The 72,089-nt window shown below is 32.4% G+C and overlaps 1 protein-coding gene across 1 annotated transcript; it reads right to left on the reverse strand.

The window, feature by feature from the left end:
• Positions 1-27,805: 27,805 nt before the first annotated feature.
• On the reverse strand, positions 27,806-49,403 carry LOC129001788 (uncharacterized). Its single transcript, XM_054429232.1, has 6 exons — positions 49,149-49,403; positions 32,502-32,707; positions 31,452-31,587; positions 30,021-30,154; positions 29,158-29,386; positions 27,806-28,095 (listed from the first exon to the last, which is right to left on the reverse strand). Exons 1-6 carry the CDS (start codon positions 49,231-49,233, stop codon positions 28,028-28,030), a joined length of 858 nt encoding a protein of 285 aa, XP_054285207.1. The 5' UTR covers positions 49,234-49,403; the 3' UTR covers positions 27,806-28,027.
• Positions 49,404-72,089: the final 22,686 nt, after the last annotated feature.

Raw genomic sequence — 72,089 nt, forward strand, 5'->3', positions numbered from 1 at the left:
AAAGCGCTACAGCAAACATCTATGTGAAAACAGATTTGATTGTATACAAATAATTAGGTACCATCATATACGAGTGTTGAACTCGCGTTTTAGGACGACTTATTCTTTTCACTAAAACTATTCTAAATCAACCCTTTTCAATATAGGTATAAAATAGATTTACAATTTCATCTCTTCTTATATTATCTGCTATTTACTCGTGCTAGAATATGAATTTAAATGACCGTAATGAGTGTTCAATTTTACGCCTAAAGCGGGTAAGTTATAGTTCAAAATGAAAGTACACACAGAGTAGGATTTATATAATTAATTATCTTCTAAATTTCAAACTTCCATTGTAACTAAATAATTTTTTTATTAAAATAAGATTTTTATGATATATTATTTGATTCATTGGCCTTTTAATTTGCAAAAAGATCCAATACAAACTATGACTACTTTTTTAAATTTAGTAACCCCTAGATAAAAATTTCAAAATTATGAAGATCCTGTTGAATTCAAAGTAGGCTATTGACGTACTTTTTGAAATGCTACACAACTGTTTAAGCAGTTTGAGAAGGTTTTGTTTGATACTTATAATTAAATAATAGTCACTTTCCCTACATAGATTAGGCTATTTTGTAGGTAACTGATATCGGTCAAGTTTGTAGGGAACTGATATGATCAATGTGATTCGATGATTGGAACATCCAATTACCCTATTCGAACCATTAGGTTGTCCACTAATGAACTTGTTTCATCATACTACATACGTCAACCATTGTTGGCGTCTGTGTATCTGAAAATAACTCCTTTGTGTTTTGTTTCCTTCCGATAGTTATAAGATTATGTTTTTGTTGAATTTTTCAATATTCAAGGTTCTATTCTGAGGCTAGACAGTTAAAATATAGTAAAAACCTATCTGTGGAAGTATTATTTTACAAGTATTACAAGTATTATTTTAAGTTTATATTAATAAATTAATTGTACGAATAAAAAAAGTATGAACTACAAATAGTAGTGGTAACATATAATTTACTTTTCCTTAGTCAAAGTTACATTTTACGTGAGCACATTGACATTATTACTTGTTAGTTTCATTTATTTATAAAGTTGGTTAAATGTTTAAATTTGGTTGGATTATAATGTCACGAAATAAATATAATGTAGTATACGCAATCGTGTGTGGATATTTTGCATTTTTTCTCATCATTAAATGTACTTAAAAAGTTCTTTTATACTTCGTTTTTATTTGCGCCACCCGTACTGTACACAAACAGATACATATCACACAAATATGTTCTTGAATAAACCGAGTTTGTAATTGCTGCATTATATTTAATTTGCAGGACTATGTGCAGCATATACTGCAATATGTATGTAATACGACTCTAATCTAGGCAGTTACAGCATCATTGCAGCCTTTTCAGGACAGATATCCCACCTTTAACATTGTTAAGTGTTATATTCCGCATTTTGAATATTTTAATTCCTACAGGGCTATGGAAAAATTACAAATTATTCTAATAGGTTTTATTATCTTACTTAATTTACTAACTTAACCTTATGATTTTTTAAATCCTATCCAAACACAAACCAACTCGAAACTTGAGTAGATATACAGATGGTCCATTAAAGATATATACCTAGGGTAAATGTACTATGGATATTGGATTGTTTTTCTATTGATGTTTAGTAAGATGAAAACTTGTAAGTTTAGATGACATATATTCAAAATAGCTTTGTTTGTAAAGTTGTACCTTATTTCCATCAGATCTGTTCCGTGGCACAGGTCACATTTTGGCAAGGATTCGTTATCATCACAAAATATTTTGCTTCTTTTGACTTTACTTGAGCAAAAATGTTACAGCCGTAAACTTATGAATAATTTAAGGCACAAAAAATACGAAACTAATTCAATCATTTTGCTTGTTTTCATTTTTCCTTCAAAAATTCGAATAACTAAACTTACCACACAAATAACAATCACTTACTTTTTACAATTTCTGTACTATGTAATATATTGTTAGAGTGTTATAAAATTTTAAAAATATAATACCCATTAAATCTTATAAACTATCACTTATGGAACAGCCAGGTTAATGTGGGTAAATATGCTTCGACCACCTTTAAGAATAATAGGGAATACATTTTTCCATTACATATTTACAATCCAGTTTCTACCAGCCTATCCATTGCTTCTAAAAATTAAATCAGCACATTTTATTTTAATTTGATACCCGTGTTTTGGTCTTGGGCATAGTCAGTATAAAATTCAATCGATGTGTCATTTACATATCTGAAAAACCCCGTTCTTTCAATGACGGTTCGGAGAAATTATACAAAAATATGACAATGTATCGACTTTCCTTTGAATGGACCATGTGAGAATGGGTCTTTCTTCCAAAACGATATCCTGTTATTTCACCCATTTGTCCTATACCCAAATTATATTAGTATCGAGAACGATATAATAATACGTATAAAAAATAATTTTTAATTAATTATGTTGCTGAGCTACTTCATACTTGGTTTATTTATAAGGCAGTAGTATACAGTGCAATATTTATTTTAAAACGTGGATAGTTATGTTTTGTGGCATATTACCTAGTCTAATGACCATACAGCATTTTTAACTAGGGAGGGTTTTATGTTCTACCAGAAACTTTATTAATATTCAATTTTTAAGTTCACTTACTCGAAAAACTATATAATATGTAATTATCACAATAGAAGTCACCATAGATATTGTAAAACCTACGTTTGTTGATTTGACGTTAAAGTTGCTCTCATCACCATGGACTTCGTCACGGTTTGGTCATCTTTGAAGGTTATATCAATTTATCATCGATCCCTAAGTAACTACATAATGGATGAAAGCACTATTTAGCCATACTCAAAGACCCTTTAATGAATATTGAAGCTTTAAAAGTTTAGAATGACCATCCCACATGGACAACTGTTTTCAACTAACGCACAATTTGTGTGAATTGTTGGGTTAATTACAAACCCAATTAGTGAATTTATAGTTGCAGTTATGCTTGTACTGCATGTAGCAGATTAACTACCCATCCAGTCCAGAACATATGTCTAACTTCCTATCCCATGGTGTCATTAATGTCTTCCGCAGTGGTGTACATATGTAACACTTATACTAGTGCATTAAATCGTGTGTTTATATGCCACTCTTTGATCTTGTTTACTTTTGTGTAATGAGAAACAGGTTATACTTTGCACACATCGAGTCAAACGATCGTTAAACAAGATGAAATATCGATATCCTATCAATCCCAAAAAATAGGTTAGGTACAATGTTACTGACGAATCGTGCAGTATAGTTCATGAATCATAAGCTCCGAATCGCCCAAGAGACAAAAGCCAAGCGACATTTCCATAAAGACCAGAGAGTAATGTATTGATATTGCTTCATTTCCCCGAACTTTATAAGCATATGAAATATCAAATGCTGTGAGAATGAGTTGATCCTGAAGTAAAATTATAAATCCATTCAGTGACTGCAACATAAAAATACTTATGACCGACTGAAGTTACAAACTAAAACATAGATTTCATAAAAAGTAATACCTATAAGGTAGGAATGTTTCCCTCGTGTTTCCTCTACCCACACAAGCGATCAGGGTGGACGAACGTGAACTAGATACAAAAACAAGCTTCGAAATTTACAATGGGATGAGGAGTCTATTTGTGTTGCTTAAGCCGGGGTTTCCTAGACGCGGAAGAGGAGCGCGGAGAGCGGAGGGCGGAGAGCGGAAAAGCGATTAAGGCCATGGCATTCCGCTCCGCTTCTAGGAAAACAGTAACATTAAATTACCTAATACAAGAGGAGTCCGCTCTCCGCGCTCCGCTTCCCCTAGGAAAACCCAGATTAAGTCTATGTTCTTACTATTTCCACACCAACAACAACTTCATCCCGTTGCTACTAGACAACCAACGAGCACTATAAACATTTGGATAAGAAATCTCTCTACATCCAAACACATAACTAACTCCTATTAAAGCTAGTTTACTTTTCTACCTGTTGTTTGCTAATACAACTGTTAATTTAGACCCCTGCCACTCAAATTACGTTACTTACGCCATCCGATTAAGTAGGTAGTTAACGTTTAGTAATTAACTTCGTCTATTAGCTTTTCGTGTAGGCATATTAAGTTCATTTTACTGCGATTGGCCTAGTACACTACGTAACCCTAGGTGATATTTTGTATTTTGTAAGTGAATTTTAATAACGCATTGTTATACATTATTAAAAATTGACTTGCTCAACTTGAGGAAAACAAGTTAGAAGGCCTAATTGATAGGGAATCCTGAATCCATGATCAATAATTTTTTTGTTAAACAGCATATGACTAACTGTTCTAGACTCATTCATTACCTTGTCTCAACATGTTCTTTGCGAGATTGTTCCCCACGACATTTTGCCCTTCAATTATATCAGTAATTTGTAGTGAAACGTTGTGGTTCACAATCACGCAAGAAACTGTCGAGACAAGCCAATTAGCCTACATTAGTCACATTCATTGCAGTTCATGGGTTATAATGAGTTCTTTAAACGAAACGAAACCCCGTAGCCTATTGTTTTTTTATACCATCAGATAATTTTGAACGTATACGGTTAAAGGTTTTGCTGCTTACTTTGTAAACATGTTAACTGTCCAATCTTCTTCCAAAGACATTTCAGTTAACCAAGGTGTTAGAACTCGTGTGAAATAAAGAACTTTTACAAAATATTATCTAATAAAGAACTGTTTTAATGCTGATAAAAAACAAATATTTCATAACATCTATCTATAATATTAAAACGAAACTGGGTTTTTTTATTTCACGATACTGAATCAACCACTTGACGGATTTCCATGATTTTTGTGTTGAAAGAAAGATAATTTTGAAAACTAGGGAATGTCGAAGCGATAATTTTAGTTTAGGGTCCCAGTTTTTTAGAAATTAAGTTTTAATTTTCAAAAAGTCTAGCAGCCGACGGACGAGTTAAAGTCGTTTTACTGGTGGTTTAACTAACAGCTGGTTTCTAACTTTCATTGAAATGTTTATGTCACAAGATGTTTGTATACAAAACTATTGATCCAGAGTTTGCTTACACACTATTTCACTTTAAAATGCAATTTATTACCTACCGTAAAAGATCTATGTTATCAGGAGATTGTGTAATTTTGAACTTAACATTTTAAACGTATAATCAAGTTTTGTTATAAATGCAATCCGTCTAAGTACAAGTGTTCAATCCTTTAAGATATAAGTGGTTTACGTGTTAATACATCTTTTTCTAGATTTTTGAATATAAGTATGACTGCATACAGTACACATGAAAATGTCAACCGGTGTAGTAGGTCTCCAGAAAACTGACCAGTAAGCTGCAGGGTGTCAGTAGAAACCAAAATCGATTCATACCATATCATAACTATCCCAGTAGTACTGATAGTAGTACTGATGATTCAGAAACTTGATAAAGGGGTACATTCCAAAAGTCTCAGATCTTGGATGGGCTGGGCAGGCTTTGCATGGCCGAGAGAAGATACTTCAACTTTTAAAAGTGTATAGTACTACAAGGTAGAAGACCACTTGGAAGACCAAGTAATGAAAGACATCTTCAGACTGGTATCTTCCTTAGAAATGGCAAGGGATAGAAGAGAACGGGAGGCCAGGATCATTTTAAAGGTTTCAGTGGCCAAGGTGGTAAAATAAGGTAGGTAAGTGATAGTAGGCCTATGCAGTGGAAGGTGGTATGTAGCTGCTGTAATGAAAGCAGTGTGTGTGAATCGGCCACCAATTTGTAAACTAGCTGTTCTGAATCATATACAGTTTTAATAGACTACTCGATTCCCGTACGTAGGACGGGCCAAACCGCTCGTTTCTCTTTAACTAAATTGTTATTTTCTTGATCACTTTTAAAATTATTTCCAAAACTCTTCTCAATTGTTTAAATCAATTAAAATAAAACATATGTTAATTACAACCAAAGCCTAACAAATAATTATATTTTGATGTTGGTCAATCTTAAATAACCCGATTTCCAACATCCTCCCCACCTTGGAATTTTGTTTTACATGATCAAAATTTCAAACAAAACTATTTACACATTTCTTTTAAGTTCACAAGTTCATTTTCCTAGGGATTTTTATCTTCCTTCTTCTTGATTCTGTTGGTGTGTTGATGAATTATCTTTTGTTTCAATATGTATATATACAAGCATAGCAAGATACCTTTTCTTAAATCTCGATCTCTTCGACGATGTTTCCATCCTGTTCACAAGTTGTTTCCACATATCTCCCCACCATAGGACACTCGGAGGATCGAACTTCCAAGTTACTTGATGGATTTCAAATTTCTGTTTCGTGGTTTTCCAATCCAACTGCTTCCTGAATTTAATTATACCAGATGGAATTAAATTTACCAAATTTGGTCCTGGAGCAAAACATTCCTTTGGCTTTATTTTTGTAGTTAAGCTACTGTCTTTTGTCACTGGGCGATGCAGCAATTGATGAACCGTTGTCGACTCTACTGGATCTGAAACATTTTCTCTAACACAGTCACTTAATTTGTTGGGAGTATTTAGTCTTTTGCTTGATGACAAATTGACTTCATATCTGTTTTCAACGTTCACTGCTACATTTTCTTTAAACTGTTGAAACACTTCCGCATCAATGGAGTCTCTCTGTTTCACCCCAATGGGATCCTTTCTTCTGATTGTCTCCCAGCTCCCTAGATCTCTGAATTCTGGTTTACTCTGGCAAAATAAAGTTAGTAGAGACATTTTACGACTTCCTCTGCATGGTTGCTTCCCCATCACGGTCCACCCAAGGTACGTTTCGATAGCGACTAGTTTGTCATCGATCTTCTGCATAGTTCCTGTGTACAAATCCACTAGTACATCTGCACCAAGTAAAATTTTAACATCTGGTACATTTTCACCCACATCAGTTAAAATAATGTTCTTTTTTTAAGATGTCAAAGTACTCTTCACTCTTAAGCCTAGGAACATGGTTGCAAATTGTTTCTTGATCTGTCACAGGAATAGAGATCTTGAAAGAGTTATTTACATTCTGAAGAGTCACTAGGTAGTTTTTATGAGATTTTTGTTTTATATTTACACCATCAAACAAGCTATGATTTATGACTTCACTACCTGTTTCTTGTAGACCTAATTTAGTGACACAGTCCTTAGTAATGTAGGATCTCTGGGAACCTGGATCCAAAAGTGCTCTTCCTAAATATTCTTTACCTTTATCATCCACAACCTTAACTAAAAGAGTCTGTAATAGAGTTTCTCAAGTACCGTTTCCAAAATTACTGAGAACCTCTGACTTAGGCTTAGTTATACTTTGCTCCAGTAAATCTGGCTTGTCAACATCAATTTTAGATCGAGGCCTACTTTCATATAAGTCCCTACACATGATTCCATAATGTCTTTTACAACAGAAGAGACATTTGACAAATACCTTGCACTTTTTTGCTGAGTGACCTTGCTTCAAGCACACAAAGCAGCAATTTTTCTTTTTCAGATGCTCCTTTCTTCAATCTAAAGTTAATTTTCGAAAATAGGAACCATCTTGAGCATTGTGCCCTCCTTTAGAACAATAAGTACAGTTACTCACCAACCTTCTAGGACCCTCTGTACTAGTTGTCAATAGAGCTGCTACCGTAGGTTCATTCTGACGAGTTTCATGTACAGTTGACATTTTCTTTTGGCTGCTGCATTTGCTGTTGTTGTCTCCTGGAGCGGCAGATTTGAAACTCGAACGAGCAAGAGCCAGCCTCTCTTCACTCTCCACCTCAGCCTTTAGAAAATCAAGAAGTTCTTGTAAAAAATTACTTGATTTATCATCTGACAATGCAGAAGTCGAGAGTGTGTGTGGTAACTTACTTGAACGATGCCACTCCCAGGCTCGTAATGTTTCTTCGGGCAAAGCAGATTTTACCAGAGGATACAGCATTGAAGCGTACTTGTCTGAAGTGACTCCTAAAGTTTCAAGTGCCCTTAACTGTGTTTCTAGTTTGTCATACAGTCGGCACAGTTTAGTATTAGGACCTAGCGTTACTTGTTGGAGCACTAAACTGAGCAGTTCCCTCACATATACTTCTATTAAAAAGTCATCCCTACCAAATCTTGCTTTTAATTGTTCTAGGGCCTTTACATAATTAGTTCCGGATGGGGGAAAACTTTCTACTAACTCCCTAGGGGATGATCCTGGTTTTAAAGATTGGATGAGGTATTGGAACTTATCCTGAGGTTCTAGATCAGGATCCTCATGGACCTTCTTAAACTGCCCCCAAAACCCTATCCAATTTTTTACATCTCCATCAAACTGCTTTGTAATTTAGGTAGACTTAAGCCCTTCTTAGATACTAATTTAAGACTGTGAACGGTATCCCCGACTTCACTTCTTGCCTGTTGGCTTAGGCCAACCGAATAAAGAAATGGTCATACTTAGCTCTCATTGAAGATAACATGTCTCTGTAAGATTCTGTAGTATCAAACTCATCTTCTAAGTCCTCTTCTTTTGTTGCAGGATTTTCAAACAAGGCTTCCTTGATGTCTTCATCTAGCTTAAAAAGCCTTTCAGCTTTATCTTGCAACTTGTTTAGATTACTTTTAATTGTTACTTCATCTTTAATATCTTCAGCCAGTAATTTGTCCATTTCATTTCTGCACTTTGTAAAGGTTCTTCTTAGTTGAGTCCTTTCAGTCTTTAATGACCTTAGCTTATCCATTGTAAGTAAAATATAAGCTTGGTCCTACTCTGAATTTTAACCATAAATGTCCTGTCACGGTAGCCACTATGTTAGAACTCGTGTAAAATAAAGAACTTTTACAAAATATTTTCTAATGAAGAACTGATTTAATTCTGATACATAACAAATATTTACAACATTCTCTCTGTATTGTTCTGTTCTTCATCACTTTAAATTCTTACTACAACTCTTCTCTAATTGTTTAAATAAATTAAAATAAACCATCTGTTCATAAAAACAAAGACTAACAAATTATTATATTTGATGTTGATTAATATTGAAATCTGTATTATATAAAAAACAACTTAATTTCCAACACAAGGTACATAGTTAGGCAAATAGTCTTAAGGTATTCGGTAACTCTTAATCAATTTTACCTTATTCTCATTTTCAGAAACGCACGATGGGCGCTCCAGCAACGTTCTTCCCTTTGGTGATGTTAGGTGGAAGGCGATGACGTACAGTTTCCTTTCAAAGCATCACCTAGGAAGTATTTTGTTTGGTCCGATAACGGCTCCAACCGTCGTTGTTTGGTCGATAGTGGCTTCGTATGAAAATGTGAAATTGATACAGAAATTATGTTTTATCAGTAAACAAAGGGACATAAATTAATAACAGACTGATCTTTTCTTTTATACTAGAGAGGATTTTTCATATTTGTAAAAGTATTCTCTTTCCATCTTCATAAGGTGAAGATCTATGTAATGAGATTCGAAAGTAGGAGGTTTAGTATCGATAGCAGCTTAAACTATAGGTGATTTGCCGGATTAAAACTTAACCTCATAGACAATGTACTGCAATACAACAATCATGTACTTTAATTACACCTAGCCTTGTATTTTATGCGCTCAAACAAATTAGAACCTGTGAGTTTGCAACTTTTTTCAGTATAAATTTAATTTTTGGTATTATAATGAATGTTTAAAAAATACACATTCTTCTGTCAAGCTTTTTATTTTTGTTTTTAACTAAGCTTAACAAGTACATTTTATTAAAGTGTGCTTCACAAACTATAGAGGAAAGACGTTCATTATTAAGGATAGACGAGGAAATAATTTATTTTCCTGCCAATGATATTGCATGACGACACTTTAAACACTCCTTCAACTCTCCTCTGTCAGCATTTCTTGGAAGAGATATAACAATATTGTTAAGCATCAACGTGTGTGTCTGAAAGGCATTTTCAGACGATCTTGCCTTACAACCCTTCTATTCGTTTGAGTGAGTAAACAAGCTTTCGAATAAACTGTTTCGTTGATTTTTCTCGGAAAATGACACAACAACAACAATTAGGATTATTTGTATCGTAATTGTTTTTCTCATATCATTAAGAACTATATTTTCTGCTAAACCCCACATTGCATTCTAAGACCTCGTTAGAATGGGAGAGAAGCACAACAGGATTTGGACGTGACTTTGGCTGGCAATATTAGAGCTGAATATTGCGGTACATAAAACAACTTCTCGTTCTATAAAAGATATTGCTTCTTCTGGCCTTTATTGTACCCTTTGCGACTCTTTTCTCCTAGCTTTAGCCTGTTGTTAGAGTAACACCATTATAAATAATGGTATAAAGGGGGATATTACTGCACTTAGCCACTTAGAACTAATCTAAAATTCATACATTGTTGGTCTCTCGTTGAGAGCCACGTAAAATTAGTGTTTTACTATTTGAATCTTTTTCACATTTCTCCACAGTATAAGTAGCTGGTTTTATATTCTTTATAGAGGGGAAATCGTCATTTACGGATAGGAACTGGTAAAGTCTCCTGGAGTCCGGTAAATAGCCGTTTTTTTAAAGTCGGATTATTAAAAAAATTCTTAAACTTATGATTATTAAAAGCGAAATGTTATGGATCATAAACATAAACACATGCAGTCACTGGCCCGAAAGTAAACATGTTTTTATTGATATTTAAATGAACTGCACAGGTCGTCAAGCCGGTGGCGTCATTTGTCTATTATTTATCCATACAGTTTCTGTTTTAATATTCGTGCATAAACTTTTGATGAATAACCGAATATTTACAATCAAGGTAGACAATACAACTGATATTAGACTTTGGTTTTAACATGTTTTAAATTTTTACTGGGTACAAAATATGCATTTATTGATATTTTTCATTAAAGATTACTTTGGATATTTTAAATATCCATCATTTTGAAATTAGAATTTTAATCATTCAAATTTAAAAAAAACGTGTTTTTGGTATAGCTATTATTTTTTTTATTATTTAAATAATGTTTGTAACCATAAATTGTCATTGAATTTGAAATGAAAATTACTTTACATTGTGTACAATCTTATGTAATAACATAGGCTTTCATTTTGTTAATACGTTTAACGAAAATACAAAATGATGGATTGTGAATTAACTAAGACGAAATCAAATAAATGATGCTGAATGTTTTTCGATTTGTTTTGGCATTTAGAATCATTTATAATCTGTCTCTGGAGAGCTCACTATGTATTTTTGTGTCAACATGTAAATATATTATTTAATAAAACAACATGGTGATATGTGAAGTAAAAGCTAATATCAATAAAGCAAATTGAATTAAGAAAATAAGCAGGAAATAAGCAATAGAGGGAAATAAGAGAGTAATCAGAATATTACACTTTCCGTTAAATAAACCACAAAAGTCCTGCGTCGAAATAAATGTTATTCTGACTTTTAGTGTTATTTCATATATTTGTTTATATTGTACTTGTTCACAATGACGTTTTGTGTTTTCCCCGATTAATTATTTTGGTCAGTAGTTTTTACTTAAATTGGACAGAATCATATAAAAATTAAACTAGTTTTTTTTTGTAATTTTTAACGTATTTGAATTGCAACATGTTTTATCCACTAATTTTCATTTAAGGTTACTTAAAGTATAATAATGTTGTTAACATTCAGGATAAATGTTTTGATAACAATCACTAAACTGAACTTTAACTCAATAAATCTAGTTATAAGACTACAATATGAAAAAAATAATTATGAAAGTTGCATTTAACTTAACTAAAAGTATAATAAGATTGTTTGCAATCTTGTGACATACTCATGTTTTGTTTCTTCGAGGGTTTTAACTTTTAGTCAATATTCGATTAATAATTTCCAGAACATAATCAAAGCTTAGTACGATGAAAGAAATCCATGAATAAGTACGTCACCCTGAATATATTATTTACATTTCTACCTCTTTTACTATGTAGGATTAAGGGGGAAATAAGAAGTATGATTAGTTGCTCAAAGCCAAAAATGAGATTCAACATGCTTTGTTACTTAAAAAGAAGTATAAAAGAGTTACGTAATAATTAATTATGAAGCCTGGTAAACGTGAAAACACTATTAATATTTATGAAGCCTTTGACGCAGAATGTATCTTTACTCGTGATTCGTGAAACATATAAATTACGTAGATTCAATGAGCGTATGCAATCCTAATTAAAATTTTCAGCACGACTCTCTTTTTAGTTTTTAAGGTCATATTTATCAAACAGATCCTTTTATTTGATAAAATTGTTACTTGTAATTAATTGATTACTAAATGATGAAAATATAACCAAACATACCTTGGGACGTAGTTTGGAAGAGAGAAGATAACCCCCTTCGCAGCAAACCTGCCGTATAAGGAATTTGAATAAGTCTGATTGGATTCTTACTAAACTATTCCTATTTTGTAAAGTAGACTTATTTGTTCCCCATTTAAACAACATTAGATTTAACAAGTACATAGGATTACTTCTACAGGGAAGGCAAAAATCTTTTTTATCCAAATGCCAATAGTATAGGATTAAATAAATACATTTGTCAAAATTGATCAACATATCAATAAAAAAGCAAACTGCAAAAGTTATAATTTTCCTAAGGATAATATTAGAATTATAAATAAATGTTATTTTTTTTTTAATTTCTTCGTAAACTAAAATTTTACTAAAACGCTTTTATGTAGATCTATTTTTAAGCTCTACTCGATCGATGTATGTAATGACAATTTGAAATATCCACGTTTTAAGAGTAAAATTTAAAAATCTAATTTTAAAAGCCGATTTTAAAACCAGAATTGCATAAACTTTTCCTTTAAAGTAGAAAGTTAAGTGTAAAGTGTTTAAGGAAGAAATATGTAACAGCTTTTCCTATCCTAAAGTTTGTGCTAAATTGATTACTTTAGGAGTAGATCGACTAATTTGCTTATTTTTGGACTAAAAAGGTTAAAATACAAAACTTAAAAACTTAGCTTTAAAATATCCAATGGACTTATATAATTAAAGAAGAAACTTTCAATCAAATCTTTCATAAGTTGTATAACGTTGTGGCCATTAAATCAATTTACCATTTTCAAAAGTCATTAGGAATCTCAAAACTAAATATGATTATAAATTAATTGTAATCCAAAAAGTTGTATACGAGTATTTTCAGCATTGTTAATTATATTATAGGTTACGTGTGATTGTAATATGGAGCATAAGTTATTTGAGACCAATGTAGGGTAAGGGTGTAAGTGAATATTCTAAGAGAATACATTTCCATAACTGCTTACTCTTGACTCGAACCAACCTACCCTTCCTCTGTCTGGGTCCGAATTACTGTATATGTCCGAACTACTGTATATGTCCGAACTACTATAAGGCAGCGCATTATAATTAATTGAACTTATATATTATAGATCTACGCTTTTAATAATGGTATTCATAATCAAATTTCCTAGCAAACTATTTGTTAAGGGGCAATGCGTGCTTAAGAATAATTTAATGAATAAATTACGTGGTGATGCAGGACAACACAAATTTAATAATCCGTCAAATTTGAGTGGGCTAGCGTTGCGAAGGTTTTAAGAGAAAACTTCCTGTTAAGTGAATAAGCGGGTACGATAAAAACAACCAAAACATGGTGATACGTTAGATACGTTTTACAAAATCGATAATTCGGAAGCTGTGAGGAAACAACAATTACTTTTTTTTAAATGGTGGTTAAGGTGCCGAAGTGCAAAAACGTGTTATAACAAATTAGATTGATAACTTTTAAGAGTCAGAATGAAGCTGGAGAAACCAGGAGGGTGACAAAAATTGACTGCATTACAACATTCATTGATTGTCAGGACATTGATGTTTTACAAGAGCTCTTACTATAGTATTTCCAATAATCCTAAACCTTTTCTGACTCTGAGAGAGGCCCAAGAGATTCCAAGCGAGTTCGGTTCTATACTAAGAGGCTATTTATCAATATGGATTTCAATTACGGTATTTAATCAAATGTTAGTGTAAGATAGTTTTAGTTGAGCAAGGTTTGGACAGTCCTCTTAAAAATAGAAATACCCCCGCCACAGCAAACCTGCAGACTAAGTGAATTTCCATTTGCCTGATTGGATTTACACTAAAATGTCTCCTTTAAAATATCACATTTATTCCCCATTTAAATCGAATCAGTTTAACACATACTTAGGTTTGCTGCAACAGGGAGGGTTAAAGTGTTTTTTATGTAAAATGTTAATAGTTAGTAAGAAATAAAAACATTTTCCAAATTTGGGCAAAATATGTTAATAAATAAGCAAACTACAACAGTTTACTTATCCTACATAAGATTAACATGGGAATTTTAAATTTACAATTTTCTTGAATTTTCTCCGTAACCATTAGGCGCATTATAACGCTTCAATATACTAAATTATTTGTTTTTTTTTAAGCTCTACAAAATAGTTTGGAAAGAAATTGCAAAAATTTAAGTTTTTTTTGGGTCAAAAATGGGAAAACCCCATTTTTACCCCATAAAAGCCCCTATAAACCCCCGTTCACATGGTCCGATCATGCTGGTTTGCGTACTCGTACGAATAAACGTAGGTTTACACGTTTGTACCAAATTTCATCAAAATCGGATAATTTTCGAGTTATTGCGCTAACGGACATATATATATATATATATATATATATATATATATATATCCGATTTTGTACGGATGCTATTTTTGGCCTCTAGGGACCTCAAAACGAAAAAAAAATCTGTCCCGGTCCAGGTCTTACCATGAGTACTATGGTAATAGCTTATTCCCTATATGGGAAATTCGCTAAAATAAATATATATGTATACAAAATTCCTTAGTGATCTGTTTAGGAACGAGCTGTGACTTTAATGTTTCTCTTTCAGTAATCATTTTATTATTGTTTGTAATTTAAACATACTTTATCGTCCTTAAACATCAAAATACCGTACTGAGAGTTTTTTTACAATTTCGAAGTATAGTTAAAATGTTTTTACGTGTTGTTTTATTGCTAATAGAAGTGTAAGAAACATTTGTAAGATTGTTTTTTTTTTTAGTTTTCCAAACTGTAAAGAATTACAGCAGTCATACAATATGAAACACAGCTCTTAAAATTCCTAATGGTTTAACAGACAAAATAGACGACGGGTTTTCAATTGTTAAAATAAAGAATGTTCTGAAATGGATACAAAAGATGCACTCCCAGGACGGACAGAAGCAGTTTCGTTCTATGATAGATATTCGTTGCTGTCATATGTTATACAGCTCTGTGAGGAATCTCCAAGATTCAGCTTTGTGTTGAGCTATTTTATCTCTAGCACAAAAATATAAATCTTAAAACAAATATGTAAAAAAAAGACTTTTTAGGCTAAAAAGTCCTATTTTGTGCAATAATGGTAATTTTACGCTGGAACTTTATCATCATAACATAAATAAGTCACTGATATGGGTGTTTTTTTACAGCAGCATTCAGGATGTCACCACCAGCATTCTTAACTATCAACACAAAGCGAATTTAACAATGGGTAAATGTTGAGTTGAGGAGATTATGGAAAGATTTTTATAAACTTTGGATTTTTCAACCATTATTCATTATGAAAATCATTAAAAATCATTTCAGAACTTTATTTCACTTTTATATCGCTGATAGAATTAAATAGATTTAAAGAGTAAATTATGGTTTCTTTATTCATAATATCCTAATTCTAACCTCTACTTTTGTTTTTTGTATTCCATTAACTTTATTCAGGTATTTATCTCTGAAAAGATCGTGTCAACCATTTTACTGTGTATGTTTGAACATTAAGTTATTATACATCGTGTTAAAAGACATTGGACGTTTAGGTCTGCATCACAATCCTTAATTCTACATACGAATGTTTCCTAAAATAGTATTTCTGTCATCTAGATAACACAGGTTGCATTCTAATAAACAAACAAAGCCGTTGATCTGTATAAAATGTGTGTGTATATAAATTGTATTTAAAATGTATGCTCAAATGAAAAGAGGCTGGAAAGTGCATAGATACTAAAAATAGCTTTGGTAATATAAAATGCAGTTTTGTCAGGCGCAAGCATCATGGCTGTTCGCTGAACAGTAACTGTTTGTGTTTGCTCTATTTTGTGTGACTAAAGTGCATTGATATGCAAACTAGCTTTGTAATATAAAAGGTACTTTTGTCAGGCACCAGATGTTTATGGCAGTTCACTGAACAGTACATGTTTGTGTTTGCTAGTTTGAGTGAGTAGGTAACCACTAAACTATTGATTTGAAGGAGCAACGATGTAAGAGGGCTATGTTTGGTTTGACGTAGTTGTATCATCAGGTCCACTTGGTCAAACCACTTACACACTTTAACTTTATAATTTGGTTTACTAGTCGACTAACCACTAAACGTTTTAATATTATTTTACTTAATGCACTTGTTGGCTAGTAACATTAATTTAACTAAACTGATGACGTCAAAAAATCCTGTAATCAGAAACACAAATCTATCCACGTAAACGCATAAAAATATTTAAAGGAAAAGATCTTGATAAAAATTTAAAGTGGTAATTTTCGCGTTAATTCCTTCTCCTAAACCTAAACAAAGCGTATAATGCGTTCATAGGTCACTAATAATCCACATCTAAACTCACTTAGTTTTATAAATCTTACCATATTCTAAATATTGCAGATTTTAATATGTTTTGTTGTGAAGCAACATTTTCCTTTTTTTCATTTCTATTTGAAAACAAGTCTGTCTGCTTTCATTGAGGTTAACTTTTGTTGTTATTATAGTATTATTTTATTTTTTCGCTTCGCTAAGGCATTAGTTATTTGTTTATTTATGCAATATGCAGTACATTATTTATGACATTCTCTGTTTGCATATTGTTGAAAATATTACAACATTTTGTTTTCGTAATTCACCAAAACGTTAAGAGTATCTCGGAGTACTTAAAAATGTATTGCTTTTTGAGTACAAAGTGTGATAAAAGAAAGTTTCAAAGCCAAGTCAACAAAGAAGAATGACGCTATAATCGTAAGCCAACACCACTCTAACACAACACTTAAATCTTGAAACTAGGTTTAACTTTTTTAACACTAGTAACTCTACCCCTGTTGTGCATTGAGTTGAGTATATAAAAAATGTAGTTCTTTTAAGCAAACATAACGAGCCACATCATCGATCGTAAAACTAAATTAAACAAGTCATTTTCCACACAAATTGTCCATCTTTTCTATTTTTATCAACTCTCTGTCTGCATGAAAATGTAAAAATAAATTCAGCAAATGGCTAAAGCATTTTTTTGCATTGTTTTTTTTTACTGCCCCATCTTAGAACGTTAAAGATCTTAAACAAGGACGAAGTCAATTAACATATATATTTGTATGATTGTCTTCATGTTCAAATTGTACTTCAAAAACTAAGGACGCAGTACAAAAGTGTAATAAACAAAGAATAAAAAATGCTTCCAGGATATCAGTATAGTTTTACGTTTGCTTTTTATTTAAGTATACTTTTGATTTTAGATTTTTTTTGGGCTACAATAAGTCGTTCTTCACTCAAAAAGGTCAAGAGACCAATGAAAGGTTAAGCTCGAGTAAAATCATTAATAAACTTAGCCAAGTATATACAATATAATAAATAAAATATATAAAACGTATTAATTATTAAGTAGTAATATAAAAATGTGTATCTATAAGGCTCTCAGAACCCCTTACGTGGATTTGGATAAAAATATCAATGCAATTGACCATAGTAAACAGGTAACCATTTACATAATGTCCCGTAGTAAGCCAATTTGGAATAAATTTAATGGTTTGAAATCAAACGTAAATCAATAATAATTGTGTTTCCTAAAAACAGCTTGAAGTGGTCCCTTATTTATTAATATTTCAGAGTTGGGGTTACTTACATTGTTATAACATAAATTACAAAAAAATTGTCAACTTGACAACAAACCTCCATGAACTCTCTTGTTTTGCGTTAAAAAATCATATTTAACAGCATCAAATTTCAATAAATCTACTGATTAATAGCTGAAAAAAAAACGATTTGTCATTGAACAGGCCAGGTAAATTAGGCAAAACTGGCCTGGGTTTGCATTATTTTGCAAACTGAAATTGTGAGTCCTTAGCTTATTACTCTTTGATTGTTTTGAATTTAGTGTCGTTCCATAGAAAATCCAAAATGCTTAATACAAGTTTTTTTTTCAAATCAACCTCTCTTTTTAATTGTGATTTTTGATGTAATTCATCATTTCCGTTTTATTTTGTCCCATTATACATACCTATTTCTAAGCTGTTTATACTTAAAGGACATCATGTAACACATAACAGGATGGCATAGTGCATGTAACACATAGTAGGAAGTTACAACCCAATTCTGATAGATGGTCCCTCAGTGCAATGTGTGCTGTGGTTGGATTTGTTTTAATACAAAAGTTGCCTCATATTATAGCCACGCTTGTATATGGTTTTACGTATCTATATTTTAGTAGTTTTAAATTTGGGTTTTTTTTCGTATACTATAACTTATTATATAACTTTAAATGAAATTTATTTTAAAAACATACTGAGTACAAAATGATTCCCGGCACAATAAAACATTTAAACATTTATTACGCTGGACTATGAAATGCAGTTATAAGTATATGAGGTCAGTTAAATAATATAAACATCAAATTATTGATGGTAGTAAACATTAAAAAGTATTGCATGAAGTCAGTGAAAAGCTATTTTAGATATTAAGATGAAAATATTGCATAATTTTTTTTTATTTTAATACACAAGGAATAATGGGAATTATTTCTTTCATCTACGATGTATCTTTAATAGTAGTTTAAACAAACACTATCCTAATCCCAAAGTACAAGTCCGAAAGCCTTTAATGGTTGTCGTAAGCGCGTAATATTCCGAATAAATACTACACACAATGACTAAACCTACTCCTAAATGTTAATCGTTACTGAACTTTAGAAACATATTTCTTAGAGATCGGTCTAAAGATATCTGAAATAATACTATTCTCCAATAGACTAGGGTATTATTCTTAAACAAGACATTTCTTTATAATCTCGGAATGGCCGAACTTCCATAGTCTTCTATTGTGTACGAAAGAGAATGAAATCCCAATAACCGTCATTGCCATATCTTGACTCCACTTATAGAATAGGTTTATTAACCTATAGTAGTAGTGTAGTACTACACTACTACTAGGGGTAGTGTAGTAGTAGTGTAGTGGACTTTTTGTTGGACGGATAACAGACAATATTGCTTAATAAGATGGCAGAGATGATGGAAATGTCTCAAAACTATTTGGGTAGGAAGTACAGACATTTTAATTAGTGAGTTATTTATACAAATTTACAAATATACTTATTATAAGTTCTAATGATGACAAATAGTGTTGTTAGAAAGGGAAAAAATTCCAATATAATGTCAAAGAAATGTAGTTTAGGTGAGGGAATTACTATTTAAATAAAATACGAACTTTTATTTCCTCGTTTTAGAGGCGTAGAAAGCTTTGAAGCAATAAACCATTGTATACATTAGTACCCTAAGCCAGTAAGAGCACGTAGTGTGTTTCATAGAAGCTGCAGCCATTACAATATCAGCAGTAACTTATCCAGGACAGTATATTACAGAAACACCACACTATTAACGCTCAAGAGTTACAGTTCAGATTCTTCTGTTGTATCATGTTCTTTATGTAACGATATCTATTATCATTGGTAGTTAAAAGACATTTATGCTAGTAATTTATCTTGGTTTGAAGAAGTACCCATGGCTGTACGAACATGGAGGTTTTTCAATAACTTTTAAACAATGACTAAGTATTTTGTGCTATTCTGTTTTCATACTGAATATTTCAGACAATTAATTCCTATACCTTATGATGTATGTCTTATAAACTTCAAACCATTAACTACTGAGCTTTGTGTCCTTAGTCATACGTTATTCACATCACATTAAATAAATGTGGTAATTTTGAGGTTAGATAACTATATTTATCGTCTGTAACTTATCACAAAACAGTACTATCTTTTGGGGATTTTAGTCAGAATATTGCTTCTAGTTTTTAATATTTTAAATCTCTGCCTACCATTATAAAATCTAAAGTACTAGAAATACTAGTTTTCATTTAATTTTTGTATAAGCCTATTTTCTGTTACAGCAATTGTCATTAAACAGATTTAATTTGGCTTGTCTCTCCTAATAGTACACCTTTTCATTTTTTATTTATTGTTAAAACAATGACTTTCATTTACCTCTTTTAATCGCCCTCATAAAAATTTAGACCTAATTGAAATAGTCCTTGCGTCAATAAAAAAGATTTTTCAAAAATTAATTCTAGACTATACGAGTATTTAGAAATATTCTCATAATGGCCTGATTTATGCAAAGCAATCTTAAATTCAAAAGAGATGTAGAAAATAACGCATTCAGCTTCTGTATACAATGTCTAGAGTAGGTTCAATAAAAGTTGTGAAGAGTGGGCAATACAAGCGATTAAATAGAAAACAGAGTAAATATAAAAGATATTGCGTCAATATATTGGATGCGATGAAAGACTACAATGCAACAGTACACTTTACAAAGTTTGTTCCATATCAAATCCCATCAACTTAATATTGTGTATTTTGGCTTGATATAAAAACGTAATAATAGTTGAGCATCTCTATAAATTATTTGTATCTTTTTAAAATGAAAATGTATGATACATTACGAATGAATGTTGATATATGTATTAAAATATTTGATTATTTATAAAAGAATTTGTTTATAGTATAGTTTACTATGTACTTTTTTTACAATTATATTTGACTACCTTACGAGCTAAGTATGTATAGTCACACATTTAAATAAATATTTGTTTCCAGTATCCAGGTTTGAATTTGATGAAAATATGGTTCTACCCACTTTAAAAAAAGTTAAATAATAGACTTTCATAATTTTGTATTAATAATTCTCAGTATCAATGTATTGGTTATCATACAAGACTTCAGATCGTCCATGTTAATGATAAATTGTTCAACATTTATTACTGTATTTTGAAACTCTTTACGCCAAATGATTTTAGTTTCAGACAACTTAAAATTAAATTATGATTAGATAATGTAACAGATAAACGTACGTAATATCGGAATATCTTTTGTCAATGACTTATTAAACAAGACAATAAAACTAAGTGTATAATTAACTTATATTTACCATGTACTGTAAATGTAGTCATATTATCGGCTATTTAGGGTTACTTGATTAAAACAAATAACTGAAGGCAATTTTAAAATTGAAGCTACATAGTCATAACACGTTAAAGTAGAATTGGCATGAGATCTAACTGAAAAGCAATCAATCGTTCGTGTAATTAAATTTATTTCTTTGCAAAGTAGACTTCACTGATCTTTCACTATTCTAGATTTCACTCGGTATTTCTTTTTGTAAGTTTGTGTCAATATACTTGAAAACAACAAACAATGGAAAATATAAGGGGTAGTTAAAGGATGGGCTTTACACTTGCACTTATATTTAATATTTCATTTCAATTTCATCTTTCAATTGTATTACAAGTCCTCAATCAAAATTGGTAATTTCAGAAGGGTGGCTATGAAATTGTAGAAACTTGAAAAGTAAATTTCTTTATACATATGTTGTATATTTTGTTTTATTGAAATAGCTTACGGTTCTTGGTTCTTTTAGCTTTTATTATATTCTACTAGTATATATTTTGTACAACATTGGGATTTTATCACTATTTTTAAAAATTTTACAACTTAAGGATTAAAAATTTATTGATAAAGTTAACCAAAAATTATCCAGATTGTTCAAATTATTAAGTGACGTTTCTTCCTTTGTAATTTTTGTCATTAGGAATTCGTCTACAAAGTTAAATTGGTTATCTATTATAGAGTTGTGTCTGTTAAATGGCATAATATACACATTATGCATGAAATCATATCAGGATTTTAACTAACTCACTTACTTAAGTAAAACTCTTTTTCACCACACTATGATGTTTTTGGCTGTATTACATACGTTAATTTGTGGCTGAAAGTTACGTTTTGCTGGCCATGCCAGCTGTCATCGAAATTTGGGGACCGAGCAGGTTTTTACAGGCCGGGGCCGCAAAATCAGCTGTCCGCTTACTTACTTAAAACATGAATGCATTTTAAATACACAATCAAAATCCATAGCATTGCAATATAATTGTGTTGCCGTTGCCTAGCAACTATTTATTTTAATTTTTGCTGATTCCTTAAATTATTTCTTTATATAACCTTAAAGTTGTAGTTGTGTTGACTATCAGTGTGCATTATTATTGTGGTGAATAGTGGTAATAGGGTATAGTGTGGTGAAAAATAGCATTCGTACCAGGGGCCGAAATGGTTTTGCAGCTCTCGATCGATTTAAGTTCTCGACTTCGTCTCGAACTTAAAAACTATCTCGAGCCGGCAAAACCTCATTTTCGGCCCTAGGTACGAAATATACTATTTTTTAGTTACAAAGCTTAGGACAAGGTACCCTATAATTAAATTGTAAAATGTAAAATGATTAAATTATGTACTGTACTGTTTTAATAACTTTTTCCCATAATAGCTAAAACTCAAATTTAATATATATGTAGCCTGTTATCTTGAGTTTATAAGTGTTTTATCATATCAATGATTAAATAAATGAGAGATTCCTTAACATCATTGGGCGAGTGTTCAATTTAGGAGAAGATTGCGTTTATTACTGCGATAACTCTCGTTTGACGCAAGACATTATTCTGTAAGATGGAAGATATTCAAGTAACATTTAAGTTGCAGAACACTAAACAGTAAACTTTTTGTTTTAGGTCAAAAACATTTTCCATTGGATATTATTTCCACATTTTCTTGTTACTCTCAATAAAACCTAAGCACCCAAAATCAAATAAACTGATCTTTATATTTGTGAGCAAAAAAGAGTACATTTGTTTGCTATTACAATGTTTTATGTAGAGTAATATGATTGATTCATCCGCTTGACGGTAGATGCACATATTGGTTATTGTTGTTCTGAAAACCCATTGAAAACACTTGGTTATCGAAAAAATACCAAAAGTTTTTCACAGAATACCATTGTTTCCATTTTACAGAGTTCCATCCTTCCATCGCATAGCTACACCATTTTGTTATTACATCTTATAAAACTTCCCTAGGATAAATGTTATCCTTAAATTACAAAGGTTTACATAAATGTCATTTTATACCAACAATCATTCTAAAAATACAATACTAATAACTAACTAGAGGACAGATCCCGGTTGTATAAAATTGAGAACACCCTTAGGAAATCAGCCACGTTTCAGCTTTGAGTATATAAACAATTCAGCAGATGTAAAGCTTGAAAACAATTTACCCTATTATTTTATTGATTAGTCTCGTAAATAGTAGGAAAATAAAAATTCATATAAAAACAATTTTTTTAAATAGTTATTGTATTCCCTTTATGATTTGTTTTCAATTTCTGCGATCTCTATTATTCTTTTTGTCCTAACTTCAATCACATTGTCTACGATAATGTTGTCTCCCAAGATGAACTGGCATTACTAGTCAGTTTACCACACAATTAAACATTATTGCTCTCTTAAAGTTCAGATGAAATATGTATTTTACTTAAAGTTTTAAAACTAATTACCGCATGTCAGCACACAAAGGTATTATGACGACCAAGCCAAAGAAAGACAACAGAAAAATTAAACGGTACTAGGTACTTTTATTATACATTGTATGTACCACTGTACATCACACAGACACAAATAGTCTACTGTATTGGCCGCCTTTTAGATCTCAAGATATTATAACAGGTTCCAACACTGGAATTTAACCCACTAAAAGAGGTTATTCTTCACATGTTACGCGTTACGTGTTTTCCTAAATTGTGACATCAACTCCAACATTTATATTCTATTATGGAACAAATTATATATGGAAATAAAAATAAATATGGAGCAAATTCCAAACTATATTATAAGCAACAATTTTCCTCTTCAAACAAGACCGTTTCAACTATACTTTTTCAGTTTTTCATTTTCTTATGGTTAAACATCTTAGTCGGTAGTCATCGGTTAACTTTAATAAAATGCTAAACAATATAAACAATAACTTAACTGCTATTTTTTATCTATTCATTGATCCCTAAATGATAGGGAGCAAGCTGGTCTAGTGCTAAGAGCGTGGAACTTCGATCCCTGAGGCCCGGTTTCAAATCATGCAAAATCACCAATAAATCTTATCTAAGTTTACTACCACAACCCCTAGATCTAGCCTGAAGAGCGGGGAGCGAGCTGGCGTAGTGGTTAGAGCGCGGGACTTCAGTCCCTGAGGTCCCGGGTTCGATCCCCGCCAAGTCACCAATGGATTTATCTAAGTGATAATGCCGCAACCCCTAGGTCTAGCCTGAAGTAATGTGAAAAACAATCCCAGGCTCGTGCCTAGCGTCCTAGGAAAAAAAAAGCCTGAAGTAATGTGAAAAACAACCCCGGGCTTGTACCTCCCTAATGAAAAAAATCCTTAAATGAAAGGTAAAAAAAATGTCTGATTTAAAGATTCTGTCAGGTATTGGCGTTCATGTTGAACGGTTACGTATTTGACATTAGCAGTTTCACAAATGGTTTTGATTGTCACTAATAATTTCATAATGGTGGCTTTCCCTGCATAAATTAGGTTACTCCGTAGGTAAGTGATATTGATCAGTGGGATCTGATGATTGGAACGACCAATTATTCAGACCATTATGTTGGCAACTAATGAGATTGTTTCATCATGATATGATATGATGAGTGATCGTGATGATGACTGTGTTAAGCATTAATGGGTTCCGTGTGTTTCAGAAGGACTCGTTTATGTACTGTTTCTATTAAATATTTTTGACTTGTCTTTTTACTACATTTTCTAGGAGGGGATTTTAATAATTCGTTGAGTTGGTATTATTACGGTTGATACCGTTAGTTAGGTCTTCAGCTAGCTGGGGACTTTTGTTCAATTTTAGGAAGCTCAAACTGTTTGATGGGAGGTACATCTTTGTATGACGACATTTGAGTTTCAGGAAGTTCCAACAGGTTGGTACTATGTTCGTGTTCTTATGTCGACATTTAAGGGTTAGGAAGTTCAAACAGGTTGGTGTTATGTTCGAGTTTGTTTGACGTCATAGAATAATTAGGTAGTTAAAACAGGTTATTTCTATATGCGTGTTCGTATGCCGTTAAATAAGTACTGACTTCTGATTGAGCTAGCACCGATACCTACTAACTAAATTATTAGAGTAAGACTTAAACAAAATACATCTTTAAATATAGACAAAACACAGATGAACCTATCTGCTAAAGAGAATATAGTATAAAACAGTTGGTACTGATATTATTTTCAACCGAAACTCACAGAAAACCGTACCGACTTATCGGGTAGCAGCTTTACTGACTAGAGATTAAGAAAGGTATTGCATGACTGACATATAATATTTGAACTATAAGTACCACACTCAATTTATGGTGGGAAAAATATTTTTAACTTCTTCTAGGTTACGGTAAAATTTAAAATGACTTTGTATTATGATATGAAGTTACATTTTATTGCTAAAGTTAGCCATGTTTTAAAATTGAATTTCCCTTAAATCACCCGAAATGAACAAGATTTTTCGTAATCAATTATTACTATCTGAATAGGGAATTTACTAAATGTGTGGGAATTTACTGTGCATTAAAAAACTAACACATGTACCTAATTAAACCGTATTTATGATTGCTACATTTTCCCCCTGTTGCAGTACTACGAGATACTAAAAAAGTATATTCCATAAATTAATCTAATGTTGGACGTTGCACCATAGTTGTATATTTAGTATAAAATTAATGATACGTTTTCACACGCTTTTTACATTATCATGTGTTTCAATTTTGGACGATTGCATGTTTAAGTACCTACTAGGCTACAAAGTAACATTTAATTAAACTTTTTAAATTTATTAGGTACTGTATAGACCTATAAGCTTGGCTTAGGTTTGTTTCAAAATGCAGGTTTTCAAATTATAAAACAAATATAAATACAGCTGTAAAGAGCTTTGGGTTAATGTGAATATCATATTATTTTTACAGTATGGTAATTCAATAATCGTAAACAAACTTTAACATCAAGAAAACTTATATTCGACTTAGCTTTGTTTCTAAAGTTGTACCACATTTCCAACAGATCGGTCCCATGACACAGGTTACATTTTGACGGGGATTTGTTTTTCACAAAAGTTCTAGCTTCTTATAACTTTGTTTCAGCACTAATTTTATAAAAGTAAATTTAGCTTTCAACTCAAAAATATAGATATATTATAGTTAAATAACATGATTTTCATTATCTGTTCAACGAAACTTTATATTGAGTTATAAAGCTACACCATATAGTTACCTTAACTTTCGTCATGTCTTATATCATGTCAAATTATTTTTTATATAATAATATTTGTTTAAGTTTTGTAATAAATGTGACTTGTTCATGAAAAAATTTAAGGTAAAATACAATTAGAAAAATTTAAATTAGCTTAGTCTGCAGTTTTGTTGTGGAGGGATATCTTTAATTATTGTGACGTTAACAAATATTTCTCGATTTGCTTGAAAAATTCACCAAATTCGAGTTTAAGCATATCTCCAGGAATCCTTCCATAGACGATTCTTTGCTTCATTTTGAGCAATTCCATGGCGTGACTAGACAAAAGCTTGTACTTAAACAACCCAAAAGGACGAAATCACAAACAAATAAATCTGCCAATTGAGCTGGCTAGGGCTTGACACTAAATTTAGAGGGCATACGACCTTTCAAAGGCATATTTCAGACAGTATTTAGTAATATTATTGTTCTTATTGAAGACCAAAATCTTTCGGAAATTATAAATTTGTAAGTCCCATGTTTTTTCATTCTTAAACTCCTGAACAAATTAAACACCACCAAGCAATGTTTGGTCCCCTAGTTTATTCCTATTACTTTATTATAGCGAAAGAACTTTGGAGTACTTTCATCGCCTCAACCTGTTTTATCCTAATTTTCAAATATCTCTGAACATAGTCCAAAATCGGGTAAAATTATATCACTTGTTTTATTTGTTTAAATCTTTATTAAATAAAATATTATTTTGAATTACAACACCACAAATAAGTCTTTTTTTCATTTAAATACGATAGTACAGTCATTTATTAACTACAATATACAATATGTACAATCTAAGCATCTTAGTATTATAAAAGAGTATTTGGCACACAAATCTTTTACAAGCTACATAATAACAACATCGCTTCGTGTGACTCCATTATTATATTCTAAAATAAGAGAGGGGGTCGATAAATTTTCATTATTTGATAATTTGCGTTTATAAAACGATAATCATGATTGACTTTAAAAATACAGATTATCATCATTCCAAACAACAATTTATACCCTACTGTCCATAAAACAAAGTATTATTTTTTTATTATAAAGCAGGTAAATTGATGAACACTAAATGCTCCTCTAACTTATTTGCAATCCGTATTTTTTATTTTGCGTCATTGATTGGAAAATGTGAAAGAAATGTGTATAGTTATGCATTACACTTGCCAACGTCGTAATAAACGTCGTTAAAGGTAGTATAATAATATAAATAAACATCAAAGGAGAAGTAGTGAAAATGTAAATCAACATTTCATTTGAACTATGTTTTAACATTGGAGACTTAATGTTTATAGAAATATGTTCATCCTTCAAATGTTATTCAATAAATTTGTAGTAAGAGTTCCTGCTAATTTTTTTTTTCATTTATTCCAGAACATCAAATGGTTTGTACAAAACTTGTAGCAAATGGGTTAAAAGCAATTAGAAGGGGAAAGGGACATAAAAATGGGACAGACTTGAGCTTCTCAACATTAACACACCCCATCAACATTGTAATATAGTTATCTTTTTCACATGACAATTTTCAAATTGGTAACATCTTTATTTATTAACTTTTGATTGGAAGGAAACGATTCCGAATCGGTAGAAGTAGTTCACGCGCTTACATCTGCTACCTGAGGAGAGACGCTAGCGCTCCTAGCGTTGATACCAGTAGGACAAAACTCCTACTTGTTTGACCTGGAAACAATAAAAATAAAAGTTTCAAAAAGTTTTAACCAGAATGTAGTGTTAAAACATAAATCCATGCAATTTCCTGCTAATATACAGAGTGAATCTTGTTAGGTGTCCACTGTTAATTTCAGACAGACCGTTGCGTTAATTCCACAATGATGAAGTGAAAACTTTTTTCCAATAAGCCAACCCCAAAGAACAGCATGTACAAAAACCAGAGGTTTACTAGTTCAAATCTCGCAATTGCCAAAAAAATTAATATTCATCTTTTTGAAGCTATTGTTAATAACTAGTTGTGCTGACCTACAGAAAGCTGCTGCTTTAATTAGGTTGGTCTACTGATTCGTAAGGGTGGGTCTTTGTGTCTGTTGCGTTGCGAGTTGGATAACAGTGTTCCACTGAAGGAGGTGGAGACGAGGGCCCTGGGCCTCTAGGAGGGTTTGTAGGTTTAATTTTTTAAGCAATATAGTTGTAGGCAAGCATCCAGACAGTATTGAGTTTTACGAATTTTACACATATATAAACAATACACTTTTAAATCACCCTACATCCAAGCACACACTAGCCCTCTATATAAACCCAGTTTATCGTCCCCCTGTTGTTTAGACTCAGCGTCATTGTTAGTTTAGCCTATACCGTCATCACTTTAATTATGTCACTTTTGACTACTTCACAAATAGCTTTACAATATACCTAAGCATTGTCTTCTCCCCCAAGACGTAGTTGACTTCTGCTGTTTCTATCTTAGCTCACTAAAATCTACTTTGATTTAAACCCTAGTTTATTTTAATCGTCATCACTCCAATCTGCGAAATGGGTTTACATCCAACCCGAGTACCTATAAAACAACGTCAGTTTTCAAAAATGTGACAGCTACAAAAACAATTAGCCTACCAATTTTCACTTAAGTGTATTTATGTACTCAATAAGGCTTGAGGAGGCCAGAGGGTATTTGTGCTTAACCATCTCCTAACTTATTTTGGAGTTAAAACGTTAGAATCTAATTTAACCTTCCTCTTGATTCTACACATCTTCACTGCTAATACACCGCTATGAAACCCAACTTACCTCGGTTCTCTCTGTTGTCCAGAACTGAGGCCAAGATGGGTTTGTCTTCGACCACAACCACTTCAATCACTTCACTGTACGATGTGAACACTCCGAACAGGTCTGCTACACACTGCAGTCTCACTCTAGACCCAAGGAAACTGTTGACTTCTAGTGACACCTCCGTGATCGTCACCTTGTGATCTTCCTCCCCAAAGAAGTGAGACTTCATGAAAGGTCCTGGCCGGACCTGCAAGGAAAAAAAATAATTAGTTGATCCATTGTGACTAAGTTAAACGTGGTTTTAAGGTACAATTTCCATCAGCAAACGAATTATTCGTTTAAGATCCTAGAATATAATAAATAGTTGTGAAATTAAAAGTCGTTATGGTTGTTAAATTTACTATTTTGATAGATTTTAACCTAAAACATCTACCTGTACTCATATCTTTCAATGAAGGCGAAACTTTCAAGATGTTAACATGACGGTTGAAGGAATTTCACAATTCTTTCTGCCAGTATGCAACAATATAACCTAACATTACGAAAATGTTGTATTTTGGCAACATATTAATTTTTTTAGGAGACGTCACGTTCATATTGGATTAAAAGGTGTTTCTCGATGATAAATAATCTTTTTTTGTTAAACAGACTATTTTTGATGGTCAATTCAACCTACAACAATAGCCTATTCAAAATTTGTTACATTAATTTTGTTCAAGAATATGTATTTCCATTAGTCGTTTTAAGCTTTAAAACTGGTTCAGTAAATACTTGAAGAATCACATCATGCATTTGAAAATAAGTATTATTCAACAGTAAGTTCAAAGAAGTTGAAAACAACTGTACAAAAGCATTTAGGTAGCTATTAAAATTAATGTTACCTTATTCCCATTGACGTATAGTGTGAGGTTCGCTGGAGGGCTGGAGGGTGGTGAAGTACAGTTTCCTCTTAGAGTTTCCCCGAGGGAGTATTTTGTTTTGTCTACTTCCAATAATGGCTTCTGGTCCAGCGGTCCTGTGTAAATAAATAGAATTACAGCACAAATTACTAATTGATTTATGTAATTTAACGTACATTTTGCAAACTAGAAAGAGAATACATGTATTAACAAAAATGCTGATAAGATAGACGGGGAGATATTTCACTGAACCGTTAGTGGTATGGTATGACGACTCGTTCAACCCTCTTTACTGAGCATTTCTTGGAAGAGATTTAACAAGATTGTTATGGACCAACACGTGTTAGCTTTTAGACATCTCAGTCCTGACCAAACATTTTATTTGGTTGTGTAGGTTTAACATGTACAAATGTAGAAACTATTATTTCAAATATACCCTTCAAAAAAATTACTTTGTTGTGGAACCAATTTTGTTTACATATATTATTACAACTTTACTACGACAATTATTAAGCGACTTTCACATTACATTTAAAGACACACTAAATTTGAAACCTTAGAATGGGAGAGAAGCACAACAGGATTTGGACGTGACTTTGGCTGGCAATATTAGAGCTGAATATTGCGGTACATAAAACAACTTCTCGTTCTATAAAAGATATTGCTTCTTCTGGCCTTTATTGTGCCCTTTGCGTCTCTTTTCTCCTACTTTATCTTGTCATTATAGTAAAAACGTACCATTACTAACTAATGGTTTAAAATGGGTTATTAGTGCACTTAGGTACTTAACTCTATTTAAAATTATCGTTATTTTCATTTTTATTCATTTTAACGTCCTATGATAGAAAGAGTTTAAAAAATAATTTGTTACCTTCATAATTATTTTAAAGAGTTTATTAGATTAAATATGGTTTCGTTGTATGATGATGTGTTTGTATATTTCGCATTATTTGTGAGTTTTTGGCATAATAATTCTAATTCATCGTTAGTTTAAACTCGTGGATAAGTTCCTTTGCAAACATCATCAACATACTCGCAGAAATACGCGTATGCATATTTACTTGGCCTATCTAGAGTAAAAAAATATATACAAATAAAACATAGATCTAGTAAAAAACAATGTGAAAAGAAAAGCTTATCTGTATAATATTTGTTATTTAATCTTATATCGAACTGTTGCTCAAATAGTCTATCTGATATTTTTAACGTGTGCCAATTTTGTGCGAGAATACCTTCATGTAGGAAATTAGAATATTTGCAAATATTAAATAGGAACCGTAGTAAAGACTTCCGTCTTTTATACACAGTGCCGTCGAAAAACTACTGACCAACAACTGAACTACTATTCTTTATACTATTGAAAATTAGTTTTTTTCTATAATACGCAGCGGTAGCCAAACAAGTAACACTTACGCACTATATTCATGTTAGCAGCCACCACCATGGTTAGAAAGTCCGGGGCGTCGGTAGACACCTCACATAAGTAGCGACCTGACATGGCTCTGTTGACATCTCTCAGGACGACGCGTTCTGGTCCTGACAGGCTCACCTGCAAGTCAGTGGTTGCTAAGTCTGTGCTTTGTATCAGTGCAGTTAGATTTTATATACAAGTTTGATGAAAAGTTCCGGGACGGCTGAAGATTTTTATTATGAACTTATGCTAGAAGATTCAAACTATGCAAATTAAATTGGGAACTAAAATTATATATTTTTTTCATATTACCTACTATCAACCTCAGCTAGTGGATGGCCCCGAGGAGTCGGTAGCAAAAAAAAAGCTTAGGTTGATATATACAACATATTAAAGTTCTTTGTTAGCAGAACACAATGCCACAAACCCAACTACAAACCGACAACCAAGGCAGAAATGGCAGTCATTCAAATATGACTTGAATTTCCCAAGCAATTGTACGCTACATCCTCAGGGTGGGGCCCACAGGAAATCGGAAGAAAATCATAAATGTAAACATAGACCATTATGCCAATCAAATTAAATGCCCTAACTTAACGAATACAATACAAACTTGAGATTAAAAAGAATATCTGAGTAAAAACGGCTGCCATTCTAAGATTCAAATTCGCAAAATTAAAGTAAACTTTGAACAGTGCCATTTGTAGCGTGGAGTTGGAGTTAATTTGACTTTAACGTTGAGGTGCATTTCCTAACAGAAACCTTAAATTTTATACGCCTTTTTATTTACGCATTCATTTAACATTTTCTTCTGACTCCTAGTAGGCCACCCCTCATTCGTAATTATTTATAGTTGGTAATATGCTAAAAGAAATTATATTTTAGTTCATAATGTAATTTGCAAAGTTATGTAATTTTAATTTCTATCATAAGTAAGAATATTCAGCCGGTCCGGAACCACCGGTATTCACCTACTCTGTATATGAGTGTTCAGCTTCTTTATCATTTATGCATTTGTATAACAAATGTTAGCTCCAGGCCAGTATACTCACATCCACGTTGAACCCCTTGATGGGAAACACCCTAGTGTGAGGCAGTTCCTTGGGCACGTAGCGGAAGAATTCTTGTCTTCCCTTGTACCACTTGATGGTGTAGAGAGGCTCGTTCTCCAGATCATAGCTGCAGAAGAGAGAGACGGTGGCGCCTGCAGTGACGGCTAGAGGAACCCTGATAGTGACGTTCCGTAGCCCACCAACCCCTAGAAAAAAGGGTGGTTTGGTGAGTTTTGAAGAGGTCGAAATACTACCTATGATTTTCTTAGGTACGTACGCCTCAGACCTAAACGTGGAACGTATTAAAAAAGGTAAGGAGTTAACTGGGAGAGCACATCAGTATGTACTGATGAAATTAAGTTGCGGCTCCATAATCCAAAAAATACGTCAGTATCTGCCTTGGATTTCTAGTCCCAACTCGACCAACCAGAGCACCGACTCATAATCGTTGATTCTTTTTCATTTATACAACACGTCATAACCTTCCAAAGGACTTAATTAGATACATCATTCACACACAATAAAGTTAAAATGATTAGCTGTTCAAATGGCAGCATGAACTATCCAGTAAAATGACAGCATAGCAAACAACTCTGTTATAAAAACAGAGCTAATACAGTTTGTTTGTAATTGCTGACAAACGGGTTTACACTTTTAATGCTACATATTATTTTTCAAATTTATTTGTTAATTGTTATGTATTTTACGAAGTATAATCTTTTTTTAAATTATCTTTTCAATATTGTCCACTGGGAGGCGAGTTTAAGTTTTAGAGTTTATTGAAAATTGCTGTATATAGGTGTAATCAAACTCGAAAACGGATGCAGACATTGAAAGATTAACCATCCGGATGGGTCTTTTTTTATGAAGAATCACTAAATAGGCAACAACACAACTTTATACAAAACTTAAATATGATGAGAGTGTTGCTAGCAATTGCTTCATCATAATGTTGCCAAAGTTATGATTCGAATAGTTCGCTATTCGCTTTTCACATTTGATTATGTCACATAAAGTGTAAATAGGCCTAGCATTATTTATACAAATTTGTGTAGTAGTAGATTTGATATTCGTTGGTATCCCAAAAAGGGGTGTGAAAAGTAACAAAATAATTGATTAGGGAAGCAGGTAAACAGATATGCACTTTTTAAACCCATTGAAATAGAAATTTCACGTTACTCGTTAGATACATAACTGGGAGCTTTTGCAAACCTAATTGAAATTTCCCGCACAACTCTCTTTTGCATCTTGAAATAGTTAATAGTGGGGCTAATGCGTGAAGTGGCACTTTGCTGCACATGAGATAAGTGGTTATAAGATGAAAGTTTCTCGGTTGCAGCAAAGGCACTTTGCGCTCGCGTTATACATTATATTTGTTCTACAGTTGCTATAAAACATATACATAACTAGTCTATCAAATACTAAACAGCACGTTTTAGTTTGAACGAAATGGGAAACACAGCAACAGCTGATCGTAGTCGTAGTATCTTTAAGTGCTGCCAACTTATTTTCCAGCATACACGTATAACGTGCCTGGTAAAAAAAAAAAAAAAACACTGTTTTGTGTTGTTTGGTTTGAACACTGGAGTCTGGCAGAGTAAAATTAGTGGGGCAAAAGTAAATAAATGCAGCCATTAGATACTTTGCGTGCTATAATCAGTGCAAGGAAGCCTGTGTTGCCAGTTAACTGTGGGAAAAGAATATTTTTTTACAGAACCTGTTTCTTAAAAGCACTTTACGATTTGCTAAACCAACTTTTTATTTAGCCCTTAATACACCACTGGTGTAGTTTGAAAGATAAAAGAGGAACGGGTGAAACATATAATTAGGTTCTATAGTAGTTATTAGGTTTTCGCATACACATTTGTAGCGTGCAGCGTAAAAAGTTGATATAAGCATTTCTTTAACGAACCACATAATATGAATAAAACACAAATGTTTATGCCAATATTCAACGGCACTACTCATGATCAGTATTTAAGAGTCAACAGTATGAGTTAAAATTGCTAACCAAACACCTCACAATATGCGTATATAAGTCTGGATTACGAACCGTTGCATCCAAAGAGAAAAAATGTGTCTTTTGAAAATTACATTGTTTATCAAAATATAGAGCTAAAAAGTAATATCGCATACGTAGTCTCTTTTAGCCACTAAAAGCTCTCCGAATTGAGAATGTCTAACAATGGCTTGTCAGAGGGAATAGTCCCGATGATTTAATTTATAAACAACACTCCAAGATACTTTTATACTTTATACTTTTCTTTGAAATGGCGACCATACAAAGTAGGTATTTAAAGCCAAGTATGAATGGAGATGAGTGTAAGATGAGTGGCGCGATATTGTAGTCTTGTTAGTGACTAAGGCCGACATATTCCTTAGACACAGCTGGTAATAATTAATAGCCCATACAGCTAATGGCGACTAAGGGACCTACAGTTTATAGTGGAATCCGAACCACTTTTTTCCTTGGTATATACGAATTGGTCTAATTATCAGGATAGTACTGCGGATAATCATAGTACTCACCCGTGCGGAAGTTAATCCACACCAGGGAGTATCGCATCCACAGTGCATGCCTATAAATATCCACACTCCTAGTAGCTGGATTACAGGACGACGCCACCCGTCCCAGTCTCCTTTATTATTATAATAATAAATATTATTAATATTTATAATAATACGGAGTATAATTCTTGGCATGCAATTTTCTGGTAGGTTTGTTCAATATTAACTAGTTCAAATGGTGGTTAGGATGTTATATTTAAAAAAAAATGTTTGTAGATAGAGTGTGTAACTAGACATGACCTTATCATCTACCACTCCATGCATCTATTAATGAAAACTCAATTTTTTACTAAAGTATTTCAATAGTTTTAATTTAAAATAATGAGATAAAAGTTAATTGTGTAAACAACCAAGGTATAGTACCCCTAGGAAAACTACAGGAAATTTCGTTGTTTATAAAATACAAAAATAGCTCCGGATGATACAGTGTATCAAAGTTTAGCACTGCAGTAAAACACAACGTAAATTTACCATGTTTATTTTATTGGGAATGTTCTCTTAATTCCATGCTATGCGTTCTTCCACTGTGTTATTTTCAGTTTAACCTTTTATTATGTATCATCAAAAAGCATTTGCTGTTTTTTTTTACTCTGGTTACGTTATTTATTTTATAAACTGAAATCATGTTTCATTACTACCAACCTTATCTTAATTTAGTTTGGAAAGCTACCAAGTAACAGGCGTGTTATTCATTTTTGCCCCTTAAAGAGTGATTTTACTCAGTCAATTTTTATGATAGTATAAAATACATTGGCCATTGTTCTAAGGTGTGAATTAGTCTAAACCCAAAGTGTCCTGTTTTTCTATAATTAAAACACTTCAAGCTACATAGCTAACTTAGCTACTTAAATTACTAGATCTATAGGTAATCAATAAACTGATCAGGGGTATATTCAAATGGCCCCAGTAATAAGAACTGTTATAGCAGTGGTTGAATTAAGTGGGCATTAAAGAGATTCAATCTTGGATATAATTATCCTTAGTTAGTCGTGCTGAATTGCAACTAAAACCTAATCAACTGTAAGGAGATCCTAATAGAATGTGAATTTTGTCATTAAAAGATAATAACTCTTGTCACTAAATTTATGTGTCCAAACAAAAATTTAAATACATAATATGCAATCTAAATTACAAATTATTTGTTACTCTATATTTTATACTTCACGTTTTTTTCTGAATATATTAATGTTTTAGATACAACACCTGTGAATTCTATTCGTCAATATTTTGATGGATATTGAGCATGTTTTACTGAATACATTCTTATTTATATTTTATTTTCTTATATTTAACTGCGAGAGATGGCCAAACCCAGACAGCAATCAAGGAGGTAGCATTACCATAATATCCGCCAGGACTATACAGAGTCTTGCTCCCCTGGAGAACTAAATTGCTATTTGAGTCCAGATAATTACACAGAACGTTATTAAAGTCTGGTAAATTATTCTAGAGAGTCATTTTTTGTTGTCAGATTTGTTATCATTTGTTTACTCTTCATTGTGTACCTATCAAATAGGGTATTATTCACAAAGATATTAACAAAAATGACAGATTCACAAAAATGTAGATTTTATCTTTGTATTTGTATTTTCCAATTTCAAAACTCAATATTCAATGATACTCAACCACTATCCCGTACTATGCAGTTAATTTTAATGGCATTTTCATAAGTTATTTGTTACTCCCAATCTCAATGTTTAAGAAACATATTTATCTCTAATTTTCTGACAAAAATTCAACATCAGTTAATTTTGTAAGAAAATAATAGTTATTCATAGTTAATAGTTAATAGTTATTACGTCTGACAAGCAAAATTACTCTCATTGAATATCAGAATTATATTAGTTATATAACTATATTAGTTTAACAGTATTGTTGACAAATGTAACAATAATGTTAAATGGATATCCATTTAAAAGACTTAAGGTTAAATTTTTTCAAACAAAAAATATGTCTCAAGTTATCGTTTGGGCTCAAATCAGCCAATCGTATATTTTTAGTGGTTGTCACTCACTCTCGTGAGATAATCTATGAAACAATAGTTTTTCTTGTAAAACCCTATGTTACCTACTTTCAAAATATAAAACGAAGAAGTGTGGTGAATATGTACATATTGCTTGTTAAATACAAACTTGTGCTTAAAGGGTGTCCAAGCTGAGACAATGTTATTCGGTTGTCTGAGTATAATACTCGCCATTAAATTCGAAGGTTAGATTTAGACCTAAATCGATTCTGGACCTACATGCTAATTGTCATTAGGCTATCGCCTATTGGTGGTATCAAACAAGTGGTTGTCGTTGGATAGCAACAGGACTAGGTTTTGGATACTCTTGTAAAAAACTATATGTATACACACACAGATAGTAAATAGAATATTAAGAACAAGCTGCTACATAAATATTACGCTTGGTGCAATCAGTAAATGTTTATTTAATTCTAAGTCTTAAACTACGTCTAACAAGAACATTTTTTGTCACCCTGTATTCAAGTTATTATTGCGTTCATAAAATAATAACAGTTTTTTTTTTATTTAAGCGTAGTTTTAAGGTAATCGTAAGCTGTTTTTTCATTCGAATTTTCTATAACATTGTATAAATATGGTATAAATACATTCGCATTAGTAACTGCGAGAGATGGCAAAACCTATCAATGAGGTTGTCATGGCTCAATGAGATGGCAAACCATTCTATGAGATGTTAAAAATATTTATTATTTTTTAAACTATAAATCTAATTTAATAATCATAAAATATCAAACAAAGACATTAAAATTCTTTATGGGTAAAAGTTTAAACATACTAGAGGGTTTCAGTTGTTACAATGAAGAATGTTCTGAAATGGATACAAAAGATGCACTCCCAGGACGGACAGAAGTAGTTTTGTTCTATGATTGATATTCGTTGCTGTCATATGTTACACAGCTCTGAGAACAATCTTCAAGATTCAGCTTTGTCTTGCAATATTTTATCGCTGGCACAAGTATTTGAAACTCAAAACACATTTCTTTGGTTTTGTTTTGTTCGCTCAAGACTCATAAAAGCCTAAATTTAAACCTCAACTTTATTTATTGTTTTCCAAAAACTTTATTTAGGTACTATTAACCCCTGAAAAAAACTTTAACTCAGTTTACAATTAATGTTTGAACATAACTTATATTTTATGTTAGCAGCGACCGCGGATTGCTTAAACCTGAAACAAAAATTTGCTACAAACAATAATATTTTTATAGTCTTTTCATCCACCAAATAAGTCGATGTTTTTCTGGTAAACTAAAGAACTAAATTTTTTAACATGTTCGAGAGTTTAAATGAAATGAGTGTAGAAATCTATCGATAGGCTACTCAAACTAGCTTTGTAGTTTAAAATGCAGTTTCCCACGGCCCGAGTGCCACACAGCAGATCGTTGCACAGTAAATGTTTACGTTTGCTCGTTTGTCTGACTGGGTAACTACTGAAATATTTACTTAGAGGAGCAGCGCAATGAGAGTGCTATGTTTGATTTGACATTGTATCCCTTGGAATATTTTTGATCACTCAACCTTCCAGACTTTTTGTTTACAACATGTATAAAGAAAATATATATTTCTACATTCTTTCCGTAAATAATACTAGGTGGCGTTCACAGAGGCATCCACTAAATTGAGCGGAGTCATTAAGGGTTCATATTATATTGTTTTTGTCATACTGCAGTAAAAACAGTAGTTTTTAATGCAAGCGTTGCGGGTCTAAAGTAGCATTTTTACTCTTTAGGGAGTAGAAACCGTTTTTAGCCTCTATGGAGTAAAAGATCACCTGTTGTCAACTCAGTTGTAAATGATTGCATGTATCGAAAATATGTATCGATTCGTGCTTCGTAATAATTTTAACCTACAGTCTACAGTCTCTTTCCCATAGCATTTTAGCAATGCAGATACATTAATCCATTCCCACACTCAACACTGCTCACCTTTACTACTTCCTTCACCACCCCCTACGTCGTGGACCTGTTTCCCTCTCTTCCCATAGCATTTTAGGATTGCAGATACATTAATGCAATTGCCAAAGACAGTTCCCACACTCTGCACTGCTAACCTTGCTACTTCCTTCCCCATTTCCTATGTCATAAACCTGTTTCCTTCCCTTCTCATAGCATTTAAGTTTTACAGATACATTTATCTAACTGCCCAAACGGTTCCCCCTCTCTTCGCCGCCAGCCTTTACTTACTTCCTTCGCCACTTCCTACGTCGTGGGGCCTGTTTCCTTCCCTTCTCATAGCATTTTAGGATTGAAGACACATTACTCTAACTGCCACAGACGGTTCTCACACTATGCTCATACTTTACTACTTCCAAAGCCATTTCCTACGTCGTGGACCTGTTTTTATCTCTTTTCATAGCATTTTAGTATTTTAGATACGTTAATCTAATTGCCACAAACATTCTTCACACTCCGCACTGCTAGTCTTTACTATTTCTTTCACCATTTTCCTATGTCGTGGGCATGATTCCATCCCTTCTCATAAGATTTCAGCATTGCAGATACATTAATCTAACTGCTAAACACGGTTTCCAGTTCCCACACTCCGCACTGTCACCTAGCCTTTCCTACTTCTTTCGCCATTTCCTATGTCAAGGGCATGACTCCATCCCTTCTCATAAGATTTACAGCATTGCAGATACATTAATCTAACTGCTAAAAATTGTTTCCAGTTCCCACACTCCACACTGCTCACCTTACTACTTCCTTCACCTCTTCCTACGTCATGGACCTGTTTTCCTTTCTTCCTATAGCATTTTACGATTGCAGATACCTTAATCTAATCGTCATAAACAGTTCCCACACTCCGGACTGCTTGCCTTTCCAACTTCCTTTTCCTCTTCCTACGTCACAGACCTGTTTCCCTTCCTTCCTATTGCAGAATAGGATTGCAAATACCTGATAAACAGATCCCACACCCTGAACAGCTCGCCATTACTACTTCCTTCACCACTTCCTACGTAGCGGACCTGTTTCCTTCCATTTCAATAACATTTGAGGATTGCAGACCTCAAGCTAGTGTCGTCATTTGATTATATATGATCCATTCCGTTTCTGTTCTAATATCTGTGGAATAATGCTATCCGCTGTTTCTTTATCTACTGCATTCAAAAGTCAACAGCTGATCATAATTCTTTGTTTATGTGTCAAATACTGCTTCCATAAGGATTACATTGAAACTTTGAGACCCAGTGGGGCGGATTCCTGAGAGACTTTTTTAACGCCATATAGATGTTGGCACTCAACGATATGGTCTTTATTACCATGCAAAATTTGCTCGTAATAGTATAGTAAACTAATACTCAGAACACAGATTATTCACGTAAAGTTATTAAAATATAAAGAGCAGAAGCGTTTCATGGAATTGTCAAGTGGTTATTTTCCGTGTAAATTTCTTCTCATAAGCAAAGCTTATAATGCTTTTACAGGTCCCTGATAATCCACTTCTGAAAGCTCGTTTCATTTTAAAGCTCTTACCTCCTTACTAAATGCTGAGGGTTTTAACACGGCTGGTGGCATAGCTAACTTTTCCTCATTTTTGTTTTATTCCAAATATTTCAATAACTTCTGCTTTCAATAAGATTTATCTGTTTTATTCTTCCATTCTTACAATATTTAGTGTTTTATTTTTATTTCTTTATAAGTCATTAAATATTTATGAAGAGACCTATGGTAATAGTTTACATTCCTATATCAAAATTAGCTAAAAGTGTAATATAGGCTAATGTAAAAAGTATAATATAATAGATAGTAGCCTACATTTTCAATAGTACAATTTAGTAGTATATATTTTATCCAAACCCTTCGTATACCGTTGAAAACTTTTAATGAAGTTATCGTCTAAAATAAAACACAGAGGCACAACAACACTTTTCTCTCATTCAAAAAGCTCATACCGACTCATTTCACAGATTTATTTCATGAGCCAATATTAATAATCTTTTAATTCGTTTAATTTGTATAAATTTGTTTCATCTTTTGAAGCTATACTCGAGACTCATTTATAAATACAGTATTTTCATTGGAAATAGTTAAGCCCATTAATCTCGCTCATGTCCTTGGTAATTATTGTGGATGAAATCGTTGTTTGAACATACGGCCCTGTACATATCACATACCTGACAGTCTGTTTGAATATACCTTCGCGTTTATTCCCTTTGATGACTGAGGTCTATTATCATTAGCCCTGAGTGGTCCCTTGAATCTAAAATGTAACTGCAGCTGTTTTCTGTGACATTCTTGAATGTCCGTATGACTAATCAAGGACACTAATGGATTATTGAGGTATTATTGAATTCCTAGTCTCGACGAAATTTTAGAAAATAGCTATTCGTAGTTGACTGTCAGTAAGTTATGTAAAAGTGAGTACATGCACGATTAAGTTTACAGTTGTCTCGTTTTGTTTTCGGACCTATCTACGACTGAAGAGTGTAAACAAATTATAAACAGAGCACACTTCATGGCACTATTTAGTTTACAATGGGCTCGAATAATTAAGACTTTACAAGCTAAGCAGTATACTAACTTATATTTAAACCCATCCAAATGGCACGATTTCAATAAAAGGTCGAGATTTTATATTTTAATCATAAACACAGTTGTTTGAACATACGAATAGAAAACTGTCAAAAGGTTTGTCACTTTGAACTGAGTCAAGATTTAATTGCAATTCAATGCTAAACCTAGTGTGAACACTATTTACACTCACATAGCTTGAAATGCGTTGGGAACGTAGATCTTAGTTGATGATATCAAACCCAAAACTTGGAACACACCATCACCGGTAATCTACAACATGCAGTCCGATTTTAAAGGCCAGCCGACTATCTAGAGGGTTTGCTTCTGCATCTCATACTAATATTTTGTACAATAAATAATATTTTTAGTACACTTGCGGCTTAATTAATTAGGTCGGATAAATGGACACAAAACTCGGTTTGAAGGCTTACTCTTCAGCTTGTTATGAGTTCAGCTACAAGATTTCACCGGAGATAAATGGGATGACACAGTTTGACATGTAGCTCTAAAGTTCCGGTGAGCTACAGACATTATTATTCCCTGGTGCAGTGCTTTCCTTGTATTGCCACGCCAAGAAATGGTTTTGTTCAAACTCACCATGCTTTATAATACCACAGCATTGCAACAATTATTTTCCTGCATATTTTGTCTAATAAAACGATAAATGCAAAGCAGTTGAACGTTTAAGTTAAATATACAATCTATAACAAAATAATTATTTCCGTCTAATGTATTTTTTCTTTCTGATCGTGTTTTGTTTTTCTGATGGCATTTTCCTATATAAGTGGTGTTACATGAAAGCACATATACCGAGGCTCTTCATAAAGTTCCCATTATTAAATATTAACTCATTGTCCGGACAAATATCTGCGCAAGATTTGTAAAAATTCTGATGAACCATAGGATAGACTAAATATAACAAATCAGTAGATATTTTTATTAGTTCCTCCCCTGTAACAGTAATAGTAAAAAGTAGTATACTTGAAATGGTAAAAAGGAAAAGATTTAAATTTAGGCTCGGACACCATTTTTATATGTGTATAACGATTGCTGGACAATCCAATAGAGTGGTTCTACCATTCTAGGTTAAATCATACCAACAAAGTATTTTAATGTAAATACCAACTGTATTGTAGAAAATGTCTATACCTATTTAATTAATTTGTTATATTTATAAATAAATCGTTTTGGTATTGCCAAAGCTTTTTTCAGTAGAAATAGCGCGTGATGAACTCATCCTATTTAACAGGGGTGTATACAACTTTTACTCCTGCAATTTTTAAAGTATAAACCACAAACCAAATAAAAATACTACTAAACATTTTACACATACACCAAGCTATTCATCTATATATTTAATACACAGTTGTAACACTGTTTTCTCAGTAATTACTGGACCGATCTACAAGATTTATGTCTCAAATTAAAGGGGATAGTGTGTAGATTTGCCGAACTTCCTTAGAATTTACGTTTTTTCTAAGGGCTACGACCTACAGCCCTTTAAAGGTTGAGTCAATACAATTCTTATTGAAGAATATAATACACAGTTTATAAATTATTCGTCAGCTGTTTAATGTTTGTCAGACATTTGTTATTATTTTTATAACCTCACTTTCAGTATGCAATTATTAAACTTGGAGTTTCTGTTTATAAACACACAATTTTGATCAAGGAATGTTAACTTATTTTTGAAATGTTTTAGTTTTCCTGCAAAGTGATCTGAAGGAAAGTGGTAATTGAGTTTAAGTTTGAGTATGGAATGTGAAATAATACCCATAGTAGGGAACGGAAACTTATTGTTTTGATCAATATAGTTTATTCTCTACGGCCACCAGAATAATCATGGGGAAATACGCTTGCAAGTTGTACATATAATTGCTAATGAGTGGGAAACATACAAGCATTTCATAGTAGGTGACGAATCTTACTCAAGATCAGTGTTAGACGTTCAGTGGTACCAAACTTTACCTTCTCGAGATGGCGAGTACGCTGGGATACGTGGAACTACAATATATCAGTGATTTTTTTTCAAGTAGGCTACACAGGTAAGTTGCTTGAGAAACCGTGACTTACCATTCAGTTCTGGCGAAGAAGTATGTGACTTGATGTTTAATGGCGATGTTCACTCGGGTCATTATAGCGTTATAAAACTTAACCCCAGGGTGTGAAAAGTACAAAAAGAAAAAGAAAAGGTAATCATTAACCGGGCGTAAAGAGACATACCGAACAAAAAAAATGCAGAGAACCATCGAACTAAAAAGGTAAAGAGCAGTGTTGGTGTTAAATGTGCCCTGGAAGTCCCTACAAAAAAATACCAACTCTTTTGAATTGGGGTCGTTAGATTGAATTTGTCACTACTTCAAATCTATGAATTTCGTGTCAGAACAGACTAACTGGGACACAAAAAGGTTTTAGTTTTCCTGAAAAGTGATCTGAAGGAAAGTGGTAATTGAGTTTAAGTTTGAATATGGAATGTGAACCATCGAACTAAAAAAGGTAAAGAGCAGTGATGGTGGTTAAATGTGCTCTGGAAGTCCCTTCTAAAAAATACCAATTTTTTTTTAAATTGGGGTCGTTAGATTGGATTTGTCAGTACTGCTATGAATTTTGAGTCAGAACAGACTAACTGTGACACAAATATTTTACCCTTATGTTGGCACAAGGGGAAGGTAAAATGAACTCCTTATTAACATTGTGAGTTTATGGAAAATCTTATCAACAGTGACTATTAAAAAAGTATTAAGGGTCAAGAGAGACAAAAAACTATTTGAGTAAAATATAATACAAATCTGCATTTTGAAATGGCCAGTTCTAAGTCTCACTTGAATCAACATCTTTTTGGTAGTGGTAGTCTACATAGTTTTAAAATCCACGACTCCTTTTCTATCAAATTGGACCTTTAGTACCCTCTAACATTGAACAAATTATACCCAACTTTATATATAGCCTACGACGTGAACACAGCTTTTACTCACAGTATGGGTCAAAGATTCGTGAAATGCGACCAACTGCTGATGCGTGATTTAGGCTACATGTAGGCTAAGTGACTATCTTTATTCCATACAACAAATGTAATGAAAAAAAACTACGAATATAGGAATATACTTGAGAAAATTATCTAAATAACATAAATAGCTGCTTATTAGGTTATCAGCATTGCCCAGTTCGTATACTATTTATTTTTCAAATTAAACTCGAATTAATATAAAACATTCATTTGGTTAAAATAATATATCGGTTTGATTAACATAAAATAGTTTATACAGGCAAACTATCGGTTATATTTCATGTAACAAAATTAAACAACCCCTAAATAAAATACAAAGATAAACAGTATTTGTTAATTATTATTTCTTTTATTGCTGACAATATTCCCGTGGCGGAGCACGGGCGGTTAACTAGTTTATTGGAATGCAGTAGTTAAGGTTGACAGTAAAATCAATTACATTTACAGTTTTGTTATTTTTGTTCTGTTTCTATCAAGGAAGCAATTAGCTAACACAATTAATACATTACTATCTCACCTAAGGTAATTTGGTACTGACATTGCGTTGCCTATCACCAGAGAAATCTGATTAATTTGTAGTAGTAATTACATATCAGCTGCAAGAGACAGATTTACTGCATATTAGGTCCAAAACATATGTCCTACTCATTTACATGAAATTTCGCAACACGTCTGAAGCAGTGAAAGATTATGTACTTCATAGAGAAATATTATTTGCTAGTTGTCCGTTTGTATGAAAATCCTACAGTTTCGGTTTTATGGTTAATTGATTGTACTAGTCTATGTTAGTGTTTCCTTAAAATCTCCTATTTCATATTTCACCTAACCAAATGGTTAGTTTTTGTCAGTAATTAGTCGATGTTATCAAATAGAGTATAACAACTTTTAATTTTATATTATTAGAAAAATATCCTCAATATTAAATATGTACTCTCAATTGTGATATTATATTTTATTTCTAGACTGATGTACCAAGTACCAATTTACATGTGGTTCGGAACCACATGGCCTCAGAGCTAATGCTAAAACTCATTTATAATGTATAATGTTGAGAATTGAATACTCGTATTGGCCGTAAGAACACAAGTATCTCACTCAATTCACAAAACTTTGCCTAATACAATTTAAGTTAAGATACGATCCATTTAAAGACCTGACTTCAGATAAAAAAAAGTAGTAGGTATAGATAGAGTTGTGATGTATTTTTTTTACTTTATAGATTACAGTAGTTTTTAAATGGAATTGTAGGTTTGGTCCAATATGATTCAGCTCATTTTTTTAAAAATACAAACAAAGTTCAAATGTTTGAAAAACAGCTGTAGAAATAACTTGAAAACGTACGAGTTAAGTCAGTGCAGAAGTAATGCAAGTGTTTCCATTGAAACGATCGTTTAAAACGACACTTGAGTTTTTATGTGTGTTTGTCTTTTTGTGGCTTCAAATTCCAGCTTTGTTTTCTACATTCGATACGGGAGACAATTCCCGGAATTAGATCTTCAGGAACACGTACGTCAGTTTGAGCATTACTTTAGTAACTAAATACGATTGTTTTAGCATAGTTTGGTAAATATTAAACAAGAAAGTAGTTTACGCCCAGCAATATAAATATTAACATTTCACAATAGCTGCTCAATAAACTTTGAAAATTTGGGATATGAATAAATACAGGTATTGCACTTCACAGGCACGACGAAATTTACTTAAAAAAACGAAATTACTTCTCAAATTTGATTAAATGATGGGTATTTAAAAAGTGCTCATCGTTCAATGAAAAAAATTGATTTTTAAAATTTAATTAACCATAATAATCCAGGCAACAAAGACATTTTAGCGGAAAAATCATGTAATAGCCAAATTTGGTACAGTTGTAGGGAAAGGATCCCTAAACAACATACTAAAAGTGCCGACCGGTGGGAGTGGAGTTAAGGGGGCTAGGGGCTCTTAAGGTCCCATTTTTAGGGTTTTCGTAAATAACTCGAAAACTATACATTTTTTATACAATACTAAATTAGCAAATTAAAGAAGATTTTAAATTTCTTGCAAGAAACTAACTATTTCGGTTCAAACATCTACAAGATATAAATCTTATTCAAATACTTCTTCCATAAGAAATACATGTATACTATGTATACATGTATGTACTATGTAAATACATGAATTTCTTCCTCTATTTGGTATTTTTTTGCCTTCGTTGCCTGGACTATGAACTTGCCAGTGTTTGGCTAAGAGCTAACGCTGTTAGGTTTTGAATTACAAAAATTACCTATAACCTACACTATTAACGTACTGTTTTCCGATATAATATTAGTATTGTTTGTACGCGCAATGATTTTAAAAACAGCTTTAAAATAAAGATTTTTTTAATTGTTAGAAATATTTTAGGTTCAGACTAAAAACCATCTTATTCTAGGCTCTATTTTAGATTTTTTTTTATTAAATGAAATGAAGTCGTAGGCCTAATTAAAAGGTTAATAATATTAATATTTTAATACTTTTTATATACAGGGTGAGTTTTTTAAAGTGATCCAATAGCTAACTTTTTAATTACACGACTTAGCACCACACTTTAAATTTGAAACTTGCTCAATTTTAAGTTTCACTCAAGAATACGATTTCAGATTTTTTCATTGTGGCCGCCATTTTCCAATATGGCTGCCAACTTTAAAATTTCTTATGGAACGCCCTGTATATTATTTTGTTTTTAGATTTTACTCTAAAAAATAAAACATTTTTTTTCTTGAGATTTTTTCAATATCTCTAACGGTTAAGGAGCTACGAGTTTTCATACAAAGTTGAATGAATTCTAAAGCATGTTTTAAAACAATGTTAGTTTTAAGTGTTGTTACTGTTAATACTTAACAATTTGTCCTCGTAGCTCCTTAACTATTAGAGATATTGAAAAAATGTCAAGAACAAAAATGTTTTATTTTTTAGAGTAAAATCTAAAAACAAAATAAAATACAGGGTGTTCTATAAGAAATTTTAAAGTTGGCAGCCATATTGGAAAATGGCGGCCACAATGAAAAAATCTGAAATCGTATTCTTGAGTGAAACTTAAAACTGAGCAAGTTTCAAATTTAAAGTGAGGTGCTAAGTCCTGTAATTAAAAAGTTAGCTATTGGATTACTTTAAAAAACTCACCCTGTACAATCATACTTCTACTTTCTTGTCCTTAATTTGAAATATCAGCCAGCCATAAAAAATCTTACGCGTTTCTAAGTTTTACTAAGAGTACTGGTTCAGTTAAAAACATAGTTTTTTCATCTCAATTTATAAAATATATCAAACGTTAAATATTTTTGCTTCCAAAATGCACACAGTAGATATTTTGGCTTAGACAATGTTGTATACAAATGTTAAGCTATTCCAATCTTAAAAGCATAGTGCTAGTCGTTTAACAGAGAAGGTATATAGAATTCAAGCAGTTTTAAAATACATCAACCGAAATAAAATATCATTTATTGCAGTATAACGTATTCCATACACAATGAAAACATTCACGAGGCGTTTGAATGAAACACAAGCATTAACTTTGTGATGCAAAGTACAAACATTGTTTTCTTCACGCCTGAAAAAACTCCAAAGAGCCTGCGGATGGAAAATACCACTGGAGTTTTTCATTACACTGCCCATTTCAAACGCTTGCCTTTTCATTGTTCTTCGTACTTTAAAGTGTCTGGCTTTCACACAGTTATTTTCTTTGTGACTTTCATCACTTTTTATTCATTTTCAAAAGCTTTTGCAGATGATTTGGAAATGAAACAGATTTGCATAATGGTGGCCTGTTGTGCAAATTAAATTCAAGCATTTGGAATCAGCACAGCACTAAACGTGGCTTTAATCTTTATCCAAAGGAATGCTACTATACTTTAATACTTTTGGCAACAGGTCATATATACAAAATACGTTTACAGTTAAGTTCTCTGGTCGTATATTCACAACAGTATTTTATGGTCATTTAGTTAATGTTTAACATACGTTATTACATAAAATATGCATTACAAGAAAGCGAGTATCAGAAGAAAAATTTCAATAAAAATATGTAAAGTCGAAATTCGACAACTTTTGTTTTGACTCTAAATTTACATGAAATACATATTACACTTTTTTTAAGAATAACTAAAGATCAGACATATATTGTACACGTTCACAATGTCTTTTAACTGAATATAGTTGGAGGTGTTTATTAAAATCAACAATTTTTCTCTCGTTACGGTATTAAGTTTCATTCAATAGTTCATTCTCTGGAAGCTTAAATAGGGGTTTTCACATTTCCTATATATTTTGTTTAGGTAGCTTGTAGTATGGTGGTATGGTAGTTTGTAGAATTGGTCTTAAGGCTACATACGCTAATACAAATTAGAAACCTTTTTATTTTGTTTATTTTTACAATACAAGAAACATATACTACTATCTCACGTAAAACATAGGTTTGTTAAGTTAATATAGACAACTACAAAATTAAACCTAAGTAACCACATGATCGATTATGATAGTTTTCAATCCAAACAAAAAACTTTGGAAAAATTAAAATTTACCTGTGATGAAGGGAAGAAGAAGAATAAACCATGCCGTGTTTGAATATATAATCCACCTCCAAAACTCCAACAGAAGCAACTTCATGTTCAGATATTCCACCCTACATTCCAGAACCAACTTGATCCACAGCTTATTTAACACAGCGAAAATTAACAGTATAGAAAATATGAACCGTTTAGAAACACTCTACACTGTATAGTGTACACTTTATTACGTATAAAACTTTTTAGTTTATCGATAAAGGGGTGCGAACAGTTACGCGTCAGAGATGCAACTGAACTGAGTACCGCGCCGATGTAGCGCCGGTGCTGCTATTACAGCACCTGGTGGTCGTCATTGAAACTAGCTTACATTACATATGATATGTAGCCGTCCACTGTACTACTGAAGACAGATAGGGTTAAAATAACACCTTAGTTTAAACATATTCTACCAAACAGGATAAATTTCTCCCTAAGCTACTCGAGTCTGGATTTATTTTACGAAGTTCACGCCTTTTTACAACTTTGCTTTGCAATATTTCACACCTTGTGAATATTTAAGGCAAGAAGGTGTAATATTTCGTTACAGAAACTTTTATTAGGTTTTCTTTGAAATAGCTAAGTAAAATATTCACAGTTTTCAAACTTTATAGAAAACACTACGCCGTTTTACACAGTTAAAAATCATGTACAAACTAATTATATAGCTTAGTTCATGGCTTAGTTAACTTAAGAGTGGCTTCGATTCATTTAATTTTTCACTCAATAATTTTAGATTATTTACCGTACTTTTCACTCAGGATGTTTTTTGTGTGTTTTTTTATAGACATAATCCGTCTATTGTGAATTGTTGTCAATATGTTTGTATACTAGGACCTATACATTATAACACACCGTTTGCATCTCAATCATTTCCCTTTAAAGAAAAATGTGTATAACTCACACTAAGTGTTCATTTCTTAAAATAATCAAAAAGTCTAAATAATTTATACATTAAAAAGCCAAGGGAAGAAAACATATTTCATAGTTAGGGTTGGGAGTAGAAATGGATGGTTAATATTTTCCGACAAATTTATCGCAGAGTTTTCACAGGTACTGAGACCTGTTGGCTAATAATTTTATTAAGTCCTGATTACATTTATTTATAGTGTATACAGCATTGTCCGCACTAAGCTCAAATTAACCACGATGAAAATGTGCGTTTATACCTTTTATTATTCTTGAAATATGTTTTAAGTTAAGTGAATAAGAAAGTATATTTATAATTGGTGCAAAAAAGTCATTACACTATTAAAATGGTAAGAAACAGAATGGTACACTATAAGAAGTAAGTTGAAAACATGTATTGAACAATAAGACATGTGATCTCAATGTTTTGTATGAAATTTATAATGAATAATCATCACTAAGTATTGGACAATACATTCTTACATATAGCGAAGAATTGTGTGTTTTAGACTATTCAACAAAATTTCTAGCCTAAGTTAAGAAACATATATATTTTTGGGAAATTAAATTCTTAATTAGAAAGGATTTTAATCCCTTCTCCAGATATTCAATTGCAAACACAATTTGTCTCTCACAGGATGACGTCATATCCTGTCTCCAGAGTGACGGATGAGAGCAAAACTGTACCGGAAGTAAGACGGACTGCCATCGTTATCATTAGACACTTTCTGGTTAACTTACAAATTAACACTTTTTTGGAGTTCCACACAACTTAAACTGTTTATGACTAGTTAATATAAGTATACAAAAATAGTTTGGGTAACTAAATAATGTTTTATATTAAACAGGTAATTCTGCCAATATATATTGGTACATAGGACAACCAAAATATTCTAGGTAGACGTGGTTGTGGTAGTTACTTTTTATAATCTAAACACACCTATTTTGTAAATCTCGTTGTACAAGTGCGTAAGATATCACACTCTACAAACCAAAATGTGTTGAAGGGTTGGAGTTTGTTTTAAGTGTTTATTCAGTACGTTAAAAAGCCAAACAGTAGAAATTCTACATCAAGTTGTATTCTAAAATATAGATCGAGTAAGTGTTGGCTTAGACACTTACTCTTCTGTGGTAATATAAATGTAGAAATATTTACTATACTCCAATCAAATCAAAATACTTTTTATTCCAAAAATTAAACAGTACAATAGAACAATACATTAGATGGAATTCCCCAGGATAGACTGTCGATCTGTGATCGGGGGATTATTGTTAGGCTAGAAACAAAGTATTGAACATGTTCGATGCAATTACCTGCAACTACTAGAAATTAAAAAAGAAACAAAAACTTATATAAAATCAAACTTTAAAAAAGAAGGAAACCCTTAATATAATTTAAACAGAGACGAGAGTCTATAGTAACATTCAAATAGATCAAATTCAAAAAAAGTGTAATAAAATGGAACATACTAAGCTAGAAATTATTGAAAGCGGTAACAAAATCATGATTGAATTATGACATCAGCCGTGGCGAAATCGTCTTTTTCAGTTAAGTATTTGCAAAATTATACTGTGTAAACGGACTGCATCAGTGCCTCTGTTTTTGTAACGTTAACTGATAAGGCGTTGTGATCCAACCAACATTTGATTGTAACTAAATCAGTCGATGCTTTAGTCGAAGTCCCACGTACAGCCGGTAGTAACCACAGCTGTGACGTCAGCAAAGAAGAATAGTTTGCTTCCAGTTACTCGAAAGGGTACAGAGTCCTAAATAAATCTAAAGACAAAGCGTATTGAAAACTCTTGTGGTGTTGGTTGACCAATTTTAACAAATGGAACTATAATGGTGTCGTTAGATAAAGTTGACCGATTTTTTGCTGAAATTTGACAAAATGTGAATTTCCAAAAAAAACAGTTTGGACATTAGTTTGACAACATTTGTTTGAGCCTTAAAACTTCATTAATATTCATTTACATAATACGATTGACCATAAAACCTACTTAAAACCTATATAAAAGTATAGGTCTAGGCTACTTAAACAAACCAATAAGGTTATAAACATACCAACGTATGCTTAATTTAGTTTTCCTGCATTATATAATTTTAAAACTTAATGGTACCTTTATTTTCCTCAAATAGTATAATAATTACCCGGTAAGATCTAATCAAGTCCGTCAATGACGTAATGTAAATACAAATATGCCTAAAATATGTTTTCACCACACTATCATGTTTTTGGCTGTATTACATACGTTAATTGGTGGCCGAAAGTTACGTTTTGCTGGCGATGCCAGCTGTCCATAATTTGGGGACCGAGCAGGTTTTTACAGGCCGGGGCCGCAAAATCAGCTGTCCGCTTACTTACTTAAAACATGAATGCATTTTAAATACACAATCAAAATCCATAGCATTGCAATAGAATTGTGTTATTGTCACCGTTGCCTAGCAACTATTTATTTTTATTTTTGCTGATTCCTCAAATTATTTCTTCACATAACCTTAAAGTTGTAGTTGTGTTGACTATCAGTGTGCATTATTATAGTGGTGAATAGTGGTAATAGGGTAAAGTGTGGTGAAAAATAGTGTTCGTACCACGGACCGAAATGGTTTTGCAGCTCTCGATCGATTTAAGTTCTCGACTTCGTCTCGAACTTAAAAACTATCTCGAGCCGGCAAAACCTCATTTTCGGCCCTAGGTACGAAATATACTATTTATTTACTTTATGATCGTAATTAGTCGCTTACCTCGATTGTGTACAAGTAAGCTTACTGTAGTTATATCAAAGCCAGTATGAAGGTAAATAATGCAGCAATTAAGTCAGCCAATCCTACAATTCCCCTGTGTAATCGGTGAGTGTATTATACGTCTAAGCGGATATACGTGTAAACCTTAGTTGGCGGATGTCGGGGACTGAGGCTATTGTTAATTCATGCGCTTGTGTAAGGCAGGTGATTTTGTATATATAATTTTCCCTACTAAGGCAATCTTTACATCAAAGCTACGATGTCTTTCGATATACAAAAAACTTGAATTACACGTTTAACCGTGGTTTTCACGTAGCCCGTTGGTAACTGCAGTCTTGATTTTCAATTTATCTTCTCCTGAAGTTTCATTTTATGGGGAATTTATAGTGGATATGCTAAGACTGACGAGTAGGCCTACGAAATTAATATTTTTAAAAGGTTATGCTGTCTACATACGCAATTTGAAGTTTCTAAAATTTTCAAGAAAACTGTTCATAACCTGGCCTTCTAACTATACCTACCTACTATCAATATATTGGTAGATAGTACAGTAAATATACATTAATAAACAAATCTGGTCCTATGACTTATTCACCTTTAGAGCCAACAAACATTCAATTAGAATTTAATTTATTGATATTAAACAACAAAGATTTGGTTTAAAAAGTCTTTAAACATGTAAAATGTAATGTTTTCAATCATTTTAGTGAATTTCCCACCTAGGAAATAAGCTATTACCATAGGTATCATGGTAGGACCAATATCTGGGGCCGTTTTACTTTTAAATTATTATGGCACTCAGAGGAAAAAAACATAGTCCATTCAAATCCATATATTTATGTATCCGTAAGCACGATAACTTGAGTACAGTAAAATGACCCAATTTCGATCAAGTTTGGTGCTAAAGTATAGAGTATTAACATTTATTCAAACTCGTTTACAAACTAGCATGACTGCACTATGAGAACAGAGTTTTATGGGGTAAAAATTGGGTTTTCTTAATTTCGATCCTCAAAACATAGAATTTCCCTATGTAGGCTATCTCTTGACCAATTAAATTGAAAAAAAAAATAGTATTAGAAGCTTAAACTAAAAATTTTTAACAAATTGCATTTGGAAGCATTTTTGTACGGTTTTTTTGTTGTTGATAAAATGCAATATACTGTAAATTTAAAATTTCCATATTATTCTAATGAGAATAAGTAAACTGTAGTGGTTTACTTGTTTATGGATGTATTTTTAACAAATTTATTTATTATATACTTGGCTATGAACATAAAAAAACCACATTATTACCCTCCCCTTATGAGCAAAAAACCTAAATACTCGTAAAAGTTCAACCTCTCAAATTTAAATTTGCTTAATCAACAGGTTTGCTGTGTACTCTATTTTATCAGATATGGAAAAATCCATATTCCTCAAAACTGCACCTTCATACCTTATTAAGAATAGACAAAATGCATTAAGAAAATGCAATTTATTTCTCTCATGAGCATATTTGCATTTATTCATGGTTTTACAGGATAGCACTAAATAGTAAATATGGGTAGGGTAAGCACCACGATACTTGCTAACTAAACTTGATCTAAAACTAATATTTCTTGAAATAAGTGAAATAAGAGAACTTATAAACTAAATTATCAATCAACAATAAAAACAGTAAACAACAACATAAGTTGTAGTTCGCAAAGCTTATTGGTACTGTAATATTTGTGTACAAAGCTGTATTTAAAGTTCCACAGAGCTATTAAACTTTTAATTAATTTTCAGGTAATCCAAACCTTTTGAGCATAGTTTAGCTAATTAATTTTCACGTGATTTTCAATTACTAATTAATTAATCAGATGTTTGTAATCAGTGTATTCAAATACCATTTCATTCGCTTTTAACCAAATCCATCCTGCTTGTTTTAATCCCTTACTGTCCAGAATTAATCGTGTTTGGTTTATACAAATAAAGACTTTAGTAGGACTTAGTAACCCGAAGTCTTATTTCCTATCGAATCTTAATTCATGTTTTATTTATTGTTGTTTTGTATAAGAAGTGCTATACAAAGACTTTAGAATACATAAAATCATAAAAAGTCAAGTAGTTATTCAATGCATGAAGGTATTCCTTGATTTCCAAGTTAAAGCAAATAAAATACAATAACGTTGCCTATATTTGATACAGCGACTATACGTATTAGTAACTATTTGACGTAATATTTACGAGAACAACAGATAGTAAAAATGTTTGCAAAAACTTATATAAATTCAAAAATGTTCAACATAACTCATATTAATCTCGATAGAAAGGAAACGTGTCGTTTTCTGTCCTCCGCGTTGACGGATGTGCGTTAGGCCGTGACAGGAGTCAGACGGACTGCGACGGAAATCGTTAGCTACTTCCGGCCTCCTTCTCTCTGGACTTGTAAAACATGATTTTCAGATTTACATTGGTATGAGTTATGAGAGTTATTGGTATTGCTAATTTTTAGCTTAGTTTCGTAAGGTATCTCCAATTTATAGAATACATTGTAGTACATTGTATATAATGGTGTAGTGTTAGTGTATATTTCTGTCTGCTGAAAGTAATCATTGGATGTTTAAAAAACATAGATTTGTTTGTAGATGTGTGAATAAGATGAACATGTTTGTGTAAACTGGATTCATTCTTAGTAGGAAGTACAACAAATTAATTTATTGATGGTTAAACAAGAATTCGTGATCGTAAATATTTAGGTGGTTGCCAAAGAGTTAAAGCTATAACATAATATGGGTTGTGCAACACAGAGAATTTTCTGATAGAACAACTTCAGTTTGCAAAATAATTCGTTAATATTGGTAGCTTCGGTAATATAATAATATTACTCACGTGAAAGAATATAAATATGCGTCGCCTACGCCACGCTATCCTTCTAGGCGCAAAAATAAGGTCTTAGTTTTATGCATATTGGTTTTCCTCCCAAAACCCTAGAGAACGGGTAAATAAGAATTTTGAGGCCAAACAATCTAAAAAGCTGTCTATTTGTTATAGTTTTACCTGCATAAAATATATTTATTTGCTACAAATAAGTAAGAGTTAGCCAAGTATAATCGGTTAAATTTAACAATAAAACTAATTATGAAACATTGTCTCAAATGATAAAACAAGTCATATAGACCTGTAAATTTGCAGATTAAATACTAGTTTTTTTAAGTGAAAATGTATTTAATGTATAACCATAAACTCTATTTGTTCAGGCAAAAAGAATAGAAATGTTTGTTATTCCTATATTTTTTATTACGAAGCAAATTCATCGTTTAAAGGTAAATTGGAATATTCCAAAAGGATAAAATTCAATAGTTAGATTTATAAGATATAGAATACTCTTTGTTGAGTATCCCTTATTCAAACGAATATTTATTATTTACCAAAATCCGATAGCCAAAGACGAATACTTCACTTTACTGCGAACAGTGTTGAGGTTTAATATTGGCTTGAATATAAAAAAAGTCACTTTTGCAGCTTTTACGGTTTTTACACATTCCATTGGCGACAGAAATAATATTCTTTGATAAGTACTAGACATACTTGCGTTTCTGTCACATGTGTAGGCCATCAAGTATAATGTTGTATGTTAAGTTGTATAAACGTTTAACACATAGCCAAGGGGCTGTTGGCGATTAAAGTTAAATCTGCTTGCAATTAGAGAATTGAAACGAACCAGTAATTAACATGAGACTTTTTACGATTGTGGCCATTAAAATAGGGAATAGGGAATATGGAGGTAAGAACTATAGCATTTGAAATAGTCAATCAGAATTATTTGACAGAGATTATTGTCATCGGAACAGCTGGTATTGATGAGAAATATCGATTCACAAGTTTTGATGTAGAGTAAGAGAAAGTATCAACTTATCATTATTTGTTTCCACTGACCTTTCATTTACGCACTGGAATTAATTTTCTTGAAATATAATGCAATTAATTTGTATTATTGTATATTTAAAGAAAATTTATACATATATACATAAATATATATGTAATGAAAGTAAACCCAGATTAATTGTAATCAGAATAAAGGGTTTTATTAATCTGAAAACTGAACTATGAACAATAATGGAATATAAACAAAGCTGAGTATTTACTAATAACATATGACAGTAAACATATTAAATAATCAATCATGTGAGTTAAGTTTAGTTGTATTTATCATTGACTGTAGATTTTATTCACTACATTCTCCCCTCCTAGATAGAGAATAGTCTTTCAGGTATTTTGGAGGAAATCTGATTCTTGATGTTCGCCTTAGTGTTGCTTGACCATCACTTAAACTATTCAACTGGTCAGCTTTGGTCTGGTTGGAGTTTGGTTGAGATTGATAGACAGTTGGAAGTGACTGAACATGTGTGTTCAGTTGCTGTTGTTTTGTCTGAGAGATGGTGTCTTCATTTATGGTCAAATGACATTCTTCCCTGATGTCAGCAAGCTCAGGTTCATCTACACTTTGCTCCGTACACTCTTCAGAACGGTTTGTGAGCTCAATGTCTCCCCTTGGAGCCAACTGTCTAAGAGAGACTGTCTTTTCTTCTCCATTTGTTAGTCGTATTGTTGCGTAGTTAGGATTAACGTCAATCAGATCAACTTCGTCAACCAATGGATCATATTTACTTTGTCTAACATTTCTTTTCAATAATACTTTTTGGGATTCAAGAAGCCAAGTGGGTAAGGACTGACCGTTGGAGGATTTTCTCGAATGAATAAACATCCGTTCATGTGGAGTCTGGTTTGTGGCTGTGCATAGAAGCGAACGAATAGCGTGCAGGGAAGGAAAACAAAATAATGTTGCTGATACCTTATCCCGAGTCTGTGGATCAACCAATTCAAACAAGCTGCATCAACTGCATGCTCAACTTTGGAAACATTTCCTAAAAACATTTGAAAGTTTTGTAAACAAAATTGGAACAAATGAAGAAAGAGTAACATCAGAGGACAAACTGAACCTTATAATTAATTAATCATGTTTCCCAACCTATCTTCGAATTCATAACTGAATGTAATACCTATGATGAAGCCATCAAGATTCTGAACAGTATATTTATAAAACCAACGAGTGAAATCTTCGCAAGGTACCAGTTAGCATCACGTAAGCAAAAATCAGGTGAGACTATCAGTGAATACCTACTATCCCTAAAAGTTCTAAGTAAAGAATGTAAATTTTCTGCAGTCACTGCTGAAGAACATAAAAACAACTTTATTCGGGATGTATTTCTTAGTGGAATTTTATCTTCTTCAATACGACAACGGCTTTTAGAAAATAATACTCTATCTCTGGAACAAGCTTGTAATCAAGCTCTAGCTTTGGAAGCTGCTCATAATCAGTCAGTCTGCTATTCTAATGTAGATCCTGTTGTAAATGCTACTTCATCTGTAAATTCTGCTTCTGAGAATGATGTGTCACAGCTTTCAGCAACAACCTCTAAATGCTACTTCTGTGGATACGGTAGACATCCACGTGCATCATGTCCAGCTAAAGATGCAGTCTGCAAGAACTGCTCTAAAACAGGCCATTATTCAAAAGTCTGTAGGTCTAATCTCAAAAAGAGTAACAATAAAGCTTCTAACGCCGTTACGACTGACCCAAATGTCGTTGCTACTGTGACAGCAGCTTCACCTTCTTGTTTAAAACGAGCTGTGGTACCAGTCACTGTAGATAATCTTCAAGCCGATGCATTAATAGATACAGGAAGTTCAGAAACTTTTTTAAGTGATGCATTTGTTTCTAAACATAAAATTAGACTTTTCCATAGTTCTGGTAGAGTTTCAATGGCATCCACTTCACTTAGCTCTCAAATTGTTGGGTATTGCATTGTAAATGTAAGGCTTTTAGAACATTCATACACCAAAGCAAGAGTGGCGGTCTTGAAGGATCTATGTGCTGACGTTGTGATAGGTCACGATTTGTTAAAACATCACTCACAAATTCAGATGGATTTTGGAGGACATAAATCACCATTAAACATATGCGCTCTAGCTCATGCTCAAATTGATCCTCCGCCGTTATTCAGCAATCTTACTGAAAACATAAGACCTATAGCGACTAAATCTCGCAAACATTCAATGAATGACAGCCTCTTCATTCGAAGCGAAGTTCAAAAACTTTTGTCGGAAGGAATAATTGAAGAAAGTCGATCACCATGGCGGGCTCAAGCTCTAGTCACAACCAATGAAAACCATAAGAAACGAATGGTTATAGACTATTCCCAAACTATAAACCGCTTTACGCTGCTGGATGCTTATCCACTTCCTAGCATAGAAAGCGTAGTTTCTAAAGTATCAAAATACTCAGTGTTCAGTACTATCGATTTATCTAGTGCGTACCATCAGATTCCTATTAGAGAGGATGAAAAGCAATATACAGCTTTTGAAGGTGATGGTAGACTTTATCAATTCACCAGGATTCCATTTGGGGTCACAAATGGAGTAGCTTGTTTTCAGAGGGTAATTGATGATATCATTCGAACTGAAAATTTAAATGGAACTTTTGGATATCTCGATGACATCACAGTATGCGGAAATGATCAATGTGACCATGATGCAAACTTAGACAAATTTCTTGAAGCTGTCAAGAAATATGGCCTTACTATTAATGAGAACAAAAGCAGGTATTCGCTAAAGTCAATAAACCTCTTGGGATATGAGATAAGTAATAAAACCATCCGGCCCGATCAAGATAGACTGAAACCATTACAGAATCTACCGTTGCCTACAGACACTGCTTCACTGAGAAGAACTGTAGGTATGCTGTCTCACTACTCAAAGTGGGTCCCACATTACTCAGAAAAAGTACATTGTTTAATACAAACTAAAACGTTTCCAGTTTAATCTCAGGCTGCCGCAAGCTTTGAAAATCTGAAGCAAGAAATAATCAAATCAGCTATTTCTGCTATTGATGAGGATATCCCCTTTGATGTTGAAACTGATGCATCCGAGCATTCAATTGCAGCAAGCCTTTCCCAGAACGGTCGACCTGTTGCATTTTTCTCAAGAACCTTATCATCAAGTGAACAAAGACACTCTGCTGTTGAAAAAGAAGCTTATGCTATAGTCGAAGCTCTGAAAAAGTGGCGACATTTCCTTATTGGTCGACACTTCAAACTCATTACGGACCAAAAATCGGTGTCCTTCATGTTTGATAACACCCACTCAAGCAAAATCAAGAATGAAAAAATACTTAGATGGCGTTTGGAGCTTGCATGCTATAGTTATGACATTATTTACAGGCCGGGAAAACAAAATAATGTTGCTGATACCTTATCCCGAGTCTGTGGATCAACCAATTCAAACAAGCTGCATCAACTGCATGCTCAACTTTGTCATCCAGGAATCACAAGGATGGCACATTGGGTGAGAAGTCGGAATTTACCATACTCCTTGGAAGAAATAAAGAGAATGACTGCTTTGTGTCCCACCTGTGCGGAAATAAAACCTCGTTTTTACAGACCTCAGGAAACAACTCTTATAAAAGCAACTGCTCCATTCGAAAGGTTGAATATAGATTTCAAAGGACCATTGCCAACAAATTCTAAAAATAGGTACTTGCTGACTATAGTAGATGAATTTTCACGCTTTCCATTTGCGTTTCCGTGCCAGGATATGACGACTAACACAGTGATAGAAAAGCTATGTGATTTGTTTTGCTTATTCGGTCTACCTTCTTTTATTCACACTGATCGAGGCGCATCATTCATGTCAAGAGAACTAAAAGATTTCTTAAACACTAAAGGTGTAGCGACAAGCCGAACCACGCCATATAACCCACAAGGAAATGGTCAAATCGAGCGGTATAATGGTACAATTTGGAAAGCAATTACACTATTGTTAAAAAGTCGCAATCTTTCAGTACATAATTGGGAGCTTGTATCAGTGTCAAATCTATCTGGTTTTAGAAATCTTTCCATAGTTTAAGAGTTAGAGGTAAGGAAAATTAAATTATAAATAATCTAACATTTGAATAATTCAGATTAATAAATTGTAATGAAAGTAAACCCAGATTAATTGTAATCAGAATAAAGGGTTTTATTAATCTGAAAACTGAACTATGAACAATAATGGAATATAAACAAAGCTGAGTATTTACTAATAACATATGACAGTAAACATATTAAATAATCAATCATGTGAGTTAAGTTTAGTTGTATTTATCATTGACTGTAGATTTTATTCACTACAATATATATATATATATATATTTCAAGAAATTAAATTAATATAAATTTTATTTATTGTAACAGTAAAGCAATGGCGTTTTAAAACTTGATCCATATTTTATATTTGAGGTAAATCTATTATCTTTGTAACTACTGTATTTTTTTCTTGGGTGCAGTTTTACTTGAATTATACCAAATTAATATTATGTTTACGTACTTTATGTAACTTTTTTTGTAAACAGTTTCTAATTAAAAAAGAATGTTATTTCCAATGATAATAAATACGGTACGTAGTAAATTCCTACTACCTAAAGTTCTAAATTTATTTAATACATTAGAACTAAAAGTATTCAGTTTACAGCGGATCCAAACTCCTTGACCAAAGTTTTAATTACAAACGTAATTTGTCTCTAGAGGGAAGAGGAGTGGCTTAGCCCTTATCTCACAGAGTGACAAATGTTACTACAAAGAAAGTAGACGGACTACTACGGTTAATAACTCACCGACTAATAATCTTGAAACTACAAACCTTTAAAGTTTCATACATCCAAACAAATGTTTTGGCACTAAAATATTAAAATAAACTTAAACTTTTAAAAATGCAAATTTTACGTAAGACATGTAAATCAAATTGAAAATACATAACGGAAGATAATAGAAGTTCAATAGAACTGTTTAGATTATAAATATACAATGCAAAACTCTTCAATGAACTAGATGACGTAATTGACTGCGTCTTATACAACAATATGAAAACTGATTTTCTTGAAAAGAATAAATGTTCTCTCAAGAGTTTGAATACAAAGAAGGATCGCGAGCTTTATAAAACACCCTTTGTCGGGTCTAGCAGTTATTCAAGCGGACGTTTCCCACCAAATATTTGAGTTGTAAATTCAATTAGTTAATATTCAAAAGGAGAATTATATATATGTATTGATGTTACTGGTTCATGATGATGCTAGTTATCTGTCAGCCTGAACTACACTATTATAATTTATTTATTTGATTAATAGTAAGATATCTGTTCTGAGATCGAAAGACAGAATTTAGATATTAATTTTGGTTTTGTATGTGGTAAAGATGTTCTAGGCCTATTTTCGTTTCTGACTAAGGTTTTAGGGCTAAGTACCGATAGAGCTTTTAAGTTATGAGACTTATATTTTAAGTCTTATAAAATATCCTACACATAACTGCTTTAGATACTTTTAAATTTTCAGCCAAACTTACAAAGCCTTAAAAAGAGGTTTGAGCCTAGAAGTGTATCACTTTTAAATGGTGCGTATTAGTAAAATTTCGTCTTGAAAATTTTATTGTGATAGGTAAGACAGAAGTTCAGTAGGACGGTAATAGGTTTGTTGTTGGAGAAAGCCTACTAATGGTCTATTCTCTGGGATACTAACTGTGGGTTGGCATTACCCTGTCATGCACATCTAGTTTCGTAGATTGTACACTTGTAATCGTAAGACCAGTCTAGTTCATTTCCTGATCTTAAACAGAGATTAGTATTTTGTAGAAATTATTGGGGTTTCTTTTTTAACTTGCCGTAGTTTAAACTATTTTGATTAGAAAATAACTATGGTATATAATACATACATTGAAGCTGCTGTGCAACATTTTCACACGTAATATATACAGAATCAAATTTTCCTCTTATATGTCCTTCCCTCATTACAAACGCAAAGCACTGGTAACTGCATTGTTTTTATCGTATGAAATTTAACAATACTATCAAGTTGCCACGACTTCTTCTTCTTGTTTTAAGAAGGGAAATTACTGCGGATGACATATAAAGTGGAGCGGAAGTCTGATAAAGTTTAGGGAAGGCCATTACTTTAACCAGAGTAATTTAAGTTCTGATAAGGAGATTGTTGTAACCAAAAGATGGTAAAGTGAACATTTATACAATTTAATTAACACAGTTTTCAAATAAGTGACATAGCGTATTTAGTGTTTTAAAATGTTTTATTTCTAAATTTTTCATTACATTTTTTTGTATTATTAATTTTTATATAATTTTGTAAAAAAACACAATTACTTTTTTAACAAACGTGTACAATAATACAGTGCCTTAAAAGCAAGTGTCAAGAAAAAGAAAGAGTTAATCTAGATTTGTGTGGGATTTGTCGGGTATCTTGCCCGTATTTCTTCATCAACGTCTAGCTTTTTATTCTGGATTACGATTTCCCTAGACCACAGTTAGCCCAATAAAAACTTCCAAACCCATTACTACTTAAATATTTTGGGGAGAATAAATTCAGACTGTTTTGAGCATCTACACTATTAAAAAATTGAGGTGGTGTCTGGGCGGCTGTCACGACTAAAATACTAAACCGATACAGCTAATATTAGCACACAAATGGTCTACGTTACATATCTAGGAATGCCTTAGGCCTTGTCACTTCCCTGAGTTACTCTCGGGCTACGCCCACCGCGGGCATCCAATGTTTTGAGGTGAGGTTTTCAAAAGTAAATATTGTTTTTAATCAAATAGTTTACGATTTGTAATTTTGATATAGAACATTCAACTATATATTCACACAAGTATTTTAAGTAGGACAATTCTTTTGCCAGAAATCATGTATGTATTAATTTGTTAAAAGCCCCACATAAAACTACCGATCAATAGGAAAATGCAAAATAATTCATAGCAAACGGAATAATAGCAAATTTTTTTATTTACGTATAACTGTGAATCACCAAACAAAGCTTTAAACGAGCATATATTTCTTAATGTTAGGAAAACTAGGTATTTTCTAATGGCAGTTTGTTTAAATATTTACCAATAAATGTTTTATTTGAAAAACATTTACTTCGTTGTTGATCCATCCACCAAAAAAGACGAAATACATCAATTTGTTCTCGACGTTCACATAGCAATCCATCGCAACTATTTGTTTACAAAACGTTGTTGCTGAAGAATGCCGCTAGGAAATGTTTGCAATCGTTTTATTATATAACAAAAATAGTTTATAATACGGGAGATATATTTAAGGCCAATATTTTTTAAAATATAGTAGAATAATATTTGTAAATTTAAATTCGAAGTTTCTTGTAAAAGATTGGTTAACAAAAATCATTTAAATGACTTTCGTTTCAAAATGTGTATGAATTGAGTTTATTTTTGTTTGTTATTGGTAGCTTTAGTGATTTTTTTCTAACGAGGTATGACCACAGTTAGAACATGTTGCGTGTATAGTAATAAATTCACTCGAGTAATTATGAACTCCACATAGATTCAATGATAAAAGGAATATTCCGAGGAAAAAATCGTGCATAGTTACGTATTTTCAAAAGATCATTTCATGTCGACTAATTGAAAGAGTTACACAAAATTACACAAAACGGCTGTTTTTGCCGAGGTAGGCTTATGACGAAAGACAATTTGTCCGACTTTTTGTAGAGATGGATCAGTATTTGCATCACCCAAATCCCGCCTCAGAAATTTTAAAGCACGAATAACAATACCTTTGTCTATATGGAAACGGAAAAAGGTCTTTTAGTTCTTTGTATTATAGCTCTGTGTAGTGACTATCATATTTTGAAATAGAGTGTCGATGGGTTTTAAGTAAGAATTTTGGTTAAAGTTTTATTTTTTATTCGACTATGTTTGTTTTATGTTGGTGTTCAAGTAATTGACTGATACCTATGTTTTATTTAGGTTTTATGGCAATAAGGGCTGATTTTATTTTAATTTAGCTTTAGTAGCATAAGATAAAATACTGTTACTATGCATACATTTTTGACCGAATGATGTTTCTGTTATTATAGGTAGAAGTAACATCGAAATTATAGCATTGCTTTAGTAACAACGCTAACACAATTTTCACAAGTGTTACTCCTTCTCACAAGATGTTCGTGACGGATTTTTACCAACACGCGAACTGGCTTTCATGGCGACCACTTTGTGATATTAAACTATACTTTGTGTGAACAAAGATTTTAACCATTCATTTTGAAAAATATCTGCTATTTACTCATGTTTTAAGTCCAAAATTAAGTTGAGATATTTTAAGATTGTTGATATTTATAAGTATATCTGGGGACTGAGCTTTGCTCGGGAAAGGTTGTTTAGTATACTCTGAGAGTATTTTTTTATCGATGTCACTATTTATGCAAATGTTCTTTTGCATTATATTTAAAATCTGCAAAAAGTAATATCGTGGTTGACTATGTTTTTGTAAGATACATTCATAATTCTCAACGTACTGTATACGTTTAGCTATTATTTAGAGACCAACACCCACAATATTCATAGTCATACAAATATCTAATAAAATTATACACTTGATAAGTTAATAATATTTAAGGCACAGTGAAATAAGTGTAATCTTTGATTAATATGTCGTCAAATTAAACGTCGATCCAAAGCATGAAAAGGTGTTGTAATGTGATACATTTATCTCCCCTAAATTATAGACAGTTCTATCTCTAGTCTTTGTCATGGTTTTTTTTATATTCTTAATGTTGAACACAAATGCATGAATGAACGCCAGCCAAAATAGTAGTTTACGCAACGATTGCGTAAAGATAGTGTTAACGACACGAGTAGAAAATTTAAGGAACGAGCCTTGGCGAGTGCCTTAAAAACTTCTACCAGTGTCGTTAACACTATTTACGCGAGTTGCATACACTACTTTACTTACAAGAGTGTTTTAATTACTAAAAATCACTACTTGTAACTTCTAAGAGAGGTCATGTTTTCGTTTATAACCTCCCATTGCCACTGACAGTGATGCAACAAAACATCGTATCAAACACTAATTTCACCAATCAATAACATTGATAAACAGCTGATCAGCTGATTAGCTGAAGTTCAAATCATTACAATTTTACTTCTTCTCTCTCAATCCTTGAACCTCATTGGTCCGTTACCCGTGTTGTTATGAGTATAATTATGCTGTTATGAAGTAAACAATGCTGTTATGAGATACTTTTCAATTATAATAACTGTACTGAAACGGCAACTTTAAAAAACTGTCGTAGGTAAACATCTTTAATGTTATTATTTTGGTCTCGTAACAAATAATTTGGTATCCAATTTAATCGAAACACAAGTGTCCTAGTCTAAATGCGTGGGCTCAAACATCTAGAAACCATTTTTTAATTCCGCTCTAAAGTCAAATTAAAACTAAACGTAGTTTATATTTATAAAATAAAACAGATCATCATTCCTAAAACAGAGTGTAAACACTGTTCACCTAAATAAACCGTTTGAGGATGTATATTTATAACATGAAAAGACATATTAGAAATATTTAGTACAGTCACAATTTAAAGTTAGTATATTTAGGTATAGAACTGTGTTAATGCAGCCATTAAATGTTGTTGTTTTTTTTTTTCTTTTGAACGTTGATAGTAGGTCATTTTGATCAATTATTTTTTCAGTGACATCAATCAACAATTAGTTTCTTTGACCCGGATCCAGCAAATCCTTTGTATGCTGGGTCTGTAGATCACGTTATTACATTTTAAAATTATTATATGGCTTATTTGTCTTACAAATATGTATATTTTTGCTAAAAAGGGGGTTTTATATTTAGAAATGGGTTTTTGTTCTAATGTATCTGTTTTATTCAATTATACCGTATAAAATTACAACTACATTTTTATGTTAACAAAATATTTTTTACAATCTCTATGACAAATAATATGTAATTGAAATAGAAAAAATCATTGATTTCTGACTACAACCATGAATGCCAACTTATGAAATCATTTCTCATACTTCAGTTAATACATTTACCTTGGGGTCAAAATGCTTATTGGATAGCCACATTCTTTACGAATTTGGTCCCTCTAAGGATTGCAATTTCCTAATCAAGCTGATTTGCTATCAAACTAACTTAATAATCAGCAACAAGCAAACACTTACAAAAATAACAGAACTAGGCTTTAATGTTGAATAATTTTTAAATTTATATTAATAATAATAATTGTCTCTTGTCCTCTTTACCTTTGGGATTCTTTCAGTGTAAAGAATTCTTTGAAAAAGTAAAGAAGTAGTTTCACAGTCGTGGAAAGATAGTGATTTAGGGAATAAAGATTTGTGGTGGATTGGTTTTGTATCTTGGCAGTAAGTCTCCATCAAAGTATCTCTGGAGTCGCATTACATTTTTAAACCTTGATAAAATGTACAGTACGAAATTAGTTAACGAATGAGCTAAGAGTGGAATATTAATCAAAATCTTAGGCCAAATTAATAGTTTTTTTTATTTTAAATTTAAGTAAATTGTTAAAAGCTTTTTATAACGAAATTGTAAAAACAAATGTATATGACACTGTTTATTGTTGGACGGTTTTATTTAGCAAATAATATGAAAAAATTCATAAAATCACACATTTAAATTATCCTAGTGTAATAGCAATCAACTTGGCTAAACATGAGCAGGTTTTAGTCACTAACTAAGCTACACAATACAATCCATTCCATTCTAAACTCGTCCTTCTCTAATTTGGGTTTAGATTTGGACGGTTGTTTGTGACAGCATCTCATTTGGTAATGCAACAGTAACTAGTATACCTCTTGCTCGAATTCGACCAATTGCAATGTTTTACAGAATTTTTGTACACAACTAATAACAGTCATAATTTCCACAGAGTTAAAAGAAGTCAACTTGAAGATTATGCAACTAATGTACCCATGATACTAATGTACTCATGATGTACAAAACAGTCCGATATAATCAACATTTCTCGTAAATATCATTTTTCAAAAGCTTATCTTGTATTTTAGTGTAAATAAAAATGTTTCCCACTCATATCACTTTAGGTTGTTCATGTTTGTCATAATTGCTATTGTAGCCTCATTGTCGCCAGTATGTTTAATAATTTCAGTATTCTTTTAATAGCGTTTCAAATTGTTCACATTACTTAAGAGCTACCTGATTTCCTGCATAACATGTCCGTCGACATTTTATTTTCTTCAATTAGCATTCTTTTGGTTATTTTCTGTAATGACATCAATCATCATGTTTACCTGAAAAAATTCAGAGTTAAAAGACCTGATGTTGATCAGGTGGTTTTATGTCTCCTAAAAATATGAATAATAATTGAATCCTTCAATTAAGGTTTTAGTAAAGGGTTTTTGGGTTTAGTCATATGCTTCTAAAATCACTTGACTTTTATGGAAACATAGATTAAATGCACCTGTTTCTTTTTGCCCTAGGGGTTTCCTACGAAATGATCACATGTTATGTCCATGTTTCCTAGTAAAAATGGTGGCACTTCGGCTAACATCCTCGTTCCGTTTGTAGAAATATTCTTCTACTTATGTTATGAAATTATCTAATCAAATTTGGAAAGCCCTGAGTGTTTTAATAAATATCAGTTCATATTAACCAAAAAAACAAGGATAAAATCTAAATTTGTTTTCCCTTAGCAGAAACTATCATTGTTTGAAAAAGGTCCCCAATATATGAGTATAAGGATCTTTAATACTTTCCTGATCCAGCATTTATGAAAAAAAAGAGCACATTGAGAAATGTAAACAATGTTTAATTAATGGAGTTTACTTTACCGCACTTACACCACAATATTTCACTCGCCGTCATACCATTTCTCATGCAGACATGTGTCTTAACTTGGAACATATATAACGTTATTGTATAACTTTGCAATTATATAATATACACAAACATAAAAATATCATTACGGGCTCAGGGTATCCGTTTTTCAGAATTATTTCCTGAGCTCATAATACATTTTTTGAATCCATACAACTACACATCATTTTTTAGTATTAAGTGTCATCAGGGATCAATAATTCATAACTGTTCATATCTAATTGCCTACCTTACGCCACTTCATCATAACAGACATGGATACATTATATGTATTTGTTTATATTTTAAAACCTAACTAGGGTTACTATGTATTATTGTATTAATGTAAGTATCAACACCTACTGCATTGATAATAACATGAACTGTTTATTGATTTTAATCGAAATGTTATCTTAGAAGTCTAACAAACTAACACTTAGAATGTACTTAGAATGTAACTTAGAATGTATCAAAACTAACAATAGATCTGTAATTTTTTAAAAAAACTATGGATTTTCAATGTTAAAAACTTATGGATTAACCAGTCTGATACATTTTAAAACATGAAGCAAAGATGTTTTGGACTACATTTTTAGTTTGGTTACATGCACTGTAGATGATTTGCAATTTCATTCTTCCATCTACTGCGCTCATTTCGTATTCCCATTCTATACGTATAGGTCTGCCCTAGATTCAAATAACCTGTCTAAAGTTGCATTTAGGTTGAGATATCAGAATGACAAACATGGTTACAGTTGTAGCCTTGCATACAATATAATTGTATCCACTGGAACTTTGCCATTATCACACAAATGATTTAGAGAAACAAAACAGAATTTTAGGTGTACATTTTTATTTTAATATCCTCAGTCAGTATACATACTCATATACTAAATTTCAACAATTTCATACTTGTTGGCCCAAAGAGATTTATGCGTAAAACAGCATACGGTATCTAAAACTAATGACATAGGTATAAGTAAAATTTGCTTATTGTGAATTGAGACGAGTATTATTTGAGATCACACATAGATGAAACTGCATTTATTAACCTTCTAAAAACTTTGACCATGGTATTGTAACCTTACTTAGACACAATTAAACCTTATGCATTATAGTCTCTTACATTGTGAACCCAGTTATATATTTCTCCAATAGGATATCGGAGCGTGAAAAAAGCTAAAATCACTTATAATAACATTGACTAAGGACGTAACGCCCTCTAAAATACCTCCGCCGCAGCAAATCTGCAGACTAAGTGAATTTCCATTATCCTGGCTGTATTTCTACTAAAATATACCCTGAACACTGTCAGATTTATTTCCTATTTAAATAACATTAGTTTTAATGAGTACTTAGGTTTCTGCTACAGAGAAGGTATTGAGTTGTGTTTTTTTATTGAAATGTTGATAGCTTAGTATGAAATAAACAAAATTGTCAAATATATAATTTTAAAATATATATGTCAAACACATATATATATATCAAACACATATTTATATATATATGTTTTGACATATATAAATTCACACATATATATATATGTCAAAACATATATATATATGTGTGAATTTGAACGGAGGGTGTTTTTGGTCTGGGTACCTCAAAACAAAAAATTAAATTGGTCCCGGGTCCAGGTCTTACCATGAGTACTACGGTAATAGCTTATTCCCTATATAGGAATTTCGGTATAACCTCTTTATTACCTTTCCCGTAGCAGCAAAACTAAGTACTCTATTAAATAATTGTATTAAAATAGGGAACACATATGAGATTTAAAGGGGTTATTTTATTGAAAAAAAATAGCTTGGTAGCCAAGTAACTGAATTACTAAATCAGTTTATGGCTACTTAATCAGTTCATAATCGCTGTAAAATATGATTTCAATTGCGTGACAATGTTAATATTTGGAATAATATAGGAAACATTTTTGGTTATAAAAGCGAAACTTTAAGAGGGTTCCACCCACCGCTGTTTACCACGTAACCATAGTTCTACAAAAAATAACCTCGTGCCTTTTATCGAGTTGAAATGAACTGTAAAATTTGCACAAAGATCCAAACTATGCACTGGAGGTACTGAAACTTCATAATTGTTTCTTTAAGCATTTACAATATCATTTAGAAAGTCTGTGAGGTACCAAATTTTAAGGGGGGTAAAAACGTATTGCTAGTCAACAAACACCATTACTTACCCGATTTTTATCCACAACATCCTAATCCTAGGCCTATGTGTTGGCCCTAGCTTGGGCTATGGGCCAAAGAACGTAGGCCTACTTTTGATAACAGTGAAGTACACGAACACACCCACAACTACATATTTATTCATAATAGCACTCCGTTTCACATAATAAAGTTAAAACGACCGATTTTACGAATATTTAACGCCGATTACAACATCACTTAACCTCAAAATGGTGTTTGTTGACCAACGACAGACGACAACTAGACCGGCTCAACAGGTGAATTTCCGATCAGCTGTTGGCTAGTTCTCGAACTCACCACCAGAGCGATTAAGCCTCGACCGAGGAAATCATGATTTGAGCCGGACAAGATTATTCGCTGTTTGACCACCGACTAGTTCGCACGGGTTTACGAATACAACGACACTACGATTATCACGAAGGTTAGCTACCATACTAGTTAGGCCCCTTTTTACGTTTTACGTTATTTCTGTTTTATCTTACGCATACTTTACTTATTATACCTTTTCGTTTTCTTAAAATTCCATTACGAATTATCTTAATTAATTTTTCTCAACTCGAGTCTTGACCCGCCAGTTCCTGCCTGCCAGTGACTAGCGGTGGCGATCGTTTATTTCATTTTAATTAATTAGTTTCGAAATTACGATTTCCCCGTTCGCTTAACCAAGAATTATCACGTCTAAATTATATCTCGTTTTCACCGTTTTAATACCCCGAGACTTGTCGTCTAAGTTCTAAACCCCGTCTTTGGCGGGTGAAAGAATCAAGTCTTGGGAGCAGCTGATTTGAACAATCAAACAGCTACAATATTCATATTAAATTTATTTTAAATCATATCACGATAAATTATCCGTTCAGTTATATTAATTAGGCCCCGACGACTCTGCAGGAATTGTTTTTTACCTTTTATTCGACATTAGATCGATTACCAACGTCTTTAACTAATTAGTTGCATTTTAATACGAGTATTTACATCAAATTGGCTTATGATTGGATACTCGTCGGTCCTACAGAGTCATTCTAAAAGTTAGGCAAAATTCTCCAAAACACTTTTACGAAGGTGAGGATGACATAGCTCCCACTGAGCGTCTGCAGGATTTCCTGAGCGCTTCTAGAGCTCTGAGCCTTCGATTAAATTTAAATAAATTGATCAGTCAAAGCCGTGACAACTTCGTATCGACCCCTGGATTTTTCTCGGCTCCTTCTGAGCACTCCGGGGAAGAAATTTGAGTGTGGCTGGTTCTAGGGGTAGGCCTAGCCTGACTTAGGTGAATATTAGTTTATTCCCCCCCTATAATTTTGCGTCACATCTCTGGCGCCCGAACAGGGACTCGAAAACACGGTTTT

Source organism: Macrosteles quadrilineatus, unplaced genomic scaffold (assembly GCF_028750875.1).
Source record: "Macrosteles quadrilineatus isolate MER2022 unplaced genomic scaffold, UCM_ALF_1.0 Scaffold_8__2_contigs__length_117827958, whole genome shotgun sequence".
NCBI lineage: Eukaryota > Metazoa > Arthropoda > Insecta > Hemiptera > Cicadellidae > Macrosteles > Macrosteles quadrilineatus.

Excerpts from the sequence above, each read along its gene's own strand:
- LOC129001788 (XM_054429232.1), bottom strand. The coding sequence starts at position 49,233 with ATGAAGTTGCTTCTGTTGGAGTTTTGGAGGTGGATTATATATTCAAAC. Across the intron at positions 29,387-30,020 it reads TATACGTCAATGGGAATAAG|GTCCGGCCAGGACCTTTCAT; the intron begins GTAACATTAATT and ends TTTTCCTTGCAG. Across the intron at positions 28,096-29,157 it reads GGACAACAGAGAGAACCGAG|GTCAAACAAGTAGGAGTTTT; the intron begins GTAAGTTGGGTT and ends TATTGTTTCCAG.